Source organism: Erigeron canadensis, chromosome 1 (assembly GCF_010389155.1).
Source record: "Erigeron canadensis isolate Cc75 chromosome 1, C_canadensis_v1, whole genome shotgun sequence".
NCBI classification, from domain to species: domain Eukaryota; kingdom Viridiplantae; phylum Streptophyta; class Magnoliopsida; order Asterales; family Asteraceae; genus Erigeron; species Erigeron canadensis.
Window position 1 is genome coordinate 6,229,100 of NC_057761.1, and position 72,089 is coordinate 6,301,188.

The 72,089-nt window shown below is 36.1% G+C and overlaps 3 protein-coding genes across 5 annotated transcripts; 1 reads left to right on the plus strand and 2 right to left on the minus strand.

Moving 5' to 3' along the window:
- Window positions 1-552: 552 nt before the first annotated feature.
- LOC122599659 lies at window positions 553-2,244 on the minus strand. Its single transcript, XM_043772241.1, has 2 exons — window positions 1,378-2,244; window positions 553-1,266 (listed from the first exon to the last, which is right to left on the minus strand). Exons 1-2 carry the CDS (start codon window positions 2,242-2,244, stop codon window positions 553-555), a joined length of 1,581 nt encoding a protein of 526 aa, XP_043628176.1.
- Window positions 2,245-23,471: 21,227 nt separating this feature from the next.
- Window positions 23,472-31,664, plus strand: LOC122604434 (ER membrane protein complex subunit 1). The gene is made up of 12 exons (XM_043777330.1): window positions 23,472-23,681; window positions 24,006-24,133; window positions 24,259-24,321; window positions 25,050-25,171; window positions 25,481-25,596; window positions 25,674-26,481; window positions 28,465-29,193; window positions 29,631-29,852; window positions 29,951-30,046; window positions 30,160-30,354; window positions 30,618-30,731; window positions 31,182-31,664. The coding sequence occupies exons 1-12, from the start codon at window positions 23,578-23,580 to the stop codon at window positions 31,440-31,442; spliced, it is 2,958 nt and encodes a 985-aa protein (XP_043633265.1). The 5' UTR covers window positions 23,472-23,577; the 3' UTR covers window positions 31,443-31,664.
- Window positions 31,665-34,619: 2,955 nt separating this feature from the next.
- LOC122585703 (protein EMBRYONIC FLOWER 1) lies at window positions 34,620-41,762 on the minus strand. Of its 3 annotated transcripts, none has more exons than XM_043757827.1 (5): window positions 41,673-41,762; window positions 40,183-40,380; window positions 39,250-39,518; window positions 37,804-38,918; window positions 34,620-36,545 (listed from the first exon to the last, which is right to left on the minus strand). In XM_043757827.1, the coding sequence occupies exons 2-5, from the start codon at window positions 40,377-40,379 to the stop codon at window positions 35,109-35,111; spliced, it is 3,018 nt and encodes a 1,005-aa protein (XP_043613762.1). In that variant the 5' UTR covers window position 40,380; window positions 41,673-41,762; the 3' UTR covers window positions 34,620-35,108. The 3 variants fall into 3 exon arrangements, with proteins under 3 accessions (XP_043613762.1, XP_043613763.1, XP_043613761.1); XM_043757828.1 differs by having other exon boundaries at window positions 37,804-38,861; window positions 40,183-40,501; XM_043757826.1 differs by having other exon boundaries at window positions 40,183-40,501.
- Window positions 41,763-72,089: the final 30,327 nt, after the last annotated feature.

Below are 72,089 nucleotides of genomic sequence, written 5' to 3' on the forward strand. Positions count from 1 at the left end.
CCATTTGTTTTTATATAATTTTTCATAAAAGAAAAATTTTCTTACATGGTTTGGGAACCATTTTACCTTTACATGGTTTGAGAACCATTTTACTTTTACATGGTTTGAGAACCAAAACCCTTTTTTATCGGTTTGCAAGTTATATTTTGCTATAAATGGTTTGGGAACCACCTATGCGTAGCAAGGTACTTTATGCTACATGCGGTTTGAGAACCGTCTTAGCATGCTTTACATGTCAACGTCCGTTGTGGCGGACGTTTGCAATTTTCTCTGAATATTTTTTATATATTTATGGGCGTCCCCATTTTCTTTTTGCATTGTATACGAATTAATGTTGTGTCTCTTTTTCCTTGTGTGTTTTTAAATTTATGCGCAAATCTATGCACTTTTATTTAAATACGAGAAGAGATACACAAATAAAGGGAATATAAGCCTTTATTTAATAACATATTTGACGTTACATACCATACCCTCTAGGCTTTTCAAAATAAAAGATAATAATTAATAAAAAGGTTTTTCCTTACTAAAATTGCCTTGTCTTCGGTAGGTGGTTTAGTATCCATCCATGCGACCTAGGTAAGGTCCTTCGCTCCATGTCAGGTAATGTGGTCCATCCTGGCCTTCCTCAGATAGCTTCTTGTTCTTTGTTACTAAGGTTCCGATGCCTCTGTCCGATTGGTACTTGATCATGCCATGGATGACGGATGGGATCATTTCAAACTTTTGTATCCCGGGTCTTCTCAGGATCGCCTGGAACGGGGAAGTTCCACTGACTACCAGAAAACAGATCTTTTTAGTTCGCTTCCACCTTCCCTCTCCGATAGTCATCTTAACCGATAGCTTTCCCATGGGATTACCTGTTTCTCCGGAGTACCCTTGTACCGAAGCTTCTGTCCTTTTGAGGTTCATTCGTGACACATGGTGTAACTTCCAGAACGCTTTCTCGTACAGCACATTACATTCACTCCCTGTGTCTACCATTATCTCCTTAACTTTTGATATTTCCAAAAGGGCAGTGATTACCAGTGGGTCACGGAAGACCTTGTATGTTGAAGGAAATGAGATATTGCTTACATCACCCCGGTACATCTTTGGGAGTGGGCGCTTTTCCACAGGTTTTTTCTTTAAAATAGCATAGATAGTTTTTTCTGGGCCTTTTTTCTTTTCTCCTTGTTCATCCTCTTTTTTGGGGTTTTGCTGCCTCACGCTTTTAACCAGGTGTGCCAGCTTTCCTTCACTAATAGCTTCTTCTATGGCCTTCTTTAGCTTCCAGCAGGTGTTAGTATCATGACCGTAATCCTAGTGAAACTCACAGTATTTGGAATTGTCTCTTCTGCTCCTTGGGTTCAATCGGGGTGGTGTGGAGAAACTCTTTGCCACGCTTTCGGTGAGTAGGATTTCTTTTGGAGTCTTATTCAGTTCTGGTAGAATAGTCTTGTGGAATCCCCTATCTTCCTTTTGGTACGGGCTATATTTAGGTTTTTCCCTATCATTTCCCCATTTTCCCCTTTTTGCCGAAGCCTCTTTGTCATGTGGGGGACTATTATCCCCCTTCGAAGCTATTTCTCTTGCATCTAAGAATACATGCGTTCTCTTTTGGACTTGTTCATAAGTATTTGGAAGATCCCTATATAGGAACTCTACCAGCGGTTTGTGCCAAAGGCCATGAATTAGTCCTGATATCCTTTGGGACTCAGCGAGGTCTACTATATCCTCTGTCTCAGTGGTAAGCCTGTCGATAAATGATCTACAGCTTTCTGTCTCTCTTTGTCTTATCCCGTGGGCCGCCACGTGGATTTTCTTGTGTTTCTTTTGTTGACTTAATCGGGCTCTAAGTTTTTCCTTGAGGTCGTCAAAGCTAACAATTGACCCTTTCGTTACGCTTTTTAACCATTCTCTGGCATCCCCTTCGAGAGCATACCTAAACATTCGGCATGCAATGGGTACGTTCCATGCTTTCATCTCGGCCACTCCCTCGAATGCTTCCAGGAAATCATCCGGGTCGCTTTTTCCTTTGTAGGTCCCAAGGTGCAAAGGGTATGTCAAGTCTGTCGGGAGGGGGTAACTTTGTATCCAGGCTATGAAGGGTGAGTTTTCGACGCTTCCTCCAACCAAACTGAATTCTAAGGCATTTTGGTACGTTGTAGCCCCCCAGTTCTGGAGCCCATATGGTCTTGGAATTGGTGCCGACCCGAAGGTCTGTGTTGCAAATTGGGGTGCAAAATACTGGTGTAAGGGTCCCATCGCCTGATTGCCATATGGCTGTGGATGATACTGTGGGCCGCTCGTGTTTCCATAACCCTGCCCAGTGTATCCTTGGTTATATGAGCCTTGATACGTTTGGTCCGAAGGTCATGTGATGGTTAGTCCCGGAGGCCTTTGATAGGTGTAACCCGAAGGTGCCTGGTAGGTTTTGCCCGAAGGTCCTGTGTTTGTCCCCGAAGGGATGTTATGGTTTTGAGGCACACCTCGTGATGGGCCATTGTTGTTACCTCTGGGATTTTCTGTAGTATGCTGTCCCCGAGGTGCTTTGGGACGCTGATCTTCAGGTCCTATACCTCTAGTGCGGGTGTCATCTCGAGTCCTTCCTTCTGGGGGCACGTCCCTAGGTCCGGAGCCCTCGGGTCTTCCTCCTTCTGACTGACTTCGAGGATCTTGACGCGCAAGGCCCCCGCTACCTAGGTCAAAGCCGTATCCGGCTCCAACTCGGGATCTTGGATATCTGGGATATCTCCAAAGTCCTCTTGGCGGAGTTTCTGCATCGTAATCGTCATCTGTCTCGCCATCAAAATCTAGCACCCTGTTGGTGCTACCCAGTGCTCCAGTTCTCCTAAGATGACTCATGGTTTGCCGGATATGACTGTAATTTCTGATAATATAATCAGGGTCAAACAGCATTAGGTTTCTTGTCGGGGATCCCTGTGAAAATCTACCGTGGCCTTCGGGTGTTTGGGTAGTGCGCTCTGCGCCGCCTTTAACGAGGGAACCTATCTGTCGATTATCGCCAATAGGTGTTACAATTGCTGGACCAGAAGTGGGTGGGGTGTTCTCAACAGGCTCGTTTCCAGTTGATCGCTGAACTTGTGATTCGAAACCTGGTGGTACGTCAGCCATTTTCCTAGCCTTAATTCGGTACAAAAAAAAAACTGGTTTATATGGTGTTTTTTGCAGGATCAAAATGCGGTGGATGGCGCCAATGTTTGTGCACCGGATCGCGCTAGGGATTGATGGGGGCAGGTTTGTGGCTTTGATTATTAGCGGTTCCCTGAAGGTAGAGTGTAAGCCTCTTTACGCCAATCAAAGCCGGAGTGTAAGCCTCGTCCCGTCTCGTCTCCTCTTATATAGGAAGGAGAGTCCATAGGGTGGAAAACTTCCTTGTAGATAGGTTTTCCCATGATTAAAGGAATAGATTTAACTTCCCAAATTAGTTGGAACCCATCGTCCTTATTTTAGGGAAGAAGAGATTTAGGTAATCTCTTCTTTATTTGGGTATTATTTCCAGCTGGGCGTCTTTCCCACGCAGGTTCCTTCGTAGTGCTGCGAGTTAGCACTTGTTTGTTTGGCAGGCCCTTCGTAGCGTAATATGGATACGCCATCACTAACCCCCCTTCAAGTCTTGATTTATTGGTAATCAAAAACATACATAGTAGGCTCGTGATACCACTGTTAGGTTATATAACTATTATCAAATCAAATCACAAAGCACGCAGCGGAATATAAAATCTATGTAGTTAATTAATTAACCAAGATAGAAAATGTGTACCTTAAATTGGAGAGAATAAAGCAAGAAACCTTTATAAGAAAGTTTGAATTAAACCTCTCTACGATTGCACACACAACGTTGGAATGTATGTATGCTAGTACTTGATCACAAACCGAACAACCCTTGTTGCTACCTCCTTAATTCGAACCAAACAAAAACCCCGGAACCCTTTGTTTGTTGATTCCGATCGAACCAAGAGAGAGAGAGAGAGAGAAGAAGAGATTTTTAAGGCTTTAGAAAACCTAATGAATTGTGTGTTAAAAACAATTAGATTAGGCCTCTATTTATAGTGTTTAGGAAACTTAATGACCAAGTTTAGGGTTTTGGAACCCCTTGATCGACCGGCCCCTCTAGGAACATTCTAGAGGGCCTCCTAATTGTTTCCTAATTCCAACTCTCCTTCGTTAAGTCCGTTAGTTAAGTACCGTTAACTATTAACTCTTTTAACGGACCATCGTTAATTTTTCGTGATCAAATTAATCAATAAATTACATTTAATATATTAATAATTATAGTTACATTCACGTTGAGGTGTGACTCCGTATGCTTAAATACTTTCTGGGCATATGTTCATTTTAAGTGATCATATTCTAACAGAACCATCTGTGATCGAGTTATATATATATATATGCTGGCGTTATCACATTATTACATATAAAATACTTTTAATTCAAGCTGGCTTACCATATAACATTTGTGTGTGGATTCTCTTTAGCAAATCTTTGACGCCATTACTCTTGCAGACAATGTCAATAATACCATTCCTTTTATCACGCATTGTTAAAGATTTAAAGGCACGAGCTTTTGATGTTAGCTTTGTAAAAATTTCACTTCTAATTCTTAAGACCGAGCAAGAGGTGCTCGGTAAAACTGTGGAACTTGATTGCATAAAAAGGAAGGAATACAAACAATATACCGAGCAAAAATACTTCCCAACCGGCAACTATATTTATGGAGATAAAATTTCAAGATACGATATATATATTATCAATTACCGAGGGAGTATAAATTTTCAAAATACAATATGTTATCAAGAGCTTTCAAAGTTAATGTGAAAGTCCCAAGTTTGCAACGATCAAAACAGATTAAACTAGAGATATAAGATAAGAAAGTAAACACGTTTAACTATATGTATATATTAATTAAACAGTGAATACATGGTTGGTTTACAAAGAGGAAGAAAAAGAAAAAGAAATACTTGTTAAGTTTTTGACACACACAAAAACTTAACTGTTCTACAATAAAAGAAAGAACACACAAAGTGACAATTGCAGAACAACACCAACAAGAGTTGCGGCTAGGTCAAGTGATTCCTTATATAGGCAGAGATGGGAATCACATGACAACCCAATAGATGTTGAAACATGAAGGTTGTCAACCATCTATTGGAGGATGATTCAGATCTGCAGAGTTCTTCTTTCTTCATCTTGTTTGTTTCCCAAAACGGCATGAAAGAGAAACTGCTTAGTACTAAATCTGTACAAGGTCACATCGCTTCATCTTGATCATGCACCATGTGTCCTTGGGACCATCCTTCTTATCTTCATTTTCCCGCTCATATTTGACTTACAAATACAACGGTGAGTCATTGAACTTATCCTTTAACTCGAAGATAATGTAGGTCGCTGAGAGCTCGCTGATGAAGTGCCTCGCTGAGTCTCTCAGCGAATCCATGACTCAACAATCTCCCCCTATTCGCTGAGGAGACTTAGCTGAGAGTGAGTCTTTTGAAGTAGTTGTGATAACAAGTAGAATGAGGAAATGTTGATATTATATATATGTCAAAACACTTTTACAATATACAGCGTAAATGAAATTACAACATTTATTTACTCCCACTGACATTCTTCCTTTGCTTCAATGAACGCTTTATCCTTTTGTCTTTCAGGCTTCAGCAATTCTTGATCAATCAGCTTAATGAAATCCTGATTGTTGGAGGACTTAATGCAATATTTTCTTAGCTTTACAAGAAAGCCAGAGGGAGCAATTCCAACTTCATTTGTTCTAAAAAAAAGTTCATGACCATGGATATTGCAAAAGCAGAAACCTCCTAGCTTTTCATCATACGCACCATCAACAAAAAGTGTTCTCGATGGCATCTTGAGGTCCAGCATTGGTTCATTATCAATGTCTGACTTAGGCACAGGCCTGAGGATAGAAGGACGCTGAGAAGTTATTTGACCAGAGGCTGTCCTTTTGACACCAATTTGCTGTTGCTGAGGAGGAGGAGGAAATGGATGTCTTTCAGAGCTGAGCAGGGAGTCTTGGACTTTATATTTTTGTTGCATTTTTCGTGTGTGCTTTATCTGCTCGCATGCCATTTTGATTAGGGGATCATAAGTTACACCCTTCTTATCTTTGATCAGCTTGTAGATTTCAATCCATTCAGTTGGCCCAAGTGTGTCTTTAGTGACATTTTTCAGCGTATATAGCTTGGGCACACCTTTCCTCTGGATGCTGAGATTCATCCCTTGTTGAGTGAGCAAGACCTTGACAGACATGATCTCCTCTTTTCTTTGCCTAACCTCCCTAGATTTGAGGTAGAGTCTTTGACTTTCTTCGAAGTTCTTTGTTCTGTTGGCAAAGAACTCTGCCTATTTCTTCTTTAAAGCTTCAAGGCCACCAGACTTTTGAGCCAATCTCTTTATTTCATCGTCAGCATCTTTTAGTTCCTCACTAACTATCTGCTCACTTATAAACTTCTCAGTGAGTTCTTCTTCCCTTTTCTTTTGTTTCAATTCTTCTTGAAGTACAATTTCTGTGGGAGTAAGTTTAGCAGTTGTTGATAGTGAGGACTTGTTGTTGCCTTGCTGAAGATGGAATCTCAGTGAGTTTTTCTTCTTGTTGCCTTGCTGAAGATGGAATCTTAAGAGGTTTGCTCTTAGTAACCACAACTGTTTTACCCTTATCAGCATATCTCTTTTCAAGGGCAGCATGAAATTCAGCAGTTGGCTTGAAACTAGAAACATTGATTGGTCTCGCTGGCACACTACCTTCAGCGACTACCTCTTCAACATTCGTTGGCACCTCTTCAGCGACCTTCTCAGTTTGCTCCCCCTCAACACTTGCTGCCGGTTCTACAACCGTCTCAGCTTTGTCAGTTTCAGCATGGGGAGCAGTATTAACATGCTCATCACTTTGAGTTATTGGGGCCTCCTTTACAATTTTCTCCCCCTTGGAAGTAGCTGAGGGACTAGCTACTTCCACATTTCGCTGCTTGAGGAGCCCCAACATTTCTCCCATCATTCCCCTAAGAGATGCAACCTCGTCTTCCAAGTTCTTTGTCCTGCTGACGGATTCATCAAGCATTTTTTTGTCAACAGCAACTTAGGAGGGGGTGCGAGAGAAGACTTGATGTTTTAGGGAAGAGATTTCATTTTTAAGAGTGGTGAGAAAGTTGTCTTGGTTTTTGGAGAGGGAGGAGACAGAGGAATCAAGCTTATGAAGTTGAGCAGTGAAGAGAATATTAGATTGAGAGAGTTGGTTAAGGGAGGATAAGAGGCCAGGCACTTTAGTGACCTTCGCTGAGTTAAGTTCATTGGTTAGTTTGTTAAGCGAGGCAGAGATTTGAGAGTTGGAAGTGCTAACTCTCTTCATGCTTTGATCCAACGGCAGTTGGTTTCTTTTGAGAAGATTTTCATGAGACTTTTGCTGATAGTGATGCTCCTTGATGATCCCAAAAACTTTATCTTTCAATTCAGCCATTTCATCAATCATCTCATCATTGCCAGTGATCAACTTCAGAAATTGATGATGAGCATCAGCATTCAATGCAACAATCTTGTCTACCAGCGAACCATATAAATAACCATGTCTATTTCCTTGGCTCTGGCAGATTTGCACCCTTCTTAATAATTCGTGTAGCTGGCAAGTCTCAACATAATCAAGTCCAGGCACGTTAATAGCAGTAAATGCAGTTTGGAGATCTTCATCAGCAGAGGGAACCTTGAGAGCCTTTAAAGGAACTAGATATCGAACACAAGGAACCTTGAAGAAATCTGGATGGTGCAATGGAGGTACTTCCATAATAATTTCATCATCAAATTCTTCTACCTCAATATAGATTGTTGTCTTAAGCCTTTGAAGATGACAATATTGCACCCTACGCTGAAGTTCATCATCATTAAGCTTAGTTGCATATTTTCCAAAGTGGCCAATTTATTCATGGGTAGTTGTAGGCCTTGGAGAATAGCTGGATGAGGGAGGCATATCATTTAAAGAAGCTAGGGTATCCTCAAATTCAGTGGGAGACGAGGAGATTAAGACATACCCCAAGTCTTCTGCCAAGAAACCACTGGTAATCACCTCTTCTTCACTTTCTTCTGCAACAGTGAGTTTGATTTCAGCCTCATCATCTTGGAGATCAAACTCACTGCTCAATTCTTCATCACTAACAATACTTGCTTCAAAAATATTGGTCTCGGTTCTTGCACTAACAGTTTCCGAGACACTTGTAGTAGTAAAGGGGGTAAAGGAACCTGGTGCCTCAATCTTAGTGTGTTGTTCCACTGGGACATCATTGGCCGTAGAGGGTGTTGACTCTAACATCACCTGTGATCTGGCTGCTGTCAACGACTCAGAGGGAATATAAGAAGAAGAGGAAGTATTTAGGGGTGGAGTTGGACTTTGACCTCTAGTGGGTTGGGGTGACCCAATATCTTCACCAACCTCACCTAAAGAAGTTTAAGGTGGTTGCTTGATGTTCCCTTCTAACTCATCAACAGTCTGTTGGGAGACTGCTGATGGGATGGTTTGGGTGCTAGTGTCCTTGGGCGCTGAGGACGTCCTAACCTTGAGTTGGCCCTTTGATACACTCTGCTTACGTTTTGGGACGTCAGCGGAGGATGAAGATTGTAAATTTTGTGTTAAGGACGCTACCTTAGATTTGCTTTTGGTCTTAGTAGAGGCTTTGGAGGTCGCTGGGGGGTTTATCAGCGAACCAGCCTCAGAAGGCATTTCAGCGTCCACAACGACCGTATCAGCCACTTCATCAGAAAGAAGTGCTACCTCCCATTCGCTGTCTTTAGGGTATAAAGAAGAGTTTAGAGAGAAGAGTACCTCTTTCATATGTACAGTGAGGCGAGCAACCAAGTGTTCAGCAGGTTGCTTGTATATCTTGCTGCCGACCCTTGCTACTTGAATTGTGGCAGCATTTGGCAAGTCATATTCATCACCCAGTGCCTCTTTGAAGATAAGGGAGAAAATTCTCACAAAAGGCACAATGTGAGATCTATTATTTAGGATGATCTTGTGCTTCATGTCATTGAATATCATCAAGGCATAATCAACAAATCTTCCTTCAGCGAGAACGTGGATAATAGGCATCGAAGTTGTAGATGCTTGATTGTAGGATCCAGAGTTTCCACCCATACACTGGATCACATGAATGAAGAGAACTCTCCAAATCCCAGGGAGATTTTGCTTCAAGGGATTGCTTGGGATCGCCGGAGGGTTCCTTAGGTTATGACTGTACCCGATTGAAGGCAACCATGCCTTCCATTCATCATCACCAGCAGCTTCCACAAATGCATTATCATTATTTTCTTGTGGGAAGCGAAGAGTTTGACGTAATGATGCCGGAGTGATGGTAATAGTTTTTGTCCCCTGTCGAACAGTGCCAGAGATAGTCTGGGTGGACTCATCAAAATTACATGTCCACCAGAACTCTCGAAGAAGATGAACATAGATCTTCTCCGGATTGGCAGGAGATGCGTGGATGAAATCCAGCATTGGCTTATATCCTTTTATGCCTTTTGGCACGTCAGACGAGCCGATATGATTGTTTGGTTTTACAACCATATCTGAAGCAGAGAAGGAGATTTTGGAAGATTTAATGATATTAGGAGAAAGGGAATAAGTAGAAGAGTTTAGATAAGATTTAGAAAATTGTTCAGTGGCGGCGGAAGCCGATGGAGTTTCAGATGAGGAAGCCATTGAAGAGATTTGAAGAGAAGATTAAGAAAAGATGAAGATGAAAGATTTGAGAGATTTAAGAGATTTTAGAGAAGATGACCAGTTATGAGAAGGCGTGAAAGTGGAAAAATGAGTATGAGTTTGTATATATAGGGTATAGTCAAGGACCACGATTTGTCAAATGAAAAGACAAAAATTTTCTCTCTCCTCGTTTTCAAACTGTGGGACAGCTGTTTTTAACAACTGTCATATATATACGTATAAGACATATATATATATATACATAAAAACAATTTCTTTTGTGAGTAACGTTTAAAGAAAGAAATGTTTATTCACAAATACTCGAGTGTGCGCCGTATGCGTCAGACAGAGCCAGTCAGTCAGATGCACAGTGACAGCCTCAAGTGAACGGGTGACGTACTTAAGAGAACAAGTGGGTCAATTTTAGTTTTGAATTATAAAACATATGGTTCAAAAGAGTGCCACATCACCAACATAGTTGCATCTGAAATAGTTAGTTTCAGATGTAGTCCTACGTTTTATTTAATATCGAAAAGATATGTTTGATAATATTTTATTTATAAAATGCTTCAACACCTCCTTTTAAGAGAAGGATATAATTTGGTGCTGAGACATAATTTTAGAGTATGAGGGTCAGCGATCTTATGACTAACATAAGGTCGCTGATAAAACAATTTTTGGCAAATTGTCAGCCATCAACGGATTTTATAAGTCTTTACCAACAGCCGTTTGCTGATGGACTAGATGAAGACTTTTAGCTCTTCATTGCTTTTATTTTGCTTTTTCCTAAAGCAACAAGGATCAACGGATTTTAGAAGTCTTTATCAATAACCGTTTGCTATTGGACTAGATGGAAACTTTTGGCTATCCATTGCCTTTGTTTTGCTTTTTCCCAAAGCAACAGGGATCAACGGATTTTAGAAGTCTTTACCAATAACCGTTTGCTATTGGACTAGATGGAAACTTTTGGCTTTCCATTGCCTTTGTCTTGCTTTTTCCCAAAGCAACAGGGATCAGCGAGTAAGACAGACTCACTCGCTAAGTAGCAGACATGACAATCATGTCGCTGATTCTCCATTCAGCATTCCCAACTTGCTTACAAGCAGTTTGAATCTAGTTTCATCCAAGGGTTTAGTAAAGATGTCAGCTAATTGATCATCAGTTGGAATCAAATAGATTTCAACATCTCCCTTCATGACATGATCACGAATGAAGTGATATCGAATATCAATATGCTTGGTTTTGGAGTGCTGAACAGGGTTGTGTGTAATAGCAATAACACTTGTATTATCACACATGATTGGAACTTTAGAGTATTCCAGATCATAATCAGCGAGTTGATGCTTCATCCAAAGCATTTGGGCACAACAACTCGCTGCAGAGACATATTCTGCCTCAGCTGTGGAGATAGATACTGTGTGTTGCTTTTTACTGGTCCAACTAGTTAGTCTTCCTCCCAACAGTTGGCAACCACCACTGGTGCTTTTGCGATCAAGCATGCATCCAGCATAGTCAGAGTAAAAGAACCAAGGTGGGTGTACCTTTAAGATATTTGAAGATTCGCTTTACAGCGAGGAGATGCGACTCACGTGGAGAGGCTTGATAGCAAGCACAGAGACATGTGGAAAACATAATGTCAGGGTGACTCGCTGTGAGATACATGAGTGACCCAATCATGCCTCTATAGTAAGTGGGATTCACATGCTTCCCATCTGGATCTGCATGAAGATTATTGGGAGGAGACATAGGAGTACGTTTGGGAGTGACATGGGTGAAGTCAAATTTATGCAACATATCTCTAATATATTTTTCTTGATTGATGAAAATCCTGTGGAAAGTTGCTTAATTTGTAAACCTAAGAAGAAGGTTAACTCACCCATCATACTCATCTCAAACGTACTTGACATAAGAGCACTAAACTTCTTACACAGCTTAGAGGAAAGGGAACCAAAGATTATGTCATCGACATATATTTGGACATACAAAGTATGAGCTTTCTCTTTATAAATAAAAAGAGTGTTATCTATGGTTCCTTTATGAAAGCCATGGTCTAAAAGAAAGGAAGATAGGGTATCATACCAGGCTCTGGGAGCCTATTTGAGACTATAAAGAGCTTTATTGAGCTTGTAGACATAACGAGGATGCTTTGGATCCTCAAAACCAGGAGGCTGCTTGACATAGACCTCTTTCTCACTCACGCTGCTTATAAAGGCTTCATTGGGAACCAAATATTATGTCATCGACATATATTTGGACATACAAAGCATGAGCTTTCTCTTTATAAATAAAAAGAGTGCTATCTATGGTTCCTGTATGAAAGCCATGGTCTAAAAGAAAGGAAGAGAGGGTATCATACCAACTGTTTGAGACCATAAAGAGCTTTATTGAGCTTGTAGACATAATGAGGATGCTTTGGATCCTCAAAACCAGGAGGCTGCTTGACATAGACCTCTTCATCAAGAGCACCATTTAGAAATGCACTCTTGACGTCCATTTAATAGACAATGAAGCCTTTATAAGGCGAATAGCCTTAAGACGAGCGACTGGGGCAAAGGTTTCATCATAGTCAATGCCTTCAGCTTGAGTATATCCTTGTGCCACCAGTCTGGCTTTGTTGCGAACAACAACACCAGCTTCATCCATTTTGTTCCTATAAACCCATCGAGTACCAATGGGTTCGTTACATGGAGGAGGAACCAGAAACCAAACATGATTTCTTTCAAATTGTGTAAGTTCCTCTTGCATGGCTTCAACCCAAGAAGGATTGGCTATTGCTTCTCCAATGTTAAAGGGAACAGTTTGAGATAGAAAATTGACATAGAGACAAATATTACTTGTCGCTGATCTGGTTTGGACACCATTGTTTGGATTTCCAATTACATGGTTAAGTGGTGATCAGTAGTCCATTTGGGTGCAGGAGAGAGAATGGAAGAGTAGGTAGGCGCGGAAGATGAGGTGGAGATAGGATCACCAGTAACTATTGGATAGCTAGAGAGATCAACAGTTAAAGTTGGTTCAGGATTGTTGACAGGAGGGTCAATGAGAGTGACAGGTTCCTCTTGCTGAGAGTTGTCATCCTCAGCGTCTCCTAAGTCAGGATTCGCTAAGGCATCATGTAAGACATCATCAGCGATACTTCAGTTTCCTGAACTATTTCAGGAGAAGAGTTGCTGATGGAATCCTTTTGTATTGACCTAATAAGAGGTTCAACTGGATCCATAGAATAGATATGAGAAGCGATGTAGTCAACACTTGGAGACACATTCAAAGATGGTTCAGCAGAGTGAATGTCAGCGACTGATTGAGTAGCTGAAATTTCGGGAGGATCAGCAAGGTCGCTGAGAATTTCATCAGCAGATGATTGTTTAGGAAGATCACTTAGAGCTGAACAACTTTCATCAAAAGTAACATGAATTGATTCATCAACCTTTTGAGTGCGAGTGTTAAACACTTTTGCTAATAGAGGAGTATCCCAAAAAGTAGCCATCATCAGCCTTGGGATCGAATTTTCCTAAGTGATCCTTATTATTAAGAATAAAGACTGGGCAACCAAAAACATGGAAATACCCAATTTGGGGTTTCTTGCCCTTAAGAATTTCATAGGCAGTCTTATCATGTCGCTTGACAATAAGACACCTATTTTGAGTGTGACAAGCAGTATTAACTGCTTCTGCCCAAAATTTTAATGGGAGAGAGGATTCACTGAGCATAGACCTAGCAGCTTCAATAAGAGTTCTATTTCTTCTTTCAGCTACTCCATTTTGCTTAGGGGTTCGAACAGAAGAAAAGTTTTGTGTTATCCCTTGATCAGCACAAAAACTTTTAAGAGTGTGGTTTCTAAACTCAGTGCCATGATCACTTCTGAGTTCTTTAACACGAATGCTGTTGAGGTTTTCCATCTTTTTGATAAAATTGATAATTTCCTCAGCAGCCTCACTCTTAGAATGCAGGAATATAGTCCAAGTGTATCGTGAATATTCATCCACAATGACTAGGGTATATCTGTTGCCCCTTAAACTTTGAACATTTACAGGACCAAAAAGGTCCATATGAAGAAGATGGAAGCAGCCATTTATTGAGTTGGCATGTTTAGTTTTGAAGGTGGCTCGGTGGCTTTTACCCTTTTCACAGGCACCATAGAGCCTGTCCTTCTCATAAGAGAGAGGAGGAAGGCCTCGTACAAGATTTTTCTTGGCAAGAGAGTTGATGGTTTTGAAGTTGACATGCGACATACGCTTATGCCATAACTAGTTGATTTGAGATACAGCTTTAGAAAATAAACAAGTTTCGCTGTGAGTTTTAACAGGAGTGAAGTCAACCAAATAGATGTCTCTCTTTCTAGGAGCTATTAAGACTACCTCTTTGTCAATCTTTACAACTGTGCCTTGATGCTTGTCAAGAATGACTTTGTAGTCAGCATCGCACAGTTGACTGATACTGATAAGATTGTGTTTTAAACCATTCACATAGGCAACCTTTGTAAACTTTATTAGCCCATTAGAGAGAGATCCATATACTTCAGTTTGGCCAGTTGAGTTGTCACCAAACACTACTGTGGGACCATCAGTCTCCACGAAGTTATCCAGCAGGTCCTTGGATCCAGTCATGTGTTTTGAACATCCACTGTCCAAATACCACACTTCTTTTTCTTGCGAAAGAGAAGGAGTGACTGAAGTATTAGCAGTTTCATCAACTGAAAGTGTTTCAATCAGTTGGTTAGAAGGAGGCATGTAACTTGTGGCTTCAACAGTATCTCCTTGATTGACATAATTTCCAGTGTCAAGAATAACCAAGTTGCTAACTTGATTGTTATTTCCATATTCTACAAGGATACTGTCAGTACCATTGGAGACAATCTCTTGAGAGAAGGGAAGGGAGATACGTTGAGAGGCAATGAATTCAGCAATATTGCTTTCATTGAGAACAAAATTATTATTTGAGTTTATGTTGGATTCTGCAAGAGGAGCTTGCATATTGACAGCAGAAGTAGGAACAGCAGGAGATGAGAGAGGATTTGGCTGAATGACAATTTCAGGAGGGTTCCTGGAGTTATTGTCAGTACAGTTAGCAGCAATGTGTCCTTTTTCACCACAAAGATAACACTTTCTATTACAGTTCTGATTTAGAGTCAGAAAATCCTTAAGCTGTGAGGATAGGTCGTTAACACGTTTGGTCAGCTCATAAATTTCAGGATTATTAGAAGAGGTTGATGCTGCACAAGAAGTCTTTTTCCTTTTTGATTTGAGAGAAGGAGACTTCTTTTAACGCTGGAAAGGAATAGACTTTGGAATAGGACCAAGAATGGATTTGTCCTTAGATTGAGTATTTGAAGAGGAGGAGTCAAAGTGAGTCTGAGCAATTCGCTGACCTCCTTGTTGAGAAGGTCTAACCCGCTGAGCAGGTCTGAAATGATGAGTCTCCAGAGGAGATTTTCTAGCTTGTTGTCCTTCTGGTTGAGAAGGTCTGACCTGCTGAACAGGTCTGAAGTCCTGGGAAGGGGGTTCCCTTAGGAATATAAATGGAATTGGGTTGCTGATAGCGAGCATCAGCAAACTTAGTTCTCCTATTCATTAAATGACCATGCATAGCAGCCTTTCTGCCAGCATGAGAAGAATTTGTAGAGGAGGGTGAGAGCTGAGGAGCAGGACGTTCAGCAACTACAGAGGGAATGGAAGACTCAGCAGATTGATTGACAGGTGCAGCTCGCTGAGGAGTACTGTAGTCATATGGAACAGCAACCTTGCTCCTTTTGAAAGGTTCAAATGCTTTAGACTGAACAGTCAGAAGCTGAGGAGCAATAGGTCTGTAACCATCACTTGAAGGATTTCCTTCAAAGGTTTGAGAAGGAGAATATTGAATTCTGCCTTCATTTGGCATCATATCAATGATGGGATAATTAGGGAAGATTGTCTTAGCAAAACTAGGAGAAGAATTAGTATTAGTTTTGTTAGAAGACGAAGAAGTGCTGGGTAAAGATGAAACATTATCAAGTTCGGAGTGATAATCATTCACTCCTTTGGTGAAGTAGTACTTCATCATTTCTTCACGAGAAGCAACAGCACTTGGAGGAGTTCTGTCTTCAGCAGCAGGACTGTCACCAAAGTGATTGGTGACAAGGGCGGCAGTCTCATAATCTCCACCAATGATGGCGTTGATTTGAGTAGGCATCAGCTTGCTGAAGATTTGGTCATGAAGCTTGGAGGCTTTAGACCATGAGACAACAATTTTTTCAAGTTCACCGACCTTATTTTTTAAATCTTCATTTGATTTCTGAAGATTTTGATTAAGAAGTTTTTGAGACTCAAGCTCAACATGGACATTTCTCAGGTCCTTGAGCTTGTCATTTTTATCACTTAGCTCAGCACTGACTAAGTTAAGCTTAGTCTGAAGATCAGCACGAATTGATTCAACAAATTCAATGTCACAAGTAAGCGACTCAAAAATTTCTGACTTACTTTCTTTAGATGCAGAAGAAAAATTGCATACCTTTTTTAGAGTGACATTCACCCACTGACTGGAACAGACTTGATCTTTTGTCAGTGCTTAATCATCAGCGAGTGCCATAAGGCAGATGGCATCAACATACTCTTCCTCGTTAGCTTCAGAGTTATCAGAGTCTGCCCAGTCATGTTGTTCAGCAACAAGACTCTTGGCAAGAAGCTTAGCTTCCTCAACGTCAGCCATCTTAGCACAAAGCTCATAGTACTTCTTTTTGTATTCATTAGCAGGCTTGACTGAGGAGGGTCTTGCTGAGGAGAAAGAAGAGGGCTTCGCTGCCTGCATGGAAGGGATAGAAACATTGCATTCTTTTTGGTAGTGGTCTTTCCGACCACATCTCCAACACTCTTCTTGCGATTTCTCAACCACTGGTTTTTGAGAGAAAGTCGATTTGCGACTATTCCATTTTTTGGAATATCTCTTACCAGCGATAAGAGCAAATTGCATGAAGTCTGAGAACATTTCTTGTCTCTCCTCAATATCGAGGTCATTGACAAGATCTTGTAGATGAGATGGGGTAGCAGAGCTGCTGTTGACATGGATAGAGTCAACTTCAGCAGAGACCAAGGCAAGAGGGTCATGAGAATAAGAAATATTAGATAAAGAAGAAGAAGAAGATGAGCCAGCATTCCTCTTGGATTCAGCTTCTGCTCTCAAGTTTTGAGCAAGGGCTCTCTCTTCAAATTGAAGAGTGCCATAAAGCGATTCCAAGTCATGCATATTTAGTTGCTTGGTGGTGCGGAGAATCTGTCTTAAACCTTGCCATCTAATTGGAAGGCTGTCAATGAACTTGTGGCATACTTCAAGCATATCATGCTCTATGCCAGCATTAGTCATATCATTCAAAAGACACTTGAAGCGATTGTAAGTGCCATCCAGATTCTCATTAGGAAGAGAAAAGAATCCTTCATAGGCACGCTTCAGATCTATATTTTTAGTAGCAAAGACATCTTCTGTACCATCGAATCTGGTACAAAGATTGTCCCATACCTTCTTAGTAGAAGAAAGTTTAATGACAGATTTCATAATATCATCAGGAAGTGTATTGATAATGAGGTTTCTTAACCTAGCGTCTAAATTAACAAGCCTACGCTCGTCATCTGTCCATTGTACTTCTGGTTTAATAAGCTCAGTGACAATCTCAGGAGCATCAGTGGTGGCTCCTGGTGTCCTGGTGACCAGAATCGGTACATATGGACCTTTAGTTAAGATGGTCATTAAATAAGGTTCAACTCCTACAATATGTAGAAGCATTCTCTCCTTCCAAGATCCAAAATCATGAAATTCGAATCTTGGAGGAATGGAGACATACCCAAAGTCTCTGGTATTAACCAGAGTAGGGACTGCAGTCATAGAGAAAGATTTTAAGAAACGAAAAGAAAGAAAAGTTTTGGATGCAGAAAAAGTAAAGAAAAGATCTTGCAAACTTTTACTCAGATCAGATTCGGTGTATCGAACCACCGCTCTGATACCAACTGAAAGTCCCAAGTTTGCAATGATCAAAACAGATTAAATTAGAGATATAAGATAAGAAAGTAAACACGTTTAACTATATGTATATACTAATTAACCAGTGAATACATGGTTGGTTTACAAAGAGGAAGAAAAAGAAAATACTTGTTAAGTTTTTGACACACACAAAAACTTAACTGTTCTACAATAAAAGAAAGAACACACAAAGTGACAATTGCAGAACAACACCAACAAGAGTTGCGGCTAGGTCAAGTGATTCTTTATATAGGCAGAGATGAGAATCACATGACAACCCAATAGATGTTGACACATGAAGGTTGTCAACCATCTATTGGAGGATGATTCAGATCTGCAGAGTTCTTCTTTCTTCATCTTGTTTGTTTCCCAAAACGGCATGAAAGAGAAACTGCTTAGTACTAAATCTATACAAGGTCACATCGCTTCATCTTGATCATGCACCATGTGTCATTGGGACCATCCTTCTTATCTTCATTTTCCCGCTCATATTTGACTTACAAATACAACGGTGAGTCATTGAACTTATCCTTTAACTCGAAGATAATGTAGGTCGCTGAGAGCTCGCTGATGAAGTGCCTCGCTGAGTCTCTCAACGAATCCATGACTCAACATAATGAAATTGAACTAAAAATTCCTGAAACTACACTTAGAAACTAATTGATGATATATTTTCAGTACTAAAGAAGCAGCAAGAAGTTCATACACCAATGCGCTGTTATCTATGACTGCTTCAACAACTCAAAGTTTGGCATTCACTCTTTTGATTAACTGAGAAATAAGAGCAAGACGCAAGTAAAAAATAGTTGTAATTAATAAATGGTAACAATAGTAAAAAGAAGAAGTTGGGCGAAGGCCCAACGTATGATTATATATATATATAGTACAAGGGTGACACTAGTAGAGGGCATATTATTCCATAATAGGGAAAGAACCGGCTCAACGTACTATGCTCCGTGTTCAACTTACAGGTGATGTAGGCGTTAACAACTAGCATGATAAAAAGCAATAGATGATTATATATGAAACAGTTTTACATCTGTAATCACATCCCATGTATTTAAAGAAAGGACCAAGACATAACAAAATGACTGGAGCCCGGACACCTTATAAGCGCATTAATTCATCCTTGTCGTGTTCTCTTCCATTGAAATAACTATTTCATTGGTGCTGGATTTGGAACTAGAATCCATGTTAAGATGGGGAGATAGAAGACTAGGCACAAATATTGGGGCACCAATATAATCGCCTGAGTTGAATAAGTGTGGCTTATCATCATAAGTACTGTCATAATCATCTTTGTTCAAGAGGTATATTCAACGTCATGATTCATCACATAATTATTTGGCAAGCTACCTATAACTGTATTCCGCAACTGTAGCTTCTCAACACCTATATCTTACTGGTTGGTAATCCAAATGCAGATTTAGATCTATAAATTAATGCATAGAGATTTTTCCATGACCCCTAAGAAGTAAGACAATTAGACAAACCATCTTTATATAACAGAGGATCTTTGGGGTCTGGTCAATGAAGCACCCCATCACGTACATAAGAGACCAGATAGAGTACTGTCCCAATTGTTGCCCAGGTATGATCGTAATTGAATTGAAGAATAAAGTATATAATTGAATCACACAATTATATTGAATCAAAGTATATACAATCACTGTACACGAATTTGATTACAATGTTGGATAATGAAACTGATATGAAACGACTTATATTTATACTAGTTATTCTTGGCGGTTATTCTCTAACCATTGTGTTGCTTCTCGAACGGGTATGCCTTCTTGAAGAGTCATGTCTCTTTGTTGTGTGAGGCCTAAAACTGCCACCTCTTTTCATGAACAGACGTCTCTTTTCCTCTTTGTCCTAATAACACTTTAAACCCCTCGAGTCTTAAACTAATTATATTCCAACATTCTCCCCCGTAATTGTTTAAGACTTGCTCTTTTGATCTTTAGACATCCATCTATCTTTGCTTCACGCCTATTCGCTTGCTTGACCCAAATCTTCTCGACTTGTAGTACAAACTTTATCTTCAATAAATCTTTGATGACGTCACACCATCTTTTGTTCCTCACGAACTTAAATTTGCGTCACACAAATTTGCTTCACACGAGTCTGCTTCACACAAACTTGCTTTGTAGTTTCTCACCACTTGGCATCACACCATTTGCTTTTGATCAATCACTGACCTTGTTCATCACGAACCATCCTCCATGGTAAACTTGGTTATTTCACACAACCTTTAATTCTCTCACAGAATTTGATCATTCATGGATTGAAACCGCATCACACGTGTTTCCTTATAATTCAATCACTGAATTAACACCACCCTTCACAGGTTACTTTTCCGCATCACACGATCAAGCCTTCAAACTTTGTAGTTTTCGTTAGTAAGGCACATTAGAAGTGTTCATCATCATCAGTCTCTATGGAGAGTCCTGCAAATCCCTTCTCTTTCTTGCTTGAACATTCATAAGCATAATGCCCAAGTTTTCCACACTTGTAGCAATCTATTTGCGACTTATCAACATTCCTTCGCGGTTTGTTGTCGTTTCCTTTCGAATCTTCTAAGTTGTGTCCTTCGCCTTTATATTTCCCTCTGCCTCGTCCTCTCGACGAATCTTGTCCACATTGCCCAAAATGCTTTCCTTGATTAAAATTATTGTTGTGACGTGTCAACAATAACTTGTTTTGATTGTCGCTTTCTTTATTCTTCTTAAACTTTGTTCTCTCCTCGAAAGCCTTCAATCTTCCTATCGCGTCATCTAGCGTCATTTCGTCAAGATCGCAGTGTTGCTCGATGGATGCAACAATTTGTATAAACCTATCTGGTACGGAATTCAAAAGTTTTCGTACTAGACTTGGTTGATCAAATGTTGAACCCAAGTTCGCTGCCTTAGTGACAATCCCATTTATCTTCGCGGTAAATGCATCGATTGTCTCTTCCTCGTTCATTTGCAACATCTCAAACTCCGATTTGAGTGTTTGCAATCTTGCCTTTTGTACTCGATCTTCTCCAACATATCTTGTCTTAAATGCATCCCACACTTCTTTTGCGGTCTTACAACTTGCAACTTGTAAAACTAGATCTTCTGACAACGCTTGAAATATATACGCCATCACGGCCTTGTTTTTCTTTACATTGGTTTCAGTGCCTGGATCTATAATTTCCCATATACCATTTGCTTCTAAAATAGTTTTGAAATGAATAGCCCAAACAGGGTAATTTGTAGAATTTAAAACCGGACATTGAAAGTGTGTCAATAATCCCACAAGTGCATTATTGTTGTTGTTACCGCTTAAATCCGACATAACTTCTAAGTTTTTTCTTTAAAACTTAAAATCTAATATGGATCCCTTATAAGACAAATATGATTTTTAATAGATAAAGATCTAATTTTTCAATCTATTTTTCTTCTGAATCAATTGCAATAAAAATAAGAAAAGAAAATTATGATAAGATAGAACCTGTAATATTTCTTTTTTCTTTTCCTAGTCCCACGTGAACTCCAAATCAATTGAACAAAACTTTGACTTTTGTTTATTTTCTTCACCAATCACAAAGATCGTACGTCTTTTCTCTTTCTATTTCCCTTCACTTTCTTTGCAAAAACGATGCAATCCAAGATAAGATCTGGTGTTTTTGTCTTCTTGTCGTCAAAGATCAAAGATAAGAATCAAACGAATCCAATTTCTTTAGCCTTGATCTTTGTGTTCAATTCGTCTATAAAAATAGAAACTGTCGCCCCCTATTCGTGGCTTCACACCGTAAACAGTCAACCGTTTCTTCAAAATCGAATCACTCGATCTTTGTATTGTTTCTGGTTGTTTATCACAAATAAACAGCCCTCTCCAACGATTCTTCAATTCCTCAACCTTTGCTCTGATACCACTGTTGCCCAGGTATGATCGTAATTGAATTGAAGAATAAAGTATATAATTGAATCACACAATTATATTGAATCAAAGTATATACAATCACTGTACACGAATTTGATTACAATGTTGGATAATGAAACTGATACGAAACGACTTATATTTATACTAGTTATTCTTGGCGGTTATTCTCTAACCATTGTGTTGCTTCTCGAACGGGTATGCCTTCTTGAAGAGTCATGTCTCTTTGTTGTGTGAGGCCTAAAACTGCCGCCTCTTTTCATGAACAGACGTCTCTTTTCCTCTTTGTCCTAATAACACTTTAAACCCCTCGAGTCTTAAACTAATTATATTCCAACACCAATTGGCATGTACATAGTCAATTTTTTTGATAAGTTTCCAAAGACATGTTTTCAATGAATAAACTTGGTCTCTTAGTTTGAAGGCCTACTACAATCTTGTAGTCATTGTTGGATGAATCATAACCGAACCCCCAAACCAGATGCCACTTTTGGCTGCTCTCAGGTAGAGGGGGTTGAAGTATTTTCATGGTTTGTCTAATACAATATATAGTTTAATGCTTTAAAATTAATTAATTTAAACCGATTATATATACATTTTTATATTTCTATGTATTTAATAATTTTAAAGCATTTTATCATAAATAAACCAATACATGACACAAAGATAATTTAATAAGGGATTATGGCATCGGAGTGTAACTAACTATGACTCAATAGTTATGTAATGTAGTCACCTTTTAAACTGGCTATCTGATGTAAATACCTTCCATTTTTGTTCTTTTAATGTATCCTACCGGGTAACACCCTCTTTATAACCGGTAATGCCACATTGGACGTAAAAAGGAATGGGGATTTTTGCACCGGAGTGTAACCAACTATGAGTGAATGTTTATGAAATGTAGTGACCTACAAAAGTGTTAAATTGATGTAAGAACGTCTCTGTTTTGTTCACTTGATGCATGCGAAAGTGTTAAAGATAATAACAACCATTTTTACATCTTTGACTTTTTGATTGTGACAAACCCTAATTCCAAATCGGATTTTGTTATGATTACCTCATCATCGTTAACTATAAAGATATGACCATCTCATCCCCACCACCATCAACATCCATCAACGTAGGTTTACAATGGGGGTAAAAGGGGGTGATTTTGACAGAGGATGATGAAGGTGGTTGTCTGGGTGGAGGCTAAAATTTGTTTATCTTAGTTGTGGCAGTCAGCGTTGGCACGTGTTCGGATTTAGAGATGGTCGCACTTCTTGAAGGGAAGATAAAATGAGACCGAGACCACCCACTACAACCTCTCGGAGTTCACTACCCACAACCGTAACCATGACCGTACAACAAGTCAACCGGCACATGAAAAGAACAAAAATGAGAGGTTCTTACATCGTATAGCCAGTTTTAAAGATCACTACATAACATAACCATTCAGTCATAGTTGGTTAAACTCCAGTGCCATAATCTCAAAGTAAAATTAACATTGTTACCGGCTACCGGTACAACAGGTCAACCAATACATTAAAAGAACAAAAATGAAAGGTACTTACATCATATAGTCAATTTGAAAAGTCACTACGTTACATAATCATTGAGTCATAATTGGTTACATTCCCCTACCATAATCCTATTTGATAAAGTAAAAATCTATGTGGGTTGTTTATCCTAAGGTTTTAGGTTCGAGACTTAAAATCTCATTTCAAAGGTATTTTCTATAAGTTGAAAATTCAGAAAATCTCTAGTGAAAATTAACTTTTACACGTCTGATTGGCCGGCTTGGGTAAAAAAGTAAAAAGTAGATAGAGTAAAGATACAACATAACATACAATGCTTGGGTGGTTCAGATCGGCCCGCTCCGCCCCTTTATTATTATACTTAGAGCTCATCATCACCATCACATTACTATTCTTCTCCGATTAACCTAAACCCATAACCAAAACCAGATCGTCCGATCATCGCCAATAATAGTAATAATAATAACAATGGCGATGAAGCTTCCATCGGTGTTTGTAATTTTCTTACTATCATTCTCTTTCATTCCTACTTCTTTCTCTCTTTTTGAAGATCAAGTCGGATTCATGGACTGGTAGTACCACTCTCTCTCTCTCTCTCCCTCTCTCTCTCTTTATATATATATATTACTGATTGTGATAGTTATTGTATTTAATTTAACTCAAATAAGTTAATATGACTATTGAATTGTATATATGTGTGTTTTGTGTATATATAATATAGATAGATATATGAAATACATTTGGCAACTAGGTTAAACTTTATTCAAAGCTCTACAAATTTAAAATAGAAAGAAAAAGAAATGATTATTTTGTTTCGGTTTTGTGCGTGTGTAGTTATGAAACAAAGTGAAATCTTTACCTCTTTAGTTTTCTTACTAAACCTTTTTGCAACTTAGGCATCAACGATACATAGGGAAAGTTAAGGATGCAGTGTTCCACACACAAAAGGCGGGCCGAAAACGTGTTGTGGTGTCTACTGAAGAGAATGTTATCGCGTCCCTTGATCTTCGTCGAGGCGATATTTGTAAGTTGTAATGTCTGTTAATGTTTAAGCTCTTTTTATGTCTGTTATTGGTCCTTATGGCCTATAAACTTGTAATTATGTTCACAGAATATATGTATATGCTGATTCTTTTGGATCATGTGCAGTTTGGAGACATGTTTTGGCAGCCAATGACGTGATTGACAAAATTGATATTGCCCTTGGGAAGTGTAAGTATACGTCCTTGTACTAAAACTCTAAAAGTCAGCCAGCAGTTCTCTAGACTTCTGCGCCAGGAATTGCGGCTATTTTAGTGAATAAGTGACTATCTACTTTTAGTTAAATGGTCACAAATTTAAACTTCTTTATCATGGGTGGTTTACTGGTTAGTATAATTAAGTAAAAGGGCAAAGAATGAAATGAGAATAAAGAATTGTGTTTGGCTTACAATGATAGGTATTCTACATAGGCCAAAATGCACTAGTAACCTCAACTTAGTTGATTAATACTGCCCTGAATTTTTAAAGGTATACAATAGTACCTTGAACTCAGTTAAAAGCAATATAATTAACATATATTGATAAAAATATGGATAGCTTATTTTATGCTACTTATTCGCTAATAGTTAGAAAAAATCTTAGTTGGGAACTTTGATTGAGACATATATGTAGTCGGATGAAGAATATTGACTACAAGACCTCTATGTTTTTTTTTATGAGGTGGAACAATATCTCGAACACAACCTACATATCTTGGCACACTGTTTTATACAATTTGGGCTTCTTAATCTTATGAAAGTGGGTGTATGTCTATATCCGTTGTGAGATATGTATATGTTTTGGTTGATATATCAACAAATTTAGTGAAGTTAAAGAAGTGGTGAATTTATTAACTATGACCCCTCTTTGTGAACATCTAATGCTGATCTATTGCTAAAGGATTATTTTTGATTTTTCAGATGTTATTACATTGTCATCAGAGGGGAGCATATTAAGAGCTTGGAATCTTCCTGACGGGCAGATGGTTTGGGAGTCTTTTTTATCAGGCTCAAAGCCTTCCAAGGCATTATTAACTGTTCCAGTGAGTAATACTTTTAAGTAACTTAAAGTGCTTTAATGCTCTTAGTGCACTCTTATTTTAAAACAACTCAAATCAGCTAATCTTATGCATGAATTTGCCACATTGATCGGCACTAAAACAGCATATTTAATTTTTAAATGGAAAAGACTTAACTACCACATATGGGCTGTCTTAAGCATGCTTCTTATTATTGTGGATGTATATGTGCTCAATAAGCTGAGCAGATGTACAATAATCTTTTTATTTTTTATATTTCCGAACAGTGCTACTATAAATTGTCTTGAATATTGACATGGTATTTCTCTGCAGGCCAACTTGAAGATTGATCTGGACAGCCCAATTTTTGTTTATGGTGGTTCAATTCTCCATGCCATTTCTAGCATTGATGGGGAGCTTCTTTGGAAGAAGGATTTTGCAGCTGAAGGGTTTGACCAATTCAACAGTTGATGTCCCTTTGGTTGTATCTTTATTATTGTTTCTGACCCTTGATTTTCTATTGCAGCATTGATGTTCATCAGTTGATTCTTCCTAGTGGCAGTGTCGCAGTTCATATTGTAGGAGTTACTGATTCATCCCAGTTTCATACCTATAAAATTGATGTTAAAAATGGAGGGTTACTGGAACATATCAGTGCATCAATTTCTGGTGGCATCTATGGGGAAGTGTTGCCAATCTCAGATGAGACATTTGTGGCATTGGATGCTTCAAGGTCAGTTCTGGTGTTAATAACCATAAAAAATGGACAAATGCACCTTCAACAGACCCAGGTTTCAGATCTTGTTCATGGAGCTTCTGGGAACACAATTATACTACCTTCAAAGCTTTCAGGAATATTTTCTGTTAGCACGGATGCGTGCATAGCTTTTGTTAAAGTGACTAACGAAGGGAAATTAGATGTGATGGAAAAAGTTGATAAAACAGTTGTTGTTAGTGATGCATTACCTCTTTCAGAAGGTGAGCAAGCTTTTGCACTTGTTCAACATGGAGATAGCAAGATTCACCTATCTGTAAGGCTTGTTCATGATATGAGTAGCAATCACCTCAAGGAAACTGTCAAGATGGATCAAGAGAGGGGTTTTGTGCACAAAATTTTCATAAACAACTATGTTAGAACAGACAGATCCCATGGTTTTAGAGCATTGATTGTAATGGAAGATCATTCGCTACTACTGCTACAACAAGGTGAAATTGTCTGGAGTAGAGATGATGGACTTGCTTCGATTGTAGACGTCACAACAGCAGAACTACCCGTAGAAAAGATTGGTGTATCTGTAGCAAAAGTTGAGCACAGTCTTTTTGAGTGGCTTAAGGTATGAAACTTTCTGAAATGCGCTTATTTAGAGGTGGTTTATACAGGTGGGTAACGCACCAAAACGGGTATCTGTTTCATATATGTTGAACCATGTTGAGCCAAAACCAGACGACCAGACCTAAATAATTACATTTTCTTATAGATAATTAGTAATCTGATTAAAAATTAAAAATTTCTAGTGATAATCTAATCTTTGTAATAAATGGGAGGTTTTATGTATTTAAACTACATGTTGTAATCTAATATTTTATCTGAGTTAGTTAATTGTACTAGAGATAGCAAAACGGGTGAGCTATGTAGTCGATTTCGGTGGTATACCGGTGGTATTTGGTTTTCGGTCCTCCACTAGTATACCGGTATAGATTTTTGTCTACAATTTCGGTACCGAGATTTTCGGTGAAATTTACCGAAATCTCACCGAAATCGGTCAAATTTCGGTGGTATACCAGTTTTTCAGATTTTTTATTTTTTATTAATTATTTTGTCCAAACTAAAAAACAACATAAGAAACACTAAAATTTTGAAGTATTAACACTATTCTATCAGATATTGACAATTTTAAGCTTGACTTTGATATTTAGATTGAGTATTAACTTAATATACTTGCTTTTTGTGTGTATAATTGCAATCTTTTTGGTATATATATAATTTTATATAACATTTTTCAGAATATTACGACTACCGAAATACCACCGAAATACCACTGAAATAACCGATATTTCAAATGCCAGTCCTTGACCGAAACACCGAAATTTTGGTCCTTAACTACTTAGCGGGTGAGCTGTTAACAAGTTAAAACTGCAGGCTGGCTGATGATTCAAAATGGGTAGGATGGGTTGACTGCAAACTGTTTTATTTCCTGTTTTGAAATATAATAGGTGATTTCTTTTTTATCATCCAAAATGCACACAAAACCGGCTGCCCATTCAAATAATTTGACTGATTTTTGTTTTTGATTAAATTTTATCGCTTAACACATTGGACCTGTGAGGAAATTTACACAAGTTGACATATTTGTGTTTAGATCTGCTGAAATCCTGTAATCACCATATTGAATTAGTACTGCATGTCATTAAGCAAATCTGTCATCATCTCTAAATTAACTGTTTCTTGGATCTGTGGAGGATTGGGCTTCACTAACTCATGACATGATAATTATTACTAGCAGTCTGGTACTCTGGTCCAAAATTTAAATGAAATGTCATTTCTATCGTAGATTTTACATGATTTCATTGCATAGTCGGTGTTTGAAGGATGTCAATATAAAGTAGTTGACAAAGCACAGGTGTAAAATCATTGGAAAATTAGGTTTATAATCATTAGAGTAGTTATGGAGGGTTTTGCCTCTCTTCCTTTTTTCTTTTAACAAGCTTTCATTAGGTGATATTATTTGTGCACAATTTTTCTTGTACAATGCTGAAGCATGTGATTGACAGTCAAAATCAGTTAGAAATCTTTATATATATTTCTAGATATTTTGTCATACATAATGTGTACAAGCTTACTGCTTAGTTATTTAATCAATGGCTGTTTGGTAACCGTTTAGGGATAAAATTTGTTTATCCAAGCTTTTAATAAAAATAGCATGCCAGATTGTGTAATATGTACAAATCTAATCATATTCACATATAATATCTCTTACATATTCAGTAAATAGTTTGGAATGGGCACTTCTAGTGTTTATGATATGAATTAAGATACTGCACATGAGGAAGAAGAAGATGGGCCTAATGGGTCCATGGGTTAAGTAGGGGGTCAAGTGATAATAATAAATAATTAATAATAATAATAATTATCACTTGAGTAGTGGCTTGGTGAACGAGTAATCACTAATAGTAATAAACTATTAAGAAAATGACATATCAGTTCATATCAACCTGCTGTTACTTTCAGTTCATATCAGTTTATCTTGCATTATGTTGAATTGTCATTGATTATCAAGGTTAGTCAGTAGCTAATGATTTTGTTGTTCTTGCTGAAGGGTCATATGTTAAAGCTTAAAGGAACCTTAATGCTTGCAACACCTGATGAAGTAGCAGCAATACAAAAGATTAGGTTGCAGAGTTCTGAAAAAAGCAAGATGACACGTGACCATAATGGGTTCCGTAGGCTGCTCATAGTACTTACCAGAGCTGGGAAACTTTTCGCATTACATACAGGTGATGGGCGAGTTGTCTGGTCTAGCCTACTTCAATCTCTTCGCTCGTCACAACAATGCGCTGACCCGACAGGTCTCAAGTTGCACCAGTGGCAAATCCCTCACCATGCACTGGATAATAACCCGTCTGTCCTTGTCGTTGGCAGATGTGGACTTTCTTTGACCTCTCCTAGTGCAATGTCAATTATTGATGCACACACTGGAAAAGAGATTCAAAATATGGGTCTTGCGCATTCCACCGTGCAAGTTATTTCCTTGCCATTCAGTGATTCCACTGAGCAGCAGCTTCACTTGCTGATAGATGCTGATAAGCAAGCTCATTTATATCCTAGAACTCCTGAAGCTGTTGAGATCTTTAAACGTGAGTCTGAAAATCTGTATTGGTACTCGGTTGAAGCTGAAGTTGGTATCTTGAGAGGGTATGGGTTGAAAAGCAGTTGTAATCTTGATGTGCCAAACGAGTATTGTTTTGAAACTAGGAATTTATGGTCTATTGTCTTCCCATCTGAATCAGAGAAAATAATTGCAGCAGTGACTAGAAAAGCAAATGAGGTATGCTAATTTACTAAATATGCTTGAGTGGCAAAATGGGAAAGACCAATGGATTGGGTAATGGGTCGTAATTAGTTTTTTTTTTTGGCAGTGCTGTGACAATATTTAAACAAATTTTCGATGTATTATAAATAATTATAAATAAATAGTGCGTCGAATATGATTACAGGAAGCTTATAATTATTATTAAAGTAATGCAATGTATTCTTCTATAAATTGCTATAGTAGACTTTATGCATTAATAGTAAATTTTGGGTGATTTTCAACCCCCCTTTCTTTTTAGCTAAGTTTTTTATGTCTGTTTGACACGTTAGAGATACAACATTACATTACCTTAATCAACACTTCTGTAATAAAGTGATATGGGACCGCTAAAAAGTAAAAAAAATGTTATCGTCAAAGTTGGAAAATATCTGTTTAACATTTTTATTCTTCAGGTGGTTCACACTCAAGCAAAGGTCATTGCAGATGAGGATGTGATGTATAAATATGTATCAAAAAATATGCTGTTTGTTGCTACTGTTTCGCCTAAAGCCAGTGGTCCGATTGGCTCAGCAACTCCAGATGAATCCGTGCTGGTGGTTTACCTTGTAGACACTGTAACTGGTCGCATACTGCATCGCGTGACTCATTTAGGCTCACAGGGTCCCGTGCATGCGGTGAGTATCAATTTTCTTTTGTTTACACTAAACAAGATAACTTGTTTTCACGAATGAATTGTTTGTTTATGCATCTTCTTCTGTTGATCTATCTGAAGGTCCTTAGTGAGAACTGGGTTGTCTACCATTACTTCAACCTACGAGCACACAGATATGAGATGTCTGTTATTGAGATCTATGATCAGTCTCGTGCGGTATGGCTCTTAGACTTGAAATTTTCTGTCATAGTTTCTGATGTGCTTCTTTATTTTTAACAATTATTAGATATTATTATCTATTGTTCTATAATACTGTTTACTACCTACAGGAAAATAAAGATGTCTTGAAGCTGATTGTTGGAAAGCATAATCTCACGACACCCATCTCATCTTATTCTCGACCTGAAGTTACAACAAAGTCACAATCGTACTTCTTTACACATTCGGTAAAAGCAATATCAGTAACTTCAACTGCCAAAGGAATAACATCCAAGCATCTTCTTATTGGCACAATTGGCGATCAGGTTAGCTTAGAGTATGAATAAATAAAATGATTCTTTTGAAGTACTGATGAATAAAATTATTTTTCTTTTACTCTCTTTTGATGAAAACAATTATGAATTTACATCTTACCCCAAACCCCCACGTTGTATATTATGCTTTTGGATTCCTAGTATTTTAATTTATACCTTGATCCTTGCTGACATCTAATGTGGCCTTATAATATGTGTATAAAAGAAGTATTACTTATACTTGGCCTTACACAAGTTCTTGTGTATATTGGTAGGTATTGGCTCTTGATAAGCGATTTGTTGATCCACGAAGGTCACTTAACCCCACACAGGCTGAGAAAGAAGAGGGTCTTTTACCTCTCACAGATACTTTGCCAATTATTTCACAGGTGAGTGGGTAGATTTTCTGTTTGATCATTCTGATGATGCCTGCTTGTACAAACTTAGTGTTTTTTTGTGTAGTATGTTGGTTATTTTCATTTCATTACTAAATCACGGCGTGTTGAAAATATTCAACATATTTACTTAAAATATCCTTCAAACAACACTGGATTTTGTTGAGGACCAATATTATATGGAAGTTGTAACCATTTGAAGTTTTCATTCAGTCACTACTTGAATAATCAATTTAAGTTGACCATCTATACACACAACTTTTTAGTTTACTTTTTTAGTTTGATGCCTTGGAACCCAAGTTCAGTCATCCACTCATCCACAAGGAGATGTGTCGAAACTGCCACAGATACTGAATTCTATCGTTGCATTTATAACATGATATACATATTCTACTACCACTCCGATAGTTTTATCACTTACAGTGTTTTCTATTCTTTGGGCAGTCGTATGTGACACACGCGTTTAAAGTAGAAGGTCTTAGAGGCATAGAAACTGTACCTGCAAAGCTGGAGTCAACAACCCTTGTATTTGCATATGGAGTTGACCTATTCTTTACTCGACTTGCACCTTCAAGAACATATGACTCACTTACAGAAGATTTCAACTATGCATTGCTTCTTCTTACAATCGTTGCACTTGTTGTGGCTATTTTTGTAACATGGGTTTTGTCCGAGAGGAAAGATCTGCAGGACAAATGGAGGTAAGTTATGAAGTACTCTGATCCACTGTAAACTGCTTTTCTTGAGGTGTTATAGATATTTTAATTTTTTTAATTAGTTGGTTTTGTTTCTTAAGCTTAGTGTTATTAGAGCAAATTCGTGTTGCATAATAGAGAATTTCACACAAATTTTGACTCTGTAATTTGTCTTACAAACAAGTTCACTACAAGAATTATGCATAAATCAACACGTTACATTTTCTGCTGATTGTGTTCTGCTAACCTTGCAATTCCATTTTGGGATTTTAATTATAAAATTGTTCCAAATGGATTGCATCTGCCAAATCTTAAAATCGTTTAATATTGTAAGATTCTTTTTAACATGTCTTTACAGTCCAAACATCACTTGCATCTGAAACAGTTATTCATATTACTATCACCAAATGTGTAAATCTGTGCTAGTTTAGCATCTTCCCTGTTATTTTATTCAAGTTGAGTTTGGAGAATTGTTGAATTTTTTCGCCTGTGTAAAGATTCTCTCTACGAGGAAACCTAAAAAGAGTTGCATCTTTTATATATTATCTTTGTGGTTATTCAAAAGGTGCGTGTAATTTGCATAAACCCAATAACCTCTAACTCAGATTCATCTCGTTTTCCCCGTTAATCATGACTTTTGGACAAATCCAAATAAAAGGGTCTGGATTGGATCTGTATATTTTGAATTGGCATGCCTGAAACTTGATTAAACATATATTCGTTGTGATTTCCTGAACAACTTGAAACAGTTTTGATGGATGAACTGGTATTTTGTGTACTACTGTACTAGTAATATCTCAATAACCCCAGAGCAAATATGTACTCGTACTCTTGTAGTACATTATTTGTCACAAATACGACTGTTCAACTAATGGATCAAAAGTCATTGGGCTAAGTGGGCTGGGCTATTTAGTCAAGATGGCTAATTTTGTAAGCGGTTCAGATCGAGCTACTTACACAGTTACATACTTACATATAGTCATGTATGGTGTCTTTTAGTAATAGTAATACAAACCCATTATTTAGAATGGGTTGGGTATTGTAAAACAAGTATTAAAGTAAAACAGATAAGACAAGATTTTGACCTTTAGATCAATGGTTAAATTGATGCACGAAAATTTACGAAGCAATTGATGCACAGTGATTTTCATGATGCACGGTGATTTTCACTTAAGAGAAACCTATTGTTTTATTTTACTTTAATACTTGTTTTATTTTACCAAAAACCTATTTAGAATATCATCATCACACATTCACACTAGTATTAGAATTTTTGTTTTGTTAATGGTAAATGTTATTTTTAAGTAGTTAAATTTTTCCCAACTTAACCTTCGGGTTCCAACCTCTAGCATATTGCCCGTTGGATGTCACTGTTAAGGTTTGAACCACTAATCACTAGTGCGTTGTTCTAAAGAAAATAAATAATAATCAAATAAAAAATTAAACTTTAATATTCGGAACCTCCAGAGGTGCAAAGTCTCCCACCTTTCTCTTGGACCACTAGCTGAACAACTCGTCCATTCTATGAGAGATGAGGCAAAAGTTCAAATCCCAAGTTGCGTCCTGATCCCGTAACAGGAAAATGGTATCGAGTCCCAATTGAGATTACCTTTTCATTCCTATGTGATTAAAACGATTAATAACTTCTTTACTTTGTTCCGATTTACATTTACTAAATTTAACTTTGAAGTAGTTAACGCTTTAGTGGTACTTACGATAAAAGAAACCATTGTCAATCTAAACACGAGCCATTTACAGAAGAAAGTACGATTTTAGGAAGTGTCAAACATAAGAAGAAACGAATGTGCACATTATAATATACTTTTGATGTTCCATGAAATATTACAACCATAATTTTTTAAAAGTATTAAGTTGATTTTCGTAAAAATATCTTTGAATAGTATCGCTTCCGTGTTAAATGCAATATCAACAACCTGCAAGCTACAACACCATTGTGCAAATGCAAGAAGATTTGGCATTCAAAAAGATTTAGTTAAAAAAATTGGTAAACAGGATATGAAACCAAAATCCATATAATTTACGACTAACTATGTTAAATCACAATATAAAAGAAAAACTGTAAATGGTGAAGCATACATGTTAGCACCATATAACCTAAAGCATGTGAAGATACCTCAACTTTCACAAGCTTTTATGCATTAGGAAGCGTATAACCACGCAATGCTGTACTGAAGCTAAGAAGTGACACAAGGACAGCTCCACAATACTCAACCTGGAAAAACTGTAAATTGTAAAGCTTTGATGTTACCAAAAGGTGAAGGTTAATTGAATCTAGTAAAAATTTCAGATTCTATGGAGGTTTGCGGCTGGATTTTCAGATGATCATATTTGAAGCATGCTACGCCTGGCTCTTCCACATTCATCAATCTGTTTCCTTGTAACCAAGACAAGATCCCCAAACAATTGAATCACTTAGATCCAAATCTACATAATGATTAGATATAAATCGCTGAGAAATTCCACTTTGAGGATGTCTCGCATTGTAATGCAAAACTAGAACATTTCTTTTCTTTGGCAAGTTTTCGAGGTAAATTCACCTCTTCACACATTTAACATGTTGGATAAACAGCATAACACCTCACTTGTTGGTATGAAACGGTTCTCTGTCCAATTAACGCATTTGACAAACTGTATAACACTTTCACTCTTTGACATCGACCAGTTTCTCCTATAGAAGTAGATGACAAGATATGTTGAATTCTGAACCAGTTAATTCTCTATATTTGATCAGGATATACAGAGCCTTTCAATTGTTATAAATGGTCAGCCGCGGATAGTGTACAATGTATGAATTTGACCGACTTATAATATGAATCCATCACCAGGGAGATTTATTCACCCATTTCACCATCCATTTCAATCTGTATCAAAACTACATAACTGAGAATAAGAATCCTGAAGTTTTTGATTACATTACAGTATTACACTTCAGGATTTTTTCAACTCAATGGTAACATGGTCAATTTGAACTTTAATCTATAGAAGTGACCATGACGTTTGATGCAATCCTAAACATTGCAACTTCTATAAATCATAACCATAGCTGAATGAAACTTTGCTTTCCTTTTCCATAATCGCTATGGAAAAAGAAATGGCTTACAGTAATTCAAGCATAGTTCAGAAAGAGGCACAAGATGAAGAGCAGTAGAAGGAATTTACAGCATCATGAAATTCAAAAAAAGGTTTTATCTTATTTGTGTAAAGCACCAGATTTGCTTTGCATAGCGAGGTTAACAACCGAAGTTGCACAGCTGCCTCAGATTTTAGCACCAACATCAGATAACCAGGTCTAAAAACCAATGTTTCTATGGAGCATCCTGAAAGTATCTTAAACAACAAAAACAATAGCAACCTTTGAAACCCATGTTTCTATGGAGCACACTATGACCGTTACAGAAATTCAACAACAGCTGTAAGTTCAAAATATATGTACAACTAAAGCATTTCCTTTTTCTGATATTACTGAGGTCGATTATTAAGGATAAGTAATGCTTCCTTGGTTATCAAGGATTGATAGATGTTTCAAAGTCTACACGAATCCATAAATGTCCTTGCAGTTGGCCCCGGCTGTCTCAAGCTCATCATTCGAGAAGTCATTTCCCAAAGGAAAAAAAACACGTGTCCTGTTTCCAATTTGTTGAAGGGAATAAACTTTTTATGACCTTATTTGCCATTTCTGTACATCAATATTCCCTGATGCCAATTTGCTCTTGTAACAAGGCTCACCTTTGAATTGTAGATCTTCAACACCAATCATATACACATTACCGGGTTCTGGTGTACTAAAATCTGCAGGATTTTGGTTAATTGTACAAATCTCAGTTCCTGGTGTGACATTTCTGGGTTGCAATGCTACTTGTGCCACATTTCCATTCCGGTCTTCAGCTGCATGCCATGGAAGAGGAAAAACAAAAGAATCATCTGGGCGATAATACTTGTGGCTAGGCAGACCTGTAGACACACCTTTTGGTTTCTTCGGTTCTGGTTCAAGATAAAACTGGCGTCCATTTGTGTGACCCTCAACAGTTTGATCAGTATGAAAGAAAGATGAAAATGAATTGGTAACAGCAGACAAAGGGGAAGCTCCATGAATCAAGTTCCTTGGGTTTTCCATGGGCTTTTGCACACCAGATTGCCTCCCAGAGTTAGGTAGGTAAGAATTCGGTTTTCCTGGAGCATTAGAGTTGTGATGATTATAACAAGATAAGAAGGGTTTAGCTTTGAACTTTTTCCCGTCCATAACGAATGTCGAATTTGAATTCCCTGCATCCATTAGACTAAGCAACTGCATTGCAGGAATGGCTTCATTGGAATACGAAGAACCCAATGAACCCATATGCTTTGGATTCAGCTCATTTTGCTCTTCAACACCATTTGAGGCTGTGACATTCAAATCCAGGTTAATGATGCTTTTCCCTTTCTTGTTTGACCAGTTTGTATGGATTCCCATGTTTTGACCAGATGGAATGTTTGACCACAGATTTCTAGGTGTTCCATTCTGAAGTTGACCATTATGGTGCTCGTTAAATGCTTCCCGCATATTGGTCGGACCAGACGGGAGGGCTATTCTATTATTATTATCATTCCCTCTAAAATCATGATAATATGAATTGTTAAGCCTTTGGTGTCCATGATCAGGGATTGTAATGCCATTTGATGGCTGCTTCTGAGATTGTGAAAATGTATCAAACTTTGAAAAGACGGGAACTGGCTCTTGACGGAAGAAGCCAGCTAGATTTGTCACGCTGGTGGGTCCTGAATTCAAACTCTCCCCAGTTACTAGCATGGAAGATGCAGGCCTCCTCATGCTAGGATATTGCTCAAATGTTAGTGGCATCCCTTTGTTATTATTAGCTTCACAAAAGATGGGATTACCAGATACCCCACTGTCATGGCTACCGCCAGGCACACAGTAACTTTTTGCTTCAAATAAGTTTCGTTCATGTTGAATTTTAGCCATAAGTTCAGCAATTTCCTTTTCGTCTGACCTGCCATTGGAAGATATCTCCTGTCTTTGATGATTATGAGCCCCCATTACATCCGAGTACCCCCTGACTCCACTGTTCCTCTTGTTATGTGGGTCAGAGAAGTCCTGTAAACAACAATGTTGAACAAGATTAGGGTCACATGGGTGCAAACGAATAAGAATACGCCCACAATGTATTCTTAATGCATTAAACCTAAAGGATCATTTTGTTCAAAAGCATGCCGTAATAATTTTTGTAAACATATTTACTATTTAGTTATAAAAGAACTAAAATATCTGAATGTGAAGTGTTTCAGTTCAACCGAAACTTAGCCAACCCATAACAAAAGGTTATTGATTCATTCCATCTCTAATGAGTCAAATTAAGATAATTTCCATGTCTAATGAGTCAAACAGATAAGGGTAAAAAGTATAGATAATTGAAAACAGGTCAAATGGGTCCAAACATTCTGAAGTTGCCCATATTGTATTCTTAATGCATAAAACATTATGAACTTATAGATCATTTTATTAAAAAAGACTTTTGGTGAGATATTTGTTTATGTAATCATATTTTAAACATTTAAACACAAAATGTTTCGTCCTTTTGGATTGCCCCAAACCAAAAGGTTACTTTTATCTTCTTGAGAGCATCGGTTATAACTTGACAGAGCCTGTACGGAAAATCAAAAACTGCAACACCAAAATAATCTGAACTACAAGCTTCTCAGTTGTTTTGATAGATTTAGTGTCACATAATGAATCACTCTAGGACATTGACCTCAGATTTTTTTAAGAAGCAGAGACATGATATTTGATAATTACAGAATAACTGGTCATATCACATGGTTGAGACTTGTTTCGATAGCTAGGTGTAAAATGAAAGGCGAATATTAGAAAGTTACAGACTAATCAGTGCTGCTCATATGGTTGGGACCCGCTTAACTACCTAGGTTCTGGTACTCCAATAATTATTAGGGATATACCAACAGGAAGGTGGGAATATATAAACCTCCTTGAATGTGGATTTTAGTTAGACTGAAAAACAAGAGACCTGATATCTTACTAAAGAAAATTCACTATAGCATGATCCTCGTTATTAGATGTTTCCTTATCTCATTCTATCATACCAAATTGATCATTCATGTTAGTATGATATTAAATGAAACAGGAAACTGAGATGATTGTGGCGGCATAGGTATGTGATTGACAAACTTCTTCTCGTGGTAATAAGAAATAGAGCATGAAAGTTTAGTGAAAGTTTAGTGAAAGATGCATCAAGTTTCGTTTAATCAATCATAAAAAAATTAAGTTTGTCATGCATGGTAGAAATATATCGATGAAAATAATTAGAACTATAAGCAACATATAGAATTTAACATACTAGATTTTGATGCTGAAAGAAGATCCCAGGTGAAAGCTGTGTGTGATAATGCTGCTGCCCGGTTAAGAGTGGCATAGTGGGGGTATGACCATCTCTTACATCATGAAAGGATCTTTCTTCTGCTTGGGGTTCCAATGTGACTCCTCTATATGTAATACTTGATTCCCCATAAGAGAGACCAGCTTTACTACTGTGATTATAGATGGGAACCCGATTTGGTAAAGATGGTCCCACAGGAACCTCTGGTTGTGGGTCATAGTGTAGAGACAGACCAAGACCTAATCCATTGTCACAATCCCGCACTCTAGAACCACCAAAATTTGTCTTATGTATATCCTTCCCAAGTAATTGATTTCTCAAAGGATTCTCCACTACCTTCTTAGAAGCATTAGAATTTCCTTCTGGCTGTAGTTGAGGCATTGACTTGGAAACTGGGACAGAGACATCACGACTTGGTTTTGAAATCCCTTTACCCACTGAAACCAGCTTATCTGATCTTCCCACATCATTAAATATTGATCGCCAAGCTGTCAATGGATCACTACTGACCTTACTGGGTTTGGAACCCTTTGGAGTTCCATGTTTTTTACAAATATGCTTATCAGTATTCTTTGCAACTAAGCTTGTTTTTGAAGCAGCACCCTCTTTGAAGATTTTTCCCTTTTTTCCAGCATGACCCGGAGTGGGCATATCCATGGATCTCTGATCCTGAGCTTGTGGTAGCTTTCTTTTGATTTGAGAGTTTACTGGAGAACATGGTCCTGGACCTGAGTCAAGAAGATTACCTTCCTTTCTCTGATGCTTTTCTTGGGTATTTCCACACATCAGCTCCGTCAGCAGACGAACTTTGCGTGCCTTTCGGCGTAGATGTCCACTTGGGTCATCATTCTCGTCATCAGACTGGACCACCATGTCACCTTGGTTGGAATCATTAACTTCTCCCAAGACATTCTCCTCAACATCAATTGCCTTCACATCACCATTGGCGGCTTTAGAATCAGATTTGGTTGGTTCTTCCATATTAGTATGAGTGTCAGGTAAAGATTGAGCCGTATCTCCTTGTAAAACAGTTAAAACGCTTTCGTCATCATTCCTCTTATCAACAGGCTTAAGACCTGAAATAAATAAAAAAAGCAATAACTATTGAAAATGCAAAATAGATGGAAAGACTGGAGCAGTAACCAGTACACAAAAGGGCTAAGAGGTACATTTGCCTTCCTTCAACTTTTATTTATATTAATTTCCTAAAAACTTTTTAAAAAATGTTAGATTAAAATCAGTTAGCAAACAAATTCCTCAATCACTCACCTAAAAAAAAAATACCATAACAGATTTTCACCACAGATAGATATTATTACCACTTTGTACATTAGCACCATTTACAGATATCCTGGCTCGACTGCTGGATTCGTAAATCAAGTATCTACTCTTTTGAGCTGAAATTACCTGAAGTGCCTTCACCAAAAGGAGGTAGTGGCAAATGATGACAATCTCGTGATGTGTATGAAGTTGAACATGGCTGCACTATGCTTTTACCATACTCAGAGACTAATGCTACCTCTTGAGAAGCAGTTCCAACTCTACAGTTTTGCGAACAGCTTTGACAAAGCCAATATCTAAAACTTGGGACCTCTATAGGAGGCAGATCTTCTCCATTACCATCAGAAAATGGTACGGTGTAGCCACTTTTTTCTCGCATCTTTGCAACATAGCCTCTAGTAAATAATAGATAATCATTATCAAGTGAAGAGAAACAATGAACAATCCAACAAATTCTAACCCAATTCTTCACTAGAAATCAAATGATAATTATTCGAAGTGAAGTGACTATACCATGGCCAATATATTATAGTACATGAGCAAAAGCAAGGGATTGTAGGCGACCTCATTTCAATCGTACACTTATAATGCAAAGTAATTACACGAACACATTTCTCGAGAGATTAATTAAGAGATAATATTACAAAATAAGCATATCACACAGCGGTACATGAATTGGAGACAGTCAACTATAAACTTTAGGCCTTGAGTTTTCTCTTTACACAATTCCTAAAGAAAGATTATTAAAAACATTCTAGCATTGAGAGACTAGAACAGAAACTGATAATCACGTACATTAAAAGTGAAAGAAACTGAGTAAATCTTAAAGAAGTAAAGGTTGAAAGCTATCCCAATACTAAACTTTACCGAATGTGGGTGCCTGAGAAACGTAGTTCGAAATCATTTCATTATCCAACAACCATATATGGAAGAATACTTTCGATTGTTAAGAAACTCCACATTCCAAACTTGGCCGCAACATTCAATCAAAGACAAGTCTTCTTATATTACAGTAGTTGTCTAGTTAGATAAATTGCATATGCAATAAAAATGGCTTACCGGATAGAGAAATGACTACACTTTTGAGCATTGCCCTTCCCCTTTACAATTCCAAGATCGATTGACAATGTATTGATCTTAAACGTTGAACCACTGGAGTTGATCGCAGAAGTAGCATTGGTCCCTTGAACATGGTCTCCCCCAATAATCCTCTCAGAATCTCTTAGGACTATGCTCCTTTCAGCGTTACTCCCCATTCTAAGTTGCATGCCAATAATAGGGGTTCAAGGTTAAACTTTCAAGTAATATATAAGATAACCTCAGTTGCACATGCCTGCCGTAGTATATATCAATTTTTGAACACCATAAACACATGAATCTGCCAAAGACTCACTATTACATATCAGAAGTAAGCAAAGCAATGCACAACAAACTTACTTACTACAATATATAACACGAATTACTAACATGGATGGATAGACAAATCAAAACACAACTACAATTACATACTATATATACACACATTAAAGATAGAAAGCCTGCTTAAACAAACAAGTCATGTTGTACGTCAAACCAAACACAAAGTACCATTCCATACTAACATTATATACTAGATTGTAGCTTTTTAAGTATTTATAAATATCTTGAACTGTAGAGTCTAAAATGTATAACATGTATCCTACTTCAAAACTTGCAACCGTATATATTGATCGTTCAACCATTCCTAGTTCCAATTACTTCTTCATAAGCCACATTTATATTGCTCACATTGCAACCATCCAAGTTGCCACATCCATAAACCAGTACTAGCGTACAATTCATAAAAATCAGATACATACAATAACAATAATTAAAAGCTGCATACACAATAACTAACAACATTTAAGCTAGATGCATACCATATATACATAGTTATTCAACATTTTGACCATAAGTCTACAACTAGTTGACTACATATAGAAACCACCAATCCCAATATTTTATGTATAATATATAGATTGTAATGTAAAGCTTTTAGCTTTCTAAAGATTCCTAAAAAACCCAATTTCTATAACTACCCAGAAACTATCCCAAATTCACTTACACATACAATAATAATAAATCACACACACAGTACCTAGTTTAATTTAATTAGGGTTTTCAATCAAAAAGTTTTGATTTTTTTCAAATCACAAGCCTAACTCAACAATATAAACACAAATAACACATAAAGTTACAAGCTTTATTCACCAGAAAGAAGATAAAGCTATAAAACAAATGAAATATTAATAAATGAAGAAAAAATATACTTACAATAAATATATATTGTACAGATAATAATTATAAATAATAATAAATTCAATTACCAAATAAGCTATAGATATAACACTTGATAGTACAAATCAAACATTTCTAAATTACAGATCTAAAAAACATGACTTTAAAATCAAAAAAAAATTGAACTGCGTTAATTAATCAAACCCTAATATATATAAGATAGATAGATATAGATATACATATACATAGATACAGAATGAATAAAGGAAGCTGGATATGTAGATTTTACTTACGGATTCAAACTCTTTTCAGAGTAATTTCAGTGCGAAGCCGACGAAAACCCTAGTTTTTTTTATAAAGGGTTTTTATTTTCTCCAATGTAAATAGTGTGTGTGAGTGTGAGAGAGAGATATATAGAAAGTTGTACGTATATATTTTAATCTGATTAATTTTTAATTTAACATTTTTATTTAAAAAAAGTATATATACAGTGAGTGGGTGATGTGTGTGTAAATAGTGTGTGAGAGAGAAATGTAATCAGGGAAAGTTATTGTGATGGGTGGCGGTGTTTGTTATATAAAAATTGAACCCTAATTTGTGGTTTCTTCACGCGCTGTTTCTTCACGCGCGGTGTGTAAGATGTGTGGTCGCTTTCTGATCAGTGCTTCTCTGATGAGATACGGGACAAAAACATGCCGCGCACTTAACTTGGTTTTTATTGGTCCGTGTAGTACACGGTGTTGGCGTGTGTTGATGGGTTGTATTGCTTTAAGGTAATAAAGGGTTTAGCATAAATAAATGTATATGTAGCTGTTAAATATAAATAAATAAATAGATAAATGTACGTACTTACGTCTTTTTTTGGTATTTTAGAAAGGAAATACTGATACTGTGTTTCTTTCTTTAGCATTATGTTTAAATATACGTTTTTTCAATAGACAATAGTGACACATTGAAAACAAATTGATGTAGATCGATGTGGCTTTTTTTATATTGACTGGGCGGATACTCGTGTAATGCGGTAATGTAGGCAGCGGCGTGTCAACGGTACTGGTGGCGACTTGTAATGACAACGGCAGCGAGTAAGATACATAATTGATGTAAAATAATTCATGTGATTTAAGGAGTTAATAAAGGTAATTTAGTACATAAAAGATGTATGCTATAAATATTTTAAGAGATTCTAAAAATAGAATACCTAATTTGTATACATTACAAGGAAGTATAGACATAGATATAATTTGAAAATGACGAAATATTTCCTTACGTATATACTTCGAGCATTCTGTAACTTTTTTCAAAAAAATTTAGATTGCCTTCAAAACTAAACATCATAATTCGAATCTGAACTTTATACTAATTATTTCTACCTTATAAATATTCCATGTGTTGTTATATATACAAATCGCATTGTGCGTCTCTAGTCTTAATTATAAACGTCTCGTTAATTGTTTCTTTTGTAATATTATTCTCTAAAATTAGTTGAAAATAAACGTTTTACGATAAAAATAACAAGATTTTCTACACTATATGTTTAAATACTATTATACTAGTTATTGTGTGTACACTTTTTAATTTGTTTATTAATCATTACTAGATGTATATACATATATGGAATCTGATCCCAATAATAATGAATTATCATACAAAAAGATTCAATAATTTTGTCCGAATTGAAGTCTTAACTATATCTATCAAAGTCAAATAACAAGATCAAACCATTACATAATCAATCCAAGGTCACTGGTATATCAACATTACAATATTTGTTTCGTATTACTTAGGGATGTCAGCCGTAAATAATGGGCGCATATACCCCTTTCTCATTACAATGCATGCTCCGCGAATTATTTTGATCCATCAATATATGGGTATCAATGAGGGGATTAAATCATAATCATCATTCGGGATTATTTAAGCTCCCATACATTGTCGTCTTTGAGGTTTTTGGAGATTAGGAATTGAGAGCGGTAAAAAAAGCTCCTAAAATAAGGACAATGAATTTAATTATCTAAACCATTTTTTAAAATGACGATAAATATTATATCAAAAAATATATAGTTAATATATTCAAAACAAAAAAAAAAGCTTATTCGATGTAACCATAAATCTATATTATTTAATAAAAACAAATTATTTTTGGAAGTGTTGAATTTTCACTTATCCTTTAACATTAATAATTTAATTACACTATCAATCATTTATATTTTAAAATATCTTCATTAACCTTTTACATTAACTATTTACACTACTCGACACTATCTTTACTACTAACAATCGCCCGTACCACCACACCGTCATCGTCACGACCCACCCCGCATTGTCCGAGTACTATAATACGAGTAACTAAAATACAATAATGCTATTAATTAAGTTTTCAATCCTATGTAGCTTTTAATTAATTTGCTCCATCGTTGCTCTTTTTTCTTATAATAAAGAAATGGTAGGTAAGTACCCTTTTTCATATTCCCATAAATAGCGATGATTTTTTTTATTAGAAACAATATAATGACAAAAAAATCTATAGTTGAGATTTTTAGGCTAACATATATGATTTAATTTTAAAGTAATATTGAGTTTTTCACAATTTTTTATGGGCTTTACTTGATTATATATACACATAGATGATAGATATATAAATGTTTAAAATTTTGAGCCATTCAAAAAATCATACCTCGACTAGTCACCCGTTTTGGCCGGCTCGATCGGCCATACTCACAGGTATAGCCACGGCGGATTATGATAATAAATTATAACGTACGTATCATCGTAATTGGGAAAAATAGTCAATCCACGGATATACATGGTGGACTACCGATAACATTCAGCATTATGTTGTTACGTGTCCTTATATCGATAGTAGAACATAATTAATTAAATATTGATCAGACCACTAGCTTCGAAGCATTATATATTATTTGCATATATGATCAAGGGCATATATATCAAATCATACCCGATCGACTTCATTAAATCAAATTGAGAGTAATTAATATGATAAAACCACTTTGATGTCTTTAAGATTACCCGAAAATCGAAGGCGGCTTTTAATGCACTTTTTGCTACGATTGCTCTGAAGAACGTTTTTGGTCAAAAGAAAAACATTAATGTTTTCCTTGTTTGATATCAGACACCCAATTTTTATCTATGTAATCGAACCAACATGCATCTTTATAATAATTTGTATTTTTAGCCACTTTTATTTAATTATTATTATCTATAAATGGTAGGTTCCTAGAAGGGCTTCCATTGGAAGCCTTAAACTAAAGAGAGGAGAAACTTTTTGATGATTAGTCTTACTTACCCACCTTCAGGCAAGTGCATACATATTTATATCCATACACGTATATTCACGGGTTATTTTTATTAATATACTCGTCCATAATGGACACATTACAACAAAAATGTCAATTGCTCACATTTATTTTCTTGCATTTCTAAAAAGTGTAAAAAATATATGTTAATTTATTCACATTTAAAATTATATATATAAAAAAAATTCACATTTAGAAGTGTGAATAAATTAAAAAAACAAAGTATACTTTTTCACAAGTATAAATGTATAAACAAAATATTCACGCTTAAAAGTGTGAAAAATGTCAAACATTTCATACTTAAAAGTGTGAAAGTTAAATTGTCATACTCGAATTCCTCGCACAGCTTCCTTTTGTGTGAGGAAATTTGGTATCATAAATTACTTTCACATTTTTAAGTGTAAACAATTATATATTTTTAAATAATTGAAAATATAAACTTTTTATTTTCACATATATAATTGTGAAAAGATTTTGATTCTTTAACTTTATTCATAGTTATAATGATGAGTTCTTTTCACACATTTATAAGTGTGAACAAATTAAATTAACTATTTTTAACTTTTTTAAAAAATGCAAAAAATGAGTATTAATAAATAATATGCTTTTTGTAATGAAAGTTATTCTCACGTTTTTTTTCCTTATTGCCATTTACTAATTACGGAGTACATTTTCATTTAATTATAACCCATCACGTACACAAGTACTACAACTAAACTCGATATAATAACTGGAATGTAAATTACCTAACTTTTATATGTAACTTGGCTTATAGTAAAACTAAATTAAGTCGATATAATATTCAACAAAAGTTTTGAATCAACATATATGATCAATTCTTCACTTTTTTTTCCCCTTAGTTTTGGACGCTAACCAGCCGTTCCTCTAAGACAAGACCCATGCAATATTTATTTGTCTTTGTTAACCACCTTATATATGGAATGAGCCAGATTCCTGTCACCAATTTCTATAAACCTTTTCACAACTCATAAAACATTTGTTTTTATTTTTATTTTTACACCGGGGACATATACATAAGCAACCGGCAAAATCGATATAATTTCGAAACATAAACTTCCAAAAAGAACTTGAAATTTATATTATGAAATGAAACTCCACTTAAATGGCTTGATCAGTGGTATCTTCTAAATCAATTATGTGAGCCCGGAGGTGAGTTTTTCCTAAGGTTTCAAGTTCAAGTCTTGGATTTCTTATTTCAAGGTATTTCCATAAGGATAAGATTAGAGGCCTAGCAAATCGCTGGTTAAAATTGTCCCCAACAATCGAAACTAACTGTAAAAGAAAATGACACTAATTAAATTTCAACCGGCCTATAGTAACTCATTTCAACACGTACGTTTACATTTGCATCATCGAGACTAAGCTACTATACTATACAAAGCAAAACTAAGATCCTAGCTACTATCAAATATAGCGTAGAATAATATAATATGATTAATAAATACAGAAGCACTTTTTATCTTTATTCTAATAAAAACAATAATTAATAATTATATACCTCTAAAAAAAAGGTAATAGAGGGAACCCTAGCCCCGGTACCACAATTTGTTTACTCATCTACTCACCTCGTATGAGCCATATGATGTCGGTACAATACCTCAATTCTAATCCCCACATGATCTGGACACCCCGAAGGATCGAACCTGCGTATTTAAACTTCACATGTGGGTTTAGGTTTCATTGGTAACGTGTACTATACCTTAAAGGAAATTATTTTTTGTGCCAAGCGGGGATCGAACATGAGACCTTAAGGTGATCAAGTGATTGCCCTTAACTAGGCTAACTCCTTGTTGGTTTATATACCTCTATCAAGAGGAATGAAATCATGAATAGTGAATCAGGCTAGCAGGCAGTTGCGCAGCTGCCTATTAGCTTGCTTATTTATTTTTAACCACACTAGCATGTAGTTGCGCAGCTGTGTGCTATCTTCTTTATATATTTTTTAATCAGGCTAACAGGTAGCTGCGTAGCTTTCTGCTAGCTTGTTTATTTACTTTTTGTAAAAAACATATACGAGTATATTTAATATGTCAAACTTCTTAGCAGGTTTATCATATTGTTGTTATTTAAATTTTTTTTAAATTCTGTCTATCTTTATTTTTGATTTATTACTCCATCCGTTCCACTAAAAGTGTCATGTTTTGAATTTTCAAAGTCTAACATTTCTAACTTTGACCTTAAATAAATTTTTTTTGTGTTAGATAATGTTTGATGAAAGTTATATAAATTGATTGTAGTTTAAAAAGTGTTTTCACTGGTATAACTTTAATCAAGTTTATGTAACACAAAAAATATATTTAAGGTCAAAGTTTATAAACATTGACTTTGAATATTCAAACTAGGACATTTTTTATGGAATGAGGGGAGTAATATGATGGTTTTATTTGTTTTGTCTTGTAGATTCTTTTAAAAAATAAATATATATAATATGACAAAATTTAAAGTAGGGTTATTTTAGTGCCTTTTATGATTATTTTTTTACATTTCATTTTTTACGTCTCACCTTATATTATCTTTCGGATTTTACTACGTTGCAAAGTTTTTGGTTTTTTCTTGCACACATGCCTATCAATTTTGTCTTTTTTTTTTAACTAAATAAAACATATGTGTTTATACAAACTTTTAAACGAGTTTATATTTCTTTATGTTTGATATAACAAACATAAAAATATATTTATGTTCTTTTTTATACTTTTAGTAGTTTGTTAACATTGTTTGGTTTTTTTAATGATATATCGCAAACATTTGAACATAATTATGCACGTAAATACGATCGTTGAAGTCGGCCCACAACGCGGGCTTATAGTATATCCGGTCATTTTGAGAATAATAAATTAAGCTAACGATAGGTTTGAAAGAGGATAAATCACAAATAAAAAGAGAAATAAAAAAACCGGCATGGACACGGGTTGAAATTTGGATCATGAATCTTTAACATGCCAACAGCTTACACGTATCAGGCTAAAAAAAAACACATGTTAAATAATGCAGCATAGGGGAATCAAAAGGTAATCTATATATAATAAAACAAAGGCCAAAGTAATTTTTTCGTCCATGTGGTTTTTCGAATAATTAAGCATATTTTATTCTCGCCGTTAATCTTTGATTAAAATCATCTTCGTGGTTTCCATTTCATCTCTGCCATTATAACTTTGCCGTTAACCCTCTCACATGCAAGTCACGTGAGGGACATTTTCTTCTTTTTATAGAATTTAGTGCGAAAATCGTCCCTGAGGTTTGTTGTTTTTACATTTTTAATCCTCACCATTAACAAATTCATGAGAACTTTTCAAACAAAACAAAACAGACAACCGGTAACAATTTAATCCAAACAAAACAAAAACTTATATATCTACATTTGAGAATATAGTCAATCACTTTCGAATGCAAACACGTACATATAATGTTTTAAATACCGGTAGTATTACCCGTAATACCGGTATCAGAGGGTACTCCGGTACAACTATTTCCGGTATTTTTCGGTATTACCGTTCCAGTATTTTCGTTATTCTCATTTTTTCTTTTTTGATTTTTTTTAAAAATTATTTTTATAATACTTTAATGTTATTTTTTTGTAATTTGTGAACTTTCATATATTTTGTTATAAAATACCTATTTGGTATTATTTTTGAGGAAATTGTAATTATACTTTGACTATTTTCGTTAAATTGTAGTAAGTTTTATAACATTTTTATAAAAAAACTAAATTAAATTAAATTAGTCGTACCGACCGGTATTAAATTAGATCTTCATATGTATATATATATGTGTGTGTGTGTGTGTGTGTTTATTTGAGTCTGTTTTGGTTTTAGATTAAATTTTTGTTTGGAGGTTTGTTAAAATACAAGGATAAAAAATGCAAAAAAAGAAAAACCATAAGGACGAATTTTGCACTTAACCATAAAAAGACATATATATATATATATATGATGGTCCTCTAATGCACTGTTTGTGTTTTAATTGACTAACTTATAATGTAAATACGAAATAACAATAACAGAGATGAGATGTAAAGAACTTTGTTTAGTTATATGTATTTCAACTAAACGATGAAAACATGGATGGTTGTTTGATAACAACAACAATAAACAATAAACAGAAAAATATGTTAAGTTTTTGAACACACAAAAATTTAACAAATTACTTAGAAAATAAGGTAAACTGTGGAACACACCGACCAGTCTTTGTGGCTAGGTCAAGTGATTCCTTTTATAGGCAGATAAGGAATCACATGACTACCCTAGTAGATGTTGACACATGAAGGTTGTCAACTATCTATTGGTGGATCGTTTAGATCTGCAGAAGCCTCTTTCCTTCATCTTGTTTGTTTCCAAAAACGGTATGAAAGAGAAACTTCACTGCACTGAAGTAGTACAAGGTCACATGTCTTCATCTTGATCTTTCAACACGTGTCCTTGGGACCATTCTTCTAATCTTCAAATTCCCGCTCATATTTGACTAACAAATACTGGACGGTGAGTCATTGAACATATCCTTTAGACTTTGAAGATAGATTATGCTTGCAGATGTATGAGCTCGCTGACAGCTCACAGAATGAGCCACTCGCTGAGTCCCTCAGCGAATCCCTGATCCAACAATCTCCCCCTATTCGTTGAGGAGACTTAGCTGAATAGAAGGCTTGCACTAACAAACATTTGACAAGGGATTTTTGATACAATGCTGATTTTATATATGAGAAACAAGTTACAAGAACAGCAAAGTAAACAAGTTACAAGTATAAAACTACTCCCACACAGATTCTTGTTTTGCTTCTATGAACGCCTTGTCTTTTTGTCTCTCGGTCTTCATTAGCTCTTCATCAATCAGCTGAATGAATCTTGGATTGTTTGAAGTCCTTGAGCAGTATTTCCTTAACTTTACAAGAAATCCAGAGGGAGCAGCGGAGATTTCACTGGTCCTAAAAAAGAGCTCATGACCATGAACATTAGTGAAGCAAAATCCTCCCAAATCTTCACTGTACAACCCTTCCACGAAAAGCAGTCTTGAAGGCATGCGAAGGTTGAGTGATGATTTCTCCCCAATATCAGATTGTGGCAAAGTTCTAAGCATGGTGGGGAGTGAGGAGGTAACCTGACCAGAAGCTATCCTCTTGACACCGCTTCTGGGTTGCTGAGAGGGAGGAGAGTATGGATGTCTGGCAGCACTGAGCAAGGAGTCTTCAACCTTGTACTTCTTTTCCATCCTCCTTGTCTGCTTGATTTGATCACCAGCCATCTTTAAGAGTGGATCAAAGACCGGTGTTTTGTTGTCTTTGATAAGCTTATAGATCTCGATCCACTCAGTGGGCCCAAGGGTGTCAGATTTGACATTTTTAAGAGTGAACACCCTGGGCACACCTTTCCTCTGAACTTGAAGATTCATTCCTTGCTGAGTAAGAGTAGGCTTGACCCATATGATCTCTTCTTTTCTTTGCCTTACCTCTCTTGAAGTAAGATAGGCTTGGCATGCTTCCTCAAGCTTCTTCTCCTTACTTGCAAAGAATTCAAGCTCTTTCCTCTTGAGAGCTTCCAAACCACCAGACTGCTCGGCTAACCTTTTGGTTTCATCGTCAGCACCTTCAAGTTCTTCATTGACAATCAGCTCACTTATCAGTTTCTGAGATAGTTCTTCTTGAATTCTCTTTTTCTTCAGCTCTTCTTGGATGACTATCTCAGTGGGAGTGAGTTCAGCAGATGTTTTTGAAGAAGACTTAGGGAGAGCTCCAGACATGAGCTTGTCTTTTTGTGCAGTTGCTGAGATGGGAACCTTAGGTGGTTTGCCTTGAGTTACCGCCGCTGCTTTTCCCTTATCAGCATACTTCTTTACAAGGGCAGCATGAAACTCATCAGTTAGTTTGAAAGCTGACATATTTATTGGCCCCGCTGTCACAACTTCAGCGGGCTTTGCACTTCCTTCTTCAGCGTGCTCCCCCTCAACACTTGCTGCCTGTACACTATCTTTGGCAGCGAGGGGGACACTTTCAGCAGTTGGGGTCTCCTCGTTAACTGCAGTTTTCTCCCCCTTGGAAGTAGCTGGAGTATTTGCTACTTCCACTTTATCTTTGAGGAGACCCATCATTTCTTTCATCATCTGTTTAAGGTTAGAGACCTCCCTTTCAAGTTTGCGTTGGCTGCTGATGGATTCCTCTATCCTGAGTTTATCAGCAGCCGATGAAGAGAAATTTAAGGAAGATTTGAGAGAGGCTATTTCATTGGTGAGAGTTGAGAGAAAATTTCTTTGATTTTGAGAGAAGGAGTTGATGGAGTTTTGAAGGTGATTGAGTTGAGCAGTAAAAAGAATATTTGATTGGGAGAGTTGTTGGAGAGAAGAGAGAAGGGCAGTGTTTTCAGTGGTCGTCGCTGACTTAGCAATTTGTTCTTTAAGTTTATTCAGCGAGGCAGAGATAGAGGAGTTGGAGACACTAACCCGATTCATACTTGCATTTAGAAGGGTTTGATTCTGCTTGAAGAGCCTCTCATTTGATGCAGTGTGTTGCTGCTGGGCCTTAATCATTCTAATAATTACATCTTTCTGCTTAGCCAGCCCATCGTTGAGATTATCACTGCTATGCACCAAGTATTGAAAATTTGTATGCGCTTCTAAATGTACTTGGGCAACCTGATCAACCAACCACACATACAAGTACCCATGCCTATTCCCTTGACTTTGGCACACCTGAATTCTTCTCAGCAGCTCTTGCAATTGATATGTTTCAACATAGTCAAGTCCAGGCAAATCAACTGCGGTGTATATTCTTTCATCGTCAAGCTCTGGCATCCTTAGTGTTCTTAGAGAGACTGGGTACTTGGAGCAAGGAGTGCCAAAGAAATCTGGATGATGCATATGAGGCACTTCCATTATTACTTCATCATTCAGTTCTTCAATTTCAACATACACTCCTGGTTTAATACGTTGATTCTTGCACAGCTCCTTCCTTCTTTGCAATTCTTCATTGTTGAGCTCAGTCTTAAACTCTCCAAAGTGTCCCACAGGTTCAAAAATTTATGTGGGCCTTGGGGAGTAAGAAGGAGGAGGAGGCGTGTCAGCAAGCATCTCGGGCATCTCTTCATTTCTTTGATGCTCCCCAATCATTATAAAGCCCATATCACCTTCAAAAACCTCACCCACAACAACTTCTTCTTCACTCTCTTCAGCGGCAGCGAGTGTAACTTCAGCATGAGAATCTTGTGGATCAAACTCGCTGCCGTATTCATCCTCCATATCAAAGTCTGCAAAAATGTTAGTCTCGGTCCCTGCACAAACAGTTTCCGAGACATTGATAGAGTTTGGTGAAAGGGAACCTGGTGCCTCAACCTCAGTGTGTTGTTCCACCAAGGTATCATCGGCCGTAGAGGGTGTTGACTCTAGCATCACCTGTGATCTGGCTGCTGTCAACGACTCAGAGGGTATTTGAAGAGAAGAGGGAATATTTATTTGGGGTGGATTTGGACTAAGACCTCTAGTGGGTTAGGGTGACCCAATATCTTCACCAACCTCTCCTACAGAAATTTGAGGTGGCTGCTTGCTGCTCCCGTTTAACTCGTCAACAGCCTGTTGGGAGGCTGCTGATGGGGTGGCTTGGGTACTAACGTCCTTGGGCGTAGAGGACTTCCTAACCTTTGGTTTGCCCCTTGAATCACTCCGCTTTTGTTTTGGGACGACAGCGGAGGGTGAAGATTGTAGATTTTTAGTTAGGGACGCTGCCTTAGGAATATTTTTGGTCTTTTTAGAGGCTTTGGAGGTCGCTGGGGGGTTTATCAGCGAACCAGCCTCAGAAGGAATTCCAGCGTCCGCAGCGACCGTATCAGCCACTTCATCAGAAAGAAGTGCTACCTCTCAGTCGCTGCTTTTGGGGTATAAAGAAGAGTTTAGGGAGAAGAGTACCTCTTTTATGTGTGGAGTGAGGCGAGCAACCAAGTGTTCAGCAGGTTGCTTATAGATGTTGCTACTGACCCGTGCAACTTGTATCGTGGCAGCATTTTGTAGATCATACTCGTCACCCAGCGCCTCTTTGAAGATGAGGGATAAAATTCTCACAAAGGGCACTGTGTGAGATCTGTTGTTCAGCGAGACCTTGTTCTTCATATCATTGAAGATCAACAAGGCAAAATCTACAAACCTTCCTTCCGCTAAGGCATGAATAATAGGCATCGAAGTAGAAGACGCCTGATTATATGACCCAGAGTTACCACCCATGCACTGAATCACATGGGTGAATAGAACCCTCCATATCCCTGGAAGATTTTGTTTAAGTGGATTGCTAGGGATAGCCGGAGGGTTCCTCAAGTTGTGATTGTACCCGATGGAAGGCAACCATGCCTTCCACTCGTCATCTCCAGCAGCTTCCACAAACACATTGTCCTCATCTTCTTGTGGGAAGCGTAGAGTACGGCGTAATGACGCTGGAGTGATAGAGATGGACTTTGTTCCTTCTCGAACAGTACCCACTATAGACTGGGTGGACTCGTCATAGTTACTCGTCATGCTTCCCCTGGGGGCTTGTTTAAGACCGTATAAGGCCTTATAGAGACGATAGACATGATGTGGCTTGGCTGGATCTTCAAAACCAGGTGGCTGCTCGACATAGACTTCTTCATCGAGTTTTCCATTTAGGAAGGCACTCTTAACATCCATTTGATAGACCTTGAAGTCTCGATAAGCAGCATGTGCCAAAAATAAGCGTATAGCTTCTATTCTGGCCACTGGAGCAAAGGTTTCATCAAAGTCGACTCCTTCTTCTTAAAGATAACCTTGTGCAACCAGCCTAGCCTTGTTGCGTACAACAACACCGTCTTCGTCCATTTTATTTCTATAGACCCATTTGGTACCAATAGGTTTCTTACCATGTGGTAAAGGAACTAAAAACCAGACGTGCTGACATTGAAATTGAGTGAGTTCTTCCTGCATGGCAGCAACCCAAGAGGGATCAGCCATTGCCTCATCAATATTTTTGGGAGTGATCATTGACAAGAAGTTAACATATAGACATGTGTTTCTAGTCGCTGATCTAGTCACAATGCCCTGCTGAGGATCACCAATAATTTGGTGAGCAGGAATACTGGCTGTCCACCTAAGTGAAGGAACACTTGAAGAACCTAGTAGAGTATCAGCAGAAGATGGGGAGATGTGAACAGAGGGAAGAGGATTATATGAAGAAAGGTCAATAGTGACAGTGGGTTTAGTGTCAGGATGATCAGTTGAGTTATTTGACTGAGTTGAGTTATCATTGATGTTGGAGTCGTCAGCAGACTCCATATCCTCAGTGTTAGCTGAAACATCATGAAACTCTTCATCAGCAGAGTCATCAACTTGCACATTATCAGCCAGTGATCTAGGTTTGGCTGATGCTGCAAGGATTGACCTTAAGATAGGCTCAACTGGCTCAATCGTATAGATATGAGCAGCAACTTGCTCCAGCTCAGGGTCTGCTGAACTATCCTCAGTGAGTTGCTGATCAAGAGGAGGCGAGCAAGAAGCATCGACATATGAGTCAGCATCATCCATAGTAGGGTTTAAGAACTCATTGAAGATCTCTTCAGTGGAAGATGGCTGGATATCTCTAAGAGCAAGAAGAGCTTTCATCAAAAGTGACATGAATTGATTCATCCACTTTTTGAAGACGAGTATTGAATACTCTAAAAGCTTTGCTAATAGAAGAGTATCCAACAAAGTAACCATCATCAGCTTTAGGATCAAATTTCCCTAAATGATCCTTATTATTAAGAATAAAGACAGGACATCCAAATACATGAAAGTATTTGATTTGAGGTTTCTTTCCTCTTAAAACTTCATAAGCAGTTTTGTCATGTCTTTTGACAATAAGACATCTATTTTGAGTGTGACAAGCAGTGTTGACTGCTTCAGCCCAAAACCTACTGGGAAGAGAGGACTCACTGAGCATAGTGCGTGCTGCCTCTATAAGAGTTCTGTTTCTCCTTTCAGCAACACCATTTTGCTCAGGAGTTCTAGTGGAAGAGAAGTTTTGTGAGATCCCTTGATCAACACAAAAAGTTTCAAGAGTGTGGTTTTTAAACTCAGTGCCATGATCACTTCTGAGTTCTTTGACCCTTATGTTGTTGAGATTTTCCATTTTCTTAATGAATTTGATGATTTCATCAGCAGCATCACTCTTAGAATTAAGGAAAATTGTCCAAGTATATCGTGAATATTCATCCACAATCACTAAAGTGTATCTGCTACCCTTTAGACTTTGGACATTCACTGGACCAAAAAGGTCCATGTGAAGAAGGTGAAAACAACCCTTAACAGAGTTGGCTTGTTTAGTTTTAAAAGTAGCTCTATGGCATTTGCCTTTTTCACAAGCACCACAGAGCCTATCTTTTTTTAAAGAGAGAGGAGGAAGGCCACGAACAAGGTTCTTTTTGGCCAGTGAGTTTATGGTTTTGAAATTCACATGCGACATACGCTTGTGCCATAACCAATTTAGTTCAGCAGCTGACTTGGCAAAGAAACAAGTCTCACTATCAGTTTTGATAGGAGTGAAGTCAACGAGATATACATCTCGTTTTCTTGGAGCGACCAATACGACTTCCTTGTTGATATTTACAACAGTCCCTTGATGTTTATCAAGAATGACTTTGTAGTCAGCGTCACAAAGTTGACTTATGCTTATGAGATTGTGTTTTAATCCATTCACATAGGCAACTTTGGAGAATTTGATTAACCCATTTGAGAGGAGACCATAACTTTCAGTTTGTCCGGTAGAATTATCACCAAACACTACAGTAGGGCCAGCAGCCTCTACATAGTTATCCAGCAAGGTCTTTGAGCCAGTCATGTGTTTTGAACATCCACTGTCCAAATACCACACACCTTTTCCCAGTAAACCCTGCAAGGATAAGACAGAAGGTTTTAGTTTGGTCCACTTTCAGACTCACTGACAGGAATGTCAGTAGAAGTAATGATGGGTGCATCAGTGGAGGAGGAAGACTCAGCAGAGAAAGTTTCCTCAAGGGTGAGGTGGTTTCCTAAGTCAGGAAGCATATGAGTTCTGTCATTCTCATCAGTGGGCATCATGTTATTCTCATATTCTTGAAGCACCACTGAGTTGCTAACAACGTTGGGAGCACTGAACTCAACCAGCATTGCAGGTCGTCCCCACGAATTGGAGATGACATTCTGAGAATGAGGAATCTCAATGCGTTGAGAGGCAATATAGTTGGCAAGATTAGATTGATGAGTCCCCACAGACCCAGTGTCAATGAAGAGAGATTCATTTGGAGGACTCTCACTAATCATGGAAGATGAGGCTGGGTTGGTTAGAGAGGCATAGGCTGAAGTGTGAGCATTTGATTGCACAACAACTTCAGGGGCATCTCTTGAGTTACAGCAATCTGTAGCAATGTGTCCTCTCATGCCACAAATATAGCATTTCCTGTTAGAGGAGTTGCTTTGTTGATTGCTAAGAAGGAATTCTTTAAGTTGAGAAGACAAGTCATTGACCTGTTGAGCAAGTTCAACAATTTTTGGGTCAGAAGAGGTTGAAGCCTTAGTCTTTGCCTTGGACTTAGGCTTTGATTTTTGCTTGCGAAAATTCTTTGAGAGAGGAGGGGGACCTAAGAGGGATTTTCCAGTGGGGTCATCTAGACGAGGAGTGGAAGAGGAAGCCACTTGTGTGCCTCTTAACACACTCCAGGCTTGTTTTAGATCAGATTGAGACGAGGAAGTCCTGGATTGAAGAACCCTATTGGGAGTGGTGGATCTAGAAGATCGATTAGGAGTGGAAGACCTCCCTTGCCTATGAGGGAGATATTCCACAAGAGGAATAAACGATTGTGACTGCTGGGAAAACAACTGTCTTTTATTGGGAGTGGAGGATCTCACTTGCTGATGTGGCAAGTGTCCCCTTTGTGGAGTCACACTCCTTGCTTGGTCCTGGGAACCATTTCCTCGCTGAGGAGTAACACTCCTTAGTCGCTGCTGAGAAATGTTTCCTCGCTAAGGAGTTGTATTCCTCATTTGTTGCTGAGGAATGTTTCCTCGCTGAGGAGTGGTTGGTCTGTTGACTGACTGAGGCACATTACTTCTTAGAGGAGTTGGGTGTCTCAGAATTGATCGAGGTGGAGAAGAATGAGAGGCCTGCTGATGGAAAACCGGTTTTGCTTGAGATGAGCCCTCATTATGAAACCTAACATCTCCAAACCTTACACGTCTCTCCATGAGGCGTTCATGCTGAGTTACATCAGCACTTAAGATTTTAGAAGGAAAAGAATTTGATGGGATAGACTGAGGTTGCTGCTTAGTATGATCAGCTCGCTGAGGCGTGCTATAGTCATAAGGAGCAGCAACGTTACTTCTTTTAAAAGTCTTAGACTTATTCAAAGTAAGGGGCTGAGGAGCGATGGACTTGTACCCATCACTTGAAATGTCTCCATGAAATGTTTCATTTGGATAATATTGAATTTTGCCTTCGTGTGGCATCATGCCAAGAATAGGCAAATGGGAAAATATGTTATTTGAGGATGAGGATGAGCTAACTACTTTAGCTTCAGAAGAATTTGAAGGATCGCTGGAGAGAGATGTGGAGGATCCAGCGTCCATTTCAGTGTGGTAATCATTTCCTTTAACGAAATACCACTTTTTCATTTCCTCAGGAGAAGTAATACCAGAAGGAGGAATTGAGATTTCCGGTTTCACATCATCTTTAAACATGTCAGCGATACAAGCAGCAGATTCAAAATCTCCACCTATCACTGCCTGAACTTGTGCAGGGACTTGTTCATTAAGACATTGATGATGAAACTTAGAAGCTTTTGACCAAGAGGTCACAAAATTCTTGAGGTTGAGAACTTCAAGCTTGAGTTTTTCATTTTCAAGCTGAAGTTTTTGAGTCAGCAACTCATGTGACTGAAGTTCAACATGAACATTCTTTAGTCTGTTGAGTTTATCAGATTTTTTACTCAATTCAGAACTTACCGAAAGGAGTTTTGAGTGAGCTTCAGCACGCAGAGTTTCTACGAATTGAAGATCACATGACAAGGATTCAAGAATTTTGGTTTTGTCCTCATCAGTAGTTGAAAGAAGAGTATGTACGTTTTTGACAGTGACGTTGACCCACTGACTTGTTGAGACTTGGTCTTTTGTCAGCGCATCACTATCAGCCAGAGCAATGAGACACATGGCGTCAACATACTCCTCATCATCAGAGTCATCTGAATCAGCCCAGTCATGCTCTTCAGCGACCAGACCTTTGCCTGGTGTTTTGGCCTCTTCAGTTTCAGCCATTTTGGCTTTGAGCTGATAATACTTGTTCCTGTATTCATCAGCAGTTTCAGATGAGTTAGATTTTGGAGCAGCAGGAGTTGGGATAGAAACCCTGCACTCCTTTTGATAGTGGCCTTTTCTACCACATTTCCAGCATTCCTCCTGTGATTTATCCACAGGAGGCTTATATGGAGCAACCGACTTACGGTTGTTCCATTTCCTGGAGTACTTCTTTCCAGCGATTAAGGCAAATTCAACAAAATCACTGAACATTTCTTGTTTCTCTTCAGCATCAAGCTCTTCAACAAGAGCTTGAAAGGATGCTGGAAGAGAAGAGGTGTTGGCACCATCATTGGGATAGATGGGCTCAGAAGAGATGAGAGCAAGAGGGTCAGTTAAGGGGTTTGCAGAAGTGCTGGTAGCAAAAGAGGAGCCAGCATGTCTCCTAGATTCAGCAGAGGCTCTAATGTTTTGAGCCAAGGCTTTCTCTTCAAATTGAAGAGTGCCAAACAACTCCTCAAGATCCAGTTCTTGAATCTTTTTGGTGGTACGGAGGATTTGTCTAACATTCTACCATTTGAGAGGAAGAGAATCGATGAACTTATGGCATACCTCAAAATTGTCATGAGTAATGCCAACGTTTGTCATGTCATTGAGCAACCCTTTAAATCGGGTATATGTGCCCTCGAGACTTTCATCAGGAAGAGAAAAGAAATTTTCATAGGCACGTTTGAGGTCAATTTTCTTGGTTTTAATCAAGTCAGCTGACCCTTCATAAGTGCTTACTAGTCTTTCCCAAACTTCTTTTGAAGTGGGGAATTTAATGACTAGTTTCATCACCTTAGTGGGAAGGGTGGTGATGATCATGTTTTTCAATCTTGAGTCAAGATTGACGAGCTTTCGCTCTTCTTCAGTCCACTGGACTTCAGGCTTGACTAGATCTGTTACAATTTCAGGAGCATCAGGTGTTGCACCTGGTGTCCTTTGAACATATGTGGGAATGTAAGGACCTTCATTTAGAATGGTCATAAAATATGGTTCTACACCCACTATGTGTAGTAACATTCGTTCCTTCCATGAACCAAAGTCCTTTGGCTCAAATTTTGGAGGAATAGAAACGTAACCAAAGTCACGTGTGTTAACAAGAGTGGGTACAGACGACATCTTTTAAAAACAGAAAAGAAAAAAAAATTTAGATTTAATTGTGAAGAAAAGAAAGAAAATAATGTAAACACAAGAGGCAAACAGATCTTGTTCCAATAATTTAGGAACTGTGGCTCTGATACCACTTGATGGTCCTCTAATGCACTGCTTATGTTTTAATTGACTAACTTATAATGTAAATACGAAATAACAATAACAGAGATGAGATGTAAAGAACTTTGTTTAGTTATATGTATTTCAACTAAACGATGAAAACATGGATGGTTGTTTGATAACAACAATAAACAATAAACAGAAAAATATGTTAAGTTTTTGAACACACAAAAACTTAACAAATTACTTAGAAAATAAGGTAAACTGTGGAACACACCGACCAGTCTTTGTGGCTAGGTCAAGTGATTCCTTTTATTGGCAGATAAGGAATCACATGACTACCCTAGTAGATGTTGACACATGAAGGTTGTCAACTATCTATTGGTGGATCATTTAGATCTGCAGAAGCCTCTTTCCTTCATCTTGTTTGTTTCCAAAAACGGTATGAAAGAGAAACTTCACTGCACCGAAGAAGTACAAGGTCACATGTCTTCATCTTGATCTTTCAACACGTGTCCTTGGGACCATTCTTCTAATCTTCAAATTCCCGCTCATATTTGACTAACAAATACTGGACGGTGAGTCATTGAACATATCCTTTAGACTTTGAAGATAGATTATGCTTGCAGATGTATGAGCTCGCTGACAGCTCGCTGAATGAGCCACTCGCTGAGTCCCTCAGCGAATCCCTGATCCAACAATATATATATATATGCCCCTCATGAAGGCACGTGAAGGGGGTAACGGATCCAAGGACGAAATGCAAACCACAAGAATGATATTAGCCAAAAGTTAACGGCGAGAATGAAAAATGCTTATTCGAAAACCACGGGGACGAAAAAAATACTCTGGGCCTAAAACAAAATTGTTCGTTATAAGTATTTTTTGAAAGTTTTTAATGTGGCAAATAATCCATATTTCACCTTAAAAAACTTTTATTTAATTATGATGTTATATATAAATAAAATAGAAATAGCCTTTATATGTTTAATACAAATATTAATCATTTATTAATTAAAAATATAAAAATTCTTTTTTATAAAATGTTACAAATAAAATCTCTTTTTATTTTGTTGACTTGTTGACTAAATGACTATATAATTATTGTTTTAGTTGAATTATTAGATTTATGTCAAGTTATAATGTTTTAAAAACAAACATTAATTTTTTTAATATATTTTAGAATTCTAAAATTTTAATTAACATGTCCGAGTTGATTAACTAGTATGTATCAAAAGGAAATATAAATAAAGATAATTCACAGGTGACGATTTGTACACTATCATTTTATAACCGTATATCACAAAACTTATTTTAAAATATTGTATGGATCAACACCCTATAAGATCAAATAGGCTTCATTTTGAATGTATGGCTAGACTCGCAGGAATATGGTGTTCGTTAAAGTAATCTGTAGTACTCATAGTAGTTAAATATGTTGGTATTGCCAAATTAACCAAACAAGACTTACAAGGCTTTGAGAAAAACTTAATATATTTTGGAAAATGACTATCTATATTTATCAAATCTATATTTAATGTTAGAAGAGCCATTATTCGTCTTCAAATATCAAACTTATTCTTAAAAATCTTTAAGATGACTTCCACCCAAATTTTCACATCACAACTACGTGCATATAAGATCAAGGGCATATATATCAAATCATACCCGATCGACTTCATTAAATCAAATTGAGAGTAATTAATATGATAAAACCTCTTTGATGTCTTTAAGATTACCCGAAGATCGAAGGCGGCTTTTAATGCACTTTTTGCTAAGAACGTCTGACAGATGACAGACTACGATTGCTCCGAAGAGCGTTTTTGGCCAAAATAATGTTTTCCTTGTTTGATATCAGACGCCTAATTTTTATCTATGTAATCGAACCAATGCATGCATCTTTATAATAATTTGTATATTTAGCCACTTTTATTTAATAACTATTATCTATAAATGGTGGGTTCCTAAAAGGACTTCCATTGGAAGCCTTAAACTAAAGAGAGGAGAAACTTTTTGATGATTAGCCTTACTTACCCACCTTCAGGCAAGTGGATACATATTTATATTCATACACGTATATTCACAGGTTATTTTTATTAATATACTCGTCCATAATGGACGCACTACAACAAAAATGTCAATTGCTCACATTTATTTTCTTGCATTTCTAAAAAGTGTGAAAAAAATATGTTAATTTATTCACATTTAAAATTATATAAAAAAAAATTCACATTTAAAAGTGTGAATAAATTTAAAAAAACATACTTTTTTCACAAGTATAAATATATAAACAAAATGTTCACACTTAAAAATGTGAAAAATGTCAAACATTTTGTGAAAAATGTCAAACATTCCTCGCACTTCCTTTTGTGTGAGAAAATTTGGTGTCACAAATCACTTCCACACTTTTAAGTATAAACAATTATATACACTTGGAAATGTGAATTCATTGTTTTCACATATATAATTGTAAAAAGATTTTGATTTTTTAACTTTATTCACACTTTTTTAGTGAGTTCTTTTCACACATTTAAAAGTATAAACAAATTAACCATTTTTTACATTTTTAAAAAGTAAAAAGATGAGTGTTAATAAATAATATATTTATTATAATGGCCGTTATTCTCACGTTTTATTTCCTTATTGCCATTTACTAATTACGGAGTACATTTTCATTTAATTATAACCCATCACACATGTACTACAACTAAACTCGATATAATAACTGGAATGTAAATTACCTAACTTTTATATGTAACCTGGCTTATAGTAAAACTAAAGTCGATATAATATTCAACAAAAGTTTTGAATCAACATATATGATCAATTCTTCACTTTTTTCCCCCTTAGTTTTGGACGCTAACCAACCGTTCCTCTAAGACAAGACCCATGCAATATTTATTTGTCTTTGTTAACCACCTTATATATGGAATGAGCCAGATTCCTGTCACCAATTTCTATAAACCTTTTCACAACTCATAAAACATTTATTTTTATTTTTATTTTTATACCGGGGACATATACATAAGCATCCGGCAAAATCGATATAATTTCGAAACATAAACTTCCAAAGAGAACTTGAAATTTATATTATGAAATGAAACTCCACTTAAGTGGCCAGGTTTACTGGTGGTATAATCTAAATCAATTATATGGTCCCAGATGTGTGTTTTTTCCTAAGGTTTCATGTTCAAGTCTTAAGTTTCTTATCTCAAGATATTTTCCATAAGGATAAGATTAGAGGTTCAGCAAATCGTTGGTAAAAATTGTCCCCAACAATCAAAACTAACTTAAAAAAAAATAACTAATTAAATTTCAACGAACCGGCCTATAGCAACTCGTTTCAACACGTACGTTTACATTTGCATCATCGAGACTAAGCTACTATACTATACAAAGCAAAACTAAGATCCTAGCTACTATCAAATATAACGTAGAATAATATAATACGAGCATAATACCCGCACGTTGCGGTGGAATTTTGTTTTAAGAATGAGGTAGATTCGAGAGTAGTTTAGTCCAACTGTAGAGGTGGGTATAGAAAGATGTATTAAGGTGAGGGACATTTTAGACTTATCAGGTTTTTGATGACTTAAAGCTAGTTTGCTTTATAAAGGAATATAGATGATTAATAAATACAGAAGCACTTTTTATCTTTATTCTAATAAAAACAATACTAATTAGAAGTATATCGATCCGGTTAATTCTAACATCTTTATTTTAATAAAAACAATAATTAATAATTATATATACCTCTATCAAGATGAATGAAATCATGAATAGTGAATCAGGCTAGCAAGCAGTGCGCAGCTGTCTGTTAGTTTGCTTATTTATTTTTAACCATGCTAGCATGTAACTGCGCAACTGTCTGCTAGCTTGCTTATTTATTTTTTAATCAGGTTAACAGGTAGCTGTGTAGCTTTCTGCTAGTTGCTTATTTACTTTTTGTATAAAACATATATATGTAATATGTCAAACTTCTTATAGCAGGTTTATCATATTGTTGTTATTTAATGTTTTTTTAGATTCCGTCTATCTTTATTTTTGATTTATTACTCCCTCCGTCCCTCTAAAAGTGTCATGTTTTTATTTTTCAAAGTCTAACATTTCTAACTTTGACCTTAAATAAATTTTTTTGTGTGTTAGATAATGTTTGATGAAAGTTATATGAATTGATTGTGGTTTAAAAAGTGTTTTCATTGGTATAACTTTAATCAAGTTTTATATAACACAAAAAATATATTTAGGGGGGGGGGGGGGGTTAATATGATGGTTTTATTTGCTTTGTCTTATAGATTCTTTTAAAAAATAAATATATATAATATGACAGTTTTAAGTAGGGTTATTTTAGTGCCTTTTATGATTTTTTTTTTACATTTCATTTTCTACGTCTCACCCTGTATTACCTTACGGATTTTACCACGTTGCAAAGTTTTTGGTTTTTTCTTGCACACATGCCTATCAATTTTGTCTTTTTTTTTAAGTAAATAAAACATATGTGTTTATACAAACTTTTAAACGAGTTTATATTTATTTATGTTTGACATAACAAACGTAGACATATATTTGTTCTTTTTTATATTTTTAGTAGTCTGTTAACATGTTTGGTATTTTTATGGTATATCACAAACATTTGAACGTAATTATTCAAGTAAATACGATCGTTGAAGTCGGCCCGTAACGCGGGCTTATAGACCCACTAGTTAGAAGTATATCCAGTAATTTTGAGAATAATAAATTAAGGGGGTGCTTGGTAGGGGTTTTTAGGGGTGGAGAATGGATAATATAATGATTGATGATGCTTGTTTTAAAATATTGTGGTTAATGAATACCAAAATTGGGTAATGAGACATTATAGGGTAAATTGGAGGGAATAGTTATCATTGCTTTTATTTCTCTCTCCTTCTACACGTTTCTCTTCTTCTATTTTTATTTTTATCTCTCATCTTCTCATATACTCCTTCATAAAGCAAAAAAATTTATCACATATTTTTATACTTATCAAAATCAGCCGTTCTTCAAACTATAAATTATCCCTATTACTAATTTTTTTAATTTTTTTTAACACTTTAATAATAAATAATGGATGGATGAAAATAACAAACTTGAAAAAATAAGTCGTGATTACTCATATTTTCTGAAAAAATATCGAACAAGTTTGTGGTGATGCAAGTATTGAACAAATTTTAAATGATGTAGTTTCTATGAATCATGATTACTCTTAATTTTTTAATCTTGAAAGGTATAGTTTAATTGTTTTTGAAATACAACTTCATTTTTCATATATCCAATCTTTTGATTTTTAACACCAATTACTATAGGAATAATAGTTATTGAAATACAGAGTATACAAGATATTTTTATTTATAATTTTTATTTTATGTCAAATTCCAATTAGATTGATACGACTAATTAATATATATTTGAATATTTTCAACGAAATTTGAGAAAAAAATAAGCTTATACATATATTAATTATAATGCATTTTAATTTTAAGAACCAAGCAGGATCAATGACAATGATAATGATTGCTTTATATGTACCAGGCAACACTAATGCAATGGTAGCATTCTTTAGTATTTCTTTGCATTTCCTTTCCCATTCCGTTTTTTCATTCCTTAGTTTGAACCAGGCATGCCCTAAACTAACGATAGGTTTGAAAGAGGATAAATCACAAATAAAAAGAGAAATAAAATCGACATGGAGACGGGCTGAAATTTGGATCATGAATCTTTAATGCCAACGGCTTACACGTATCAAGCTAAAAAAAACACATGTTAAATAATGCAGCATAAGCCATAAGGAAATCGAAAGGTAATCTCTATATTATAATAAAACAAAGGCAAAGTAATTTTTTCGTCCATGTGGTTTTCGAATAAGCATTTTTCATTCTCGCCGTTAACTTTTGGCTAAAATCATCCTCATGGTTTCTATTTCGTCCTCGCCGTTATAACTTTGCCGTTAACCCCCTCACATGCAAGTCACGTGAGGGGCATTTTCGTCTTTTTATAGAATTAAGTGCAAAAATTGTCCATGAGGTTTGTTGTTTTCGCCGTTAACAAATTCATGAGAACTTTTCAAACAAAACAAAACAGACAAAAATTACCGGTAACAATTTAATCCAAATAAAACAAAAACCTATATATCTACATTTGAGAATTTAGTCAATCGCTTTCAAATGCAAACAAGTACATATAATGTTTTAAATACTAGTATTACTCGTAATACCGGTATCGGTGGGTAATCCGGTACAACTATTTCCGGTATTTTTCAGTATTACCATTCCGGTATTTTCATTATTCTCATTTTTTCTTTTTTGATTTTTTTTAAAATTATTTTTATAATAATTTAATGTTATTTTTTTGTAATTTGTGAACTTTCTTATATTTTGTTATAAAATACCTATTTGGTATTATTTTTTAGTGAATTATAATTATATTTTGACTATTTTCGTTAAATTGTAGTAAATTTTATAGCATTTTTATAAAAAATTAACTTAAGTTAAATTAGCCGTACCGACCGGTATTAACTTAGATCTTCATATGTAGGTGTATATAGGTTTTTGATTTGAGTCTGTTTTGGTTTTTGATTAAAATTTTGTTTGGAGGTTTGTTAAAATACAAGGATGAAAAATACAAAAAACGACAAACCATAAGGACGAATTTTGCACTTAATCATAGGGACAAACCATGAAGATGAGTGAAAAGACATAAATGCCCCTCACGTGCCTTGCACATGAGAGGGTTAACGGATCCAAGGACGAAATGCAATCTACGAGGATGATTTTAGCCAAAAGTTAACGGTGAGGATGAAAAATGCTTATTTGAAAACCACATGGACGAAAAAATTACTCTGGCCTAAAACAAAATTGTTCGTTATAAGTATTTTTTGAAAGTTTTTGATGTGACAAATATTCCATATTTCACCTTAAAAAACTTTTATTTAATTGTGATGTTATATATAACTAAAATAGAAATAGCTCTTTATATGTTTAATACAAATATTAATCATTTATTAATTTAAAATATAATTTTTTTTATATAATATTACAAATAAAATGTCTTTTTTATTTAGTTAATTTGTTGACTAAATGACTACATAATTATTGTTTTAGTTGAATTATTAGATTTATATCAAGTTATAATGTTTTAAAAACAAACATTAATTTTTTTAATATATTTTAGAATTTTAAAATTTTAATTAACATGTCCAAGTTAATTAACTAATATGTATCATAGGGAAATATAAATATAGATAATTCATAGCTGACGACACTATCATTTTATAACCGTACATCACAAAACTTATTTTAAAATATTGTATGGATCAACACCCTATAAGATCAAATAGGCTTCATTTTGAATGTATGGCTAGACTCGCAGGAATATGGTGTTCGTTAAAGTAATCCGTAGTACTCATAGTAGTTAGATATATTGGTTTGCCAAATCAAACAAGACTTACAAGGCTTTGAGAAAAACTTAATTTATTTTGGAAAATGACTATCTATATTATTAAATCTATATTTAATGTTAGAAGAGCCATTATTCGTCTTCAAATATCAAATCAAATGTCATATTATTCTTAAAAATCTTTAAGATGACTTCCACCCAAATTTTCACATCACAACTACGTACCTAATAAAAATCTTTCAACTAAAAATAGGGGTAAGCAAAAATCAAACTGAAAAATTCCAACCGAAAAAACCAAAAAACCATTGGTTTTGGTTTTCAAAAAACCAAAAGTTATGGTTCAGTTTTGATTTCCAATGAAAAACCGAACCATAAATACTGAACCGAACCAAAAATATATATTGTTTAATTTATTTTATATTTATATCATTTACGATTAATTATTGGTAAATATGTCAATATATTTGCATATTTAAGTGTATATAATAATATCATTTATATGTTTTAAGTGAAAATATACAATAAGATTGATTTCCTTTAATAATTGTATAATCAAACAATGAGTAAACATATAAATATTTATATATAAAATTTGTTTTAAGTTTGTACAACTTACTTTTATGAATTTGTTGTCATTGTTGTAATGTTATTGTTTCTAGTATTGTTTTGAAAACTTGTTGAAATTAATTATGATGTAAGTATAGGGTATAAACTTATAAACTTTTCAAATTCAATTTGACCCAAACCACAAGTGGTTAAAAACCGACTAAAACCGTACCGAAATAGACCAAACCCGAAAAAATTGAAACCCAATGGTCTCATTTTTCAAAAAACGAATTATAACGATTCAGTTTTCGATTTTAGTCAAAAACTGACCTAAACCGAACTGTACTCACTCTTACTAAAAACTACTCAATCCTACCAAAATCGATAACATTGGTACCCAAATACCCAAACCACCAAAAAAACAAAATAAATAAAAATATAAACAAATTCCACCCCCCGTCTTTTTCTCTCTCTTGCTCATGCTTCATTCTCCCCACAAGCACTTAACTTACCCAAATTAATACCTGAGTTGGCTTACCAAAATAGGTGACAATAGTGTTCCTTGCATATATACCTAAGTCTTACCGACCTCCTACCCAAACTACTCCCCCCCCCCCCCCCCCCTCTCTTAAAATTTCCCATACAAATATAGTTTAAGGTAAGGTTTATGTGAAAACCGTTCACATTTATACATAGGTAATTTTATGTATAATTTGATTTGTTCATTTGTGAACGAGTTTGTTCGCATGTACCTATCACATATGAATTTCAAGTTATAATTTTGAGATTTGTATGGTTCTTACAATTCAAATGTTCTCACATGAACCATATATATATATATTAGAAAAGTGGGTATAAGGCTATTATGCATCCAATTTAGGTGAAAAACCCCTCACATACTAACATTTTAATATTTTGAATAAATGTTTGGCCCCCCATGATTTTTATGGTTTAAAAAAAGATATGTGAGAGATTTTCACCCAACTTAGGTGACTAACAGCCTCATATTCTCTTCTCTTTATCTCTCTCTCTCTCTCTCTATATATATATATATATATATGGGGGAAGTGAAGGTGAGGTTGTCCAACACCCAACTTTAGTGAAAAACCCCTCACATCTTGATTTTTTATTCCATAAAAATCAAGGGGCCCAATATGAGTCTGTTAGGCACCTTAAGTTGGGTGAAAACCCCTAACATACCTTTTTTTAAATCATAAAAATCATGGGGCCCAAACATTTACTCAAAATATTAAAATATTGGTATGTGATGTGACCAATTTATACCCATTGCCCACATCATTATTGGCCATTTATTTAAGTGTTTTAAGTCGATTTTATGTGCATTTGGCGCGTTTATGGTGTTTGTTAGTGTTTTCAGGCTCTAAACAGGTTACACGTTCATTTGGTACATATTCGGAAGATTTATTGGCCTAGAAGATGATCTTTATTATCGAGAGTTGATTCAAGTGGAAGAGATGGCAAAGCTCGGCATGTACTCGAGATCGAAAGAAGATTGTTCGACATAAGCTTGACTGCGCCGCAGTGGGGATGTACCTAGCCCATTGCGCCGTAGCCCATACCTACGGAATTCGAAGTGATATTACCCTACTGCGCCGCAATGGGGGTTGCAAAGGTTGACTGCGCCGCAGTCAGTGAAAGGAGAAAATTGGACGTGGGATCTGGTTGCGCCGTAGTGGAGGATTGGCTTAGTCACTGCGCCGCAGTCAGCCAGAAGTCAATGAAAGTCAAAGTCAAAGACCCTCACTGCGCCGCAATGAGGGGACATCACAAACCATTGCGCCGCAGTGGGTGGGCGAATCTGAAAACTTTTGACCGACTTTAAGTATCAGATTTTAAGGGGTATAAATACAACCACAACCCTAATTCCGAATATTATCTAAAATCTTTCTAGGAGCTGTTCTACAAGGGTTCTTCAATCTCCAAGCAAGTTTTCTTAAGCGGATTCACTGAAGATTCACGAGCACCCATCTAGATCGTATCTACTTTTATTGTCTTGCAATTTCAATTTCTCAACGATTGGTACATCATGTTTCTCTTTAATTTTAATCATTATTTTGAATTGATCATGAGTGGCTAAACAATTTATCATCCACCTTGATGAAACTAGACGAATGATGTGATTGCAATATTTTTAATTCAAAGGGTTTATTTAACTATCATTGTTCCGTGATCTTGATGATTTAATTCTTTTCAATAATTATTATGATATTGGTTGCATATAAATTCTTCGTTGGTGGTACCAGTTGAATGTATATGTGATTTTAAAATGGTTGTTTGTCTATGAGCAATTATCACTAGTTCATGGTATGGTAGTTAATATCATTTTAAGAGAAGTGTAATTTTGTCAACGTAATTTATGACGGTTGGTGGTACCACGTTATTTTTACATAGGTGCAATTGATAATTCGATAGTCAATAAAACTAATTGTTGGTAAAGTTGTCTTGGCTTTGGTAGTACCGGCTTGGGTAATTTAACTAGCAAATTAGGTGATTCGATAATTTGTTCACGGTTGGTGGTACCACGTGAGCACCTTAATCTTGTCACGATTATCTTTAAACTCAAATGAATTTGGTCTAAATTAAATGCAATCACATTTGAAGTCGAGTGAAGTTAAGGTGGATGACTTTTCTTAATATTGTTTGAAGTTCTTCTTTACTTTTATGCAATTTGTCTTTCAAATTCATTTTAATTTTATTGTCAAAAGGATTTTCAAAGCAACCCATTTTCGAAACCATTTCATCAAACAACTAGTCAATCCAATCCCTGAGGACGAACACGGTCTTACCTCTTAGCTATATTCCAAACGGTCGGGTCCACTGCCCGATAGTGCGTAGTAGTGAGTTCTTAGGTAATTCTAGTTTTATAAATTTAAAGCTTGATTTTGCACATCAATATGTGAGAGATTTTTCACCAAAGTTGGGTGCATAACAGCCCTATACTCACTTTTCTCATATATAAATGAGAATATGTAGTTGTCGTGTACTCAAGTTTATGTGTGGAACCCCTCACTTCTTAGTATTTTAATCCACAAAAAAACATGAGAGTTCAATCATTTATTCATTACACAATAAGTATTAATAAATTAGTTCGTGAGGAGTTTTATACCTAAGCTTAGTTACATAATAGCTATATATTCACTTTTCTCATATCTATATCCAACTTTTCAAGAAAAAAAATCTATACATACATAGATCAAAAAATGCCAATACTTAAATAAAATTTTGTGTTTGTGTTTGTTATTGGTTTAGTTTATGCATGGCGAAAGGATCATTGAAATGGTCTTAGAATTTACATATTCAAACAATAAAAGGAAAAAAAAGGAAAAATTGAGATAGTTATGAATTTCATCGAGTTTCACTTGTTTCATCGAACAACCTAAAATTGTTTAGGTTAACCGAACAAATGAAATGAATGAACACAACTAATGAATAAAAAAAAATACTTCATATTTGTCCAATTTGAAAAGACAAAATGTCTATTTTGAAATGAACAAAATGTAGTAACAGGAAGTTTAATTTTAGTATCAATGTTAAATTATTATTATTTATATGAACAAATATTTAAAAATGAGTGATACAAAATAAAGATTAAAACTCTATTTTACTTTCCGTTGACAATTGATATAACACATAAATTATATACACTTCGTATATAAGACTCCAGATGAAATAAAATGTTTGTATTACTGTGTAAAATGTTACATAAAATGTTCTTGTTTATTGTCGAGGATCAAAAAATGTGTGGATAAACATTTTTACATTCTTTTGGTGCCACTTTTTATAGGCATCGTGCATTAAATGCAAGATAGTAGTAGTTGAACACGTGTTACGAATTCATTGAACAAATACATCTTCTTTAAATGCATGTTGTTTCCAAAACATTTTTTAACCATTTTGAAATAAAATGTAAAAAGTATAAAAAAAGTCTCTATTTTATTTAAAAAAGATGTTATTTTTGTTAATGTTTGCCTTGTATTTCTTTATCATTCATCATCAACTATATTGTAGGCAAAAGTGATTACTATTAATTCTGAGACTTAAACAATCTTGATCGATATACATAATTCTTAATTTTTAAGTCTTGAACTTCTAAAAGTTTTAATCATAGATGAGTATCTTCAGTTGATGACCAATGATATCTTATCATTTGAATAATTGAATTTGATAAGCCATTCTATTATAAGTTTTTTTCTTTGACCTAAGCTAATTGACTCTTTTCTATATCAATGAACATACAAGCATACAAATTAGATTATAAACATTAGGAAATGCTGGAGCAATGATTATCACTAACTTTAATCCATTTTAGGACTATTCTCTTGTTTGTTAATTAAAGAACTTAGGACTTTTTCTTATACATCCCTTTTCTACTCAATCTAGAAACAAGATTGGACGTTATTCTGGTTAGTCTCCAATTTAGTAAAACTCTTCCTCAAGCAAGGCAGCCGATAAGTCATTAAAGGCTTTGTGTAAATAATGTAATATATCAGTAGATTATAACTTTGGTAAAGAGAAAATTATATAGAGTATACATTTAGTATGGACAAAACTTATTTTCTCACTTTTAGCCCGAAAAATAACTCAGACGGTGTTTGGTTTGTTTGAAATCATTTCATTTTGGTTACATTATTTCATTTTCGGATTGTCCCCAAAAAAGTAGAAATTGGAAACCTAAACAGAATACAACGAGCAACCCAAAAACCAAACTGATGAATATCCGTAGAATAAGGGCGCTAAGGTATCAATATATACATACATATCCGTTACTAAACTCAAGTTTAAATTAATTGAGTGTAATTATCAATATATTCATAGACATGCAAAAGAACACTGACAGCATCCCTTGATGATTTAGACGAGACAAAATCAACCCGGTTGTGTGTGTTGAGGTGGATAGAAACCTTATTGGAAAGATAA

Excerpts from the sequence above, each read along its gene's own strand:
- LOC122599659 (XM_043772241.1), bottom strand. The coding sequence starts at position 2,244 with ATGGGACCCTTACACCAGTATTTTGCACCCCAATTTGCAACACAGACC. Across the intron at positions 1,267-1,377 it reads TCCTACTCACCGAAAGCGTG|CTAAAGAAGGCCATAGAAGA; the intron begins GCAAAGAGTTTC and ends ACCTGCTGGAAG.
- LOC122604434 (XM_043777330.1), top strand. The coding sequence starts at position 23,578 with ATGGCGATGAAGCTTCCATCGGTGTTTGTAATTTTCTTACTATCATTC. Across the intron at positions 29,853-29,950 it reads CACAGGGTCCCGTGCATGCG|GTCCTTAGTGAGAACTGGGT; the intron begins GTGAGTATCAAT and ends ATCTATCTGAAG. Across the intron at positions 30,047-30,159 it reads TCTATGATCAGTCTCGTGCG|GAAAATAAAGATGTCTTGAA; the intron begins GTATGGCTCTTA and ends TACTACCTACAG.
- LOC122585703 (XM_043757826.1), bottom strand. The coding sequence starts at position 40,391 with ATGCAACTTAGAATGGGGAGTAACGCTGAAAGGAGCATAGTCCTAAGA. Across the intron at positions 39,519-40,182 it reads TGTAGTCATTTCTCTATCCG|AGGCTATGTTGCAAAGATGC; the intron begins GTAAGCCATTTT and ends ATTATTTACTAG. Across the intron at positions 36,546-37,803 it reads TCTTTCAGCATCAAAATCTA|GACTTCTCTGACCCACATAA; the intron begins GTATGTTAAATT and ends TGTTGTTTACAG.